General features: G+C 52.7%; 2 protein-coding genes and 1 non-coding gene across 3 annotated transcripts; 1 reads left to right on the top strand and 2 right to left on the bottom strand.

Moving 5' to 3' along the window:
* Window positions 1-17902: 17902 nt before the first annotated feature.
* LOC102561933 (uncharacterized) lies at window positions 17903-21233 on the bottom strand. Its single transcript, XR_009455770.1, has 3 exons — window positions 21150-21233; window positions 18744-20565; window positions 17903-18560 (listed from the first exon to the last, which is right to left on the bottom strand). It is a non-coding gene; the product is annotated as an uncharacterized LOC102561933 (transcript).
* A 1717-nt stretch (window positions 21234-22950) lies between these two features.
* Window positions 22951-23448, bottom strand: LOC132243327 (HLA class II histocompatibility antigen, DRB1 beta chain-like). Its single transcript, XM_059715278.1, has one exon. It carries the CDS (start codon window positions 23433-23435, stop codon window positions 23124-23126), a length of 312 nt encoding a protein of 103 aa, XP_059571261.1. The 5' UTR covers window positions 23436-23448; the 3' UTR covers window positions 22951-23123.
* A 13124-nt stretch (window positions 23449-36572) lies between these two features.
* Window positions 36573-58467, top strand: LOC102561708 (DLA class II histocompatibility antigen, DR-1 beta chain). The gene is made up of 6 exons (XM_059714146.1): window positions 36573-36716; window positions 37123-37459; window positions 49081-49391; window positions 49566-49676; window positions 51167-51190; window positions 58437-58467. Exons 1-6 carry the CDS (start codon window positions 36611-36613, stop codon window positions 58448-58450), a joined length of 903 nt encoding a protein of 300 aa, XP_059570129.1. The 5' UTR covers window positions 36573-36610; the 3' UTR covers window positions 58451-58467.
* Window positions 58468-70434: the final 11967 nt, after the last annotated feature.

Here is a 70434-nt window from a genome sequence, read left to right as displayed (position 1 = left end):
TGCATCCATAGATGCTTCTCAAGCAAATCCCGGGATGTCATTCTCCCCTTGTACTCGGCCTTAGTGAGGCCGCAGCTGGAGTACTGCGTCCAGTTTTGGGCTCCACAATTCAAAAAGGATGTGGAGAAGCTTGAGAGAGTCCAGAGAAGAGCCACGCGCATGATCAGAGGTCAAGGAAGCAGACCCTACGATGACAGGCTGAGAGCCCTGGGGCTCTTTAGCCTGGAAAAGCGCAGGTTCAGGGGTGATCTGATGGCCACCTACAAGTTTATCAGGGGTGATCACCAGTATCTAGGGGAACGTTTGTTCACCAGAGCGCCCCAAGGGATGACGACTAGGTCGAACGGTCATAAACTACTACAAGACTGTTTCAGGCTGGACATAAGGAAGAATTTCTTTACTGTCCGAGCCCCCAAGGTCTGGAACAGCCTGCCACTGGAGGTGGTTCAAGCGCCTTCATTGAACACCTTCAAGAGCAAACTGGATGCTTATCTTGCTGGGATCCTATGACCCCAGCTGACTTCCTGCCCTTTGGGCAGGGGGCTGGACTCGATGATCTTCCGAGGTCCCTTCCAGCCCTAATGTCTATGAAATCTATTAAATGAATTTCTTCTGAGTTATCGGGAATATAAGTACAACATTCTTTACCTATTAAAGCGCAGACTCCTCCTTTACTGGATATACTGAAGTCTAGAGCCACACAATTTTGCAAAACCATGGTTCGCAATGCTACCATCTCTCAGGACAGTTGGTCTAAAGAATCTGCAGTATCATTACTTACTTGTTCTAATATATTAGCTAAGAATCTTATTTTTTTAATGGTCCTGGCCACACCACACATAGGAAACATTATAGCACCAAATCATTCTTCTTCAGTGATTTCCCATTTTTTTCCCTTACTGCTCTGCAAGGAAGGGAAGACAGATGTTGAATAGCTGGTCTAATATATCTAATATAACATGATCCTGACCAGTTGCCAGGCAACCAAAAATATGCACGATCTCCGCAAATATAATAAGTTCCATTATATGCCACCCATTTCCTGTTTTAAGCATGAGTACTATTTAACATGATGGTTGGTGCCCATGCTGAACAGTTAAATGTTATCTTTCCATATCCCTTAATTTCAAGGTGCACATTATTGTTCATTGAAGAACAATCAATAGTATAATTACAGGTACTAGTTCCTACCCATCTGGAACCATTATATCCAGGAACTTTTCTGGCTAACTGGATACATGGAAATGGAGCAGGATCAGAAGAGGGAGGAAGACATTGGGAAAAGGTCTGATTTGACCAAAATCCTGGGCACTCACTGTAGTTGTCCTGTGGGTCATACATATCACAAAAGTCGTTCCACTTAAGGGATAAAGCAGTCATGGGCACCCCTGTCATTGTACTAGGAAGCAAGTGGGAACATACCCAACATTTAGAAACATTAAAATCCTTTGCATATTAATAAGACAGTTGAAGAAAACCGTTTTGGTGAGCATGCCAGTGTGGGAGTGATCTTTTTGACCTGGTTTGAAATCTAGTCTGATTTACAAAGTTTCTGTTTAGCTAGTGAGTCTTTAAGTTCATATAAGATGATCCAAAAGGAAAGACTGAGAAGTACTCAAGTCACGACTAACTAAGGAATCAGGAACTAGGTAGAGGCCTTTTTCCTTTCCCGAAGGGCATAGTGGTGTCGTTGGGGTACATTTTCTTCGTTCTTTAGCAGTAAATCGTCTTTACTCTGTAGTGGCAAATCCTCTTTGCCAGTAGGCACTTGGCTCACTACTGGTCTTGAGCTCTCCTGTTGGCAGGTGCTAGGCTCACTACTAGTCTGTGGAGGCTGATTACAAGGTTGATATGGAGGAGACTCTAAGTCTAACGGGGCTGATATTTTCTTAGTGTGTGAAGCATGGATCTACGGTTGGAGTCCTTGACACTTTATTGCAGTGTTGGTTGTCAGGAGTACCTGCAATGGGCCTTTCCAGCGGGGTTCCAGCGATGACTTCCGTTGATGGACTTTTACATGGACCCAGTCACCAGGCAGGATGGACTGGCATGGCTAATCTGGTTCCTTGGGGAAAGCTGCTTGTACCTGTGAATGAAAAGCCTTAACACACTTCAGTAGTGCTGTACAGTAGTCTAGAGTAGTATCATCAAGTAAATGTATATCGCAAAAGTGGGAGGCAACAGGTGGTGAGGCAGGGAGCCTCATGGGTCTTCCCATCAGGATTTCATGTAGGCTAAGTCCAGTCTTTCGATTGACAGTACATCTCATTTTCATAAGGGCTATGGGAAGTGCATCTGGCCATTTCAAGTGAGTCTCAGCACAAATTTTGGCCACTTTGTTTTTTAAAATGCCATTTTGGCGTTCCACTTGTCCCGAGGCCTGTGGATGGTATGGGCAATGAAAGTTCTGCTGGATTTGCAGGACTTTGCAGACTTCTTTCATTATCTGCCCAGTAAAATGAGTTCCTCTATCGGAGTTTGTGGATAAAGGAATACCAAACCTTGGAATAAAGTCTCTGAGCAACTTTTAGCTCACAGTGGTGGTATCAGCTTTTGCACATGGGTAAGCTTCTACCCCTCCAGAAAACATACATACAATAACAAGAACATATTCATAAGAACAACATTTCTGCATTTGAATAAAATCTATTTTATCCCCCAAGGTGTGGGATGTGCTGCCTTTTTTGTTTTTACAGGTTTTCCCACATTATGGGCTTGACAAATAGGGCAGGTATAACAGTATTGTTGAGCCACAGATGAAAAAGTTGGCACAAACCAACCAAGCTTAACAGCTTCTCTCATCCCCCCCTTTGCTCACATGTGCTATTCCGTGGTGTATGTGAGCAAGATAGGGAAGAAGGACAACTGGGGCAACCAGGCGGCCGTCCGGGGAGCGCCACAAATGGTCAGGGTGTAACAAACACCCAGCCAGCCTCCACGTACATTTTTCTGGCTCTGGAGCCTGATCTTGGAGGAGGGCAACGTCATGAAGACTTGCCAATGGAGACTGGTTAGTCAAGATAGACAAAAACACAGGTGTAGCCTGAGGAGTGGAAATGGCCGCAGCTTTGGCAGCAGAGTCTGCCAGAGCATTCCCACGTGTAACATCATCATAAGGGTTCTGGTGAGCTTGGCATTGAATAATAGCAACAGCAGAAGGTAACTGTAAAGCATTTAACAAGGCATTTACATATGAACCATTACTAATTTGGCACCTCCTGACGCAAGGAAGACTCTTTCCTTCCAAAGTTGACCATAATTGTGTACAATACCAAAGGCATAGCGAGAATCAGTGTAAATATTAACAGAGGTACCAGAGGCTAGGGTGCAAGCCCTGGCAAGGGCCACAAGCTCAGCAACTTGAGCTGAATACACATTGGGCAAGTGATGGCTTCCTATAACATCATATTGGGAACATACTGCATATCCTGCAACAAGAGAACCTTTTGAGTTTCTTTGACACGATCCATCAACATAAAATACTAGATTTGGGTTTTGCAAGGGGGTGTCCTTTAGATCAGTGCAGGGCATTGTTAGGTGGGCAGTAACAGCAATACAATCGTGGGGTTCTGAAGGAGTAGGCAACATGGAGGCAGGGTTTAAAACAGGGCATCTGGTTAAAATAATATTTCCAGCAGAAAGAAGCAAAATTTCATACTTAGTCAATCTAGCATTTGAAAGGTGTTGAGTTTTAGTTTTTAGTAAAAGGGCTGCTACAGCGTGTGGGACAGTGACAGTAAGGGGAGAATCTAATACAAGGGTAGAGGACAGTTCTACAGTAATAGCAGCTGCAGCTACAGCATGAAAGACATGGAGGAAGTCCAGCTGCAACTGAGTCAAGAGCAGAGCTATAATAAGCAATGGGACGGTGCTTGTCTCCATGTGCTTGAGTGAGCACAGCAAGTGCAAATCCATCTTTTTCATGACAAAAAAAGAATTAAGGGTTTAGTATAATCAGGAATTCCTAGGGCAGGAGCTTGTGACAGAGCTTGTTTAATAGAGGCAAAAGCGGCTTCAGCCGCTGAGGTCCAGGGCAAAGGCTCAGGGGTATTAACAAGAGTCAGGTTTTGCAGTGGCTTGACTATAGAGGCATAGCCAAGCATCCACTGGCAGCAGTAGTCAGCCATGCCTAGGAATGTACATATTTGGGACACAGCAGTTGGTCTAGGGATTTTAAGAATAGCTTCTATCCTGGAAGACGAAAGCAGTCATTCTTCAGCGGAAATATCATGACCCAAATAGTGAACACAAGGGAGACAAAATTGTAGCTTTTCTTTAGATGCCTTATGGCCTTTTAGGGCAAGAGAGGTGAGGAGAGTTAAAGAATCAGCATTACAGGCTTTAAGGGAGGTAGATGCTAAGAGCAGATCATCAACGTACTGCACAAGCACTGAATTTTTTAAAAATATTATGTCATCTAAATTCTTCAATATTTGAGAAACAAGAGAAGGGGATTCAGTATAGCCTTGGGGCAATCAAGTCCAGGTATACTGAAGTCCCTGATAGGTGAATGCAAAGAAAAACTGGCTATCAGGGTATATAGGGATAGAGAAAAATGCAGAACACAAGTCAACAACAGTAAAATAACAGGCATTAGGAGGAATACAGGACTAGATAGTGGCTGGATTTGGTACAACAGGAAAAGCAGGTAAAACTGCAGAATTTACTGCATGGAGGTCTTGTACAAAGTTATAGGTATTCTTTCCAGGTTTCTTTACAGGAATAATAAGTGTATTACAAGGGCTCTTAGTCAGGACAATGATATCTTGCTTCAAAAAGAGCTGTTATAACAGGGCGTATCCCTTTTGGCAGAGCCTGTACGTCTTTAGACCCTCTGCTCCCCATGTCTTTAAGCTCAATTCACACAGGTCTTTCACACAGGAGAGGCTTATTGAGGGTGTCCGGTCAGGTCGTGAGATTTGCTAGCGGCACAGGAATACTGTGGCTAATGTCCAAAGACAAGATTCCATAGCACCGGCACACAATGCAGTTACTAACTGTTAGACACGGCTCATTCATGAGAGTGGAGGTAGGGAAAATTCGACACACAACCCTGATCTCCTTCAGTCTAAGAGTTTCCACCTTGCACCCTTGCTTTCGAAGAGCACACAGAACAAGTCTGGCGTCCTCGGGGTGGCTGCACAAGGTTTCCACTCCTAGCTTCAGAAAGACCTCATAGTTCTTTACAGAACTTAATTCACACGGGGAAACACATTCACTGACAACAGCAACACAGTTTCTTTACTCTTTTCTACTCACAGTTCCTACTTACATAGTGGGTCTGACAATTCTGGCAGCAAAAGGGTCGGATAGGGTAAGCCTCAAGCAGTGAACAGGAAGACACACAGGCAGCCTCTCACTGAAAAGCCCCAGTAGAGACTTCAAAAGGTCTCTTACCTTAGTTTGGCTAGCCAGGGCATCAGTGAGGAGACGGTCTGTATCTCAATCAATCACTCCAGGTGTCTCTATCCGAGTCACGGCACCAAATTGTGGAAGAAATCAAACCACGTTGTGGTTGTATCAGAATTGGCAGAGCCATCTAGGTTTATTTAAAGCTATACAAGTGATCACAGGGAGAGCTCTCAAAGGAACTCTGACCTCTACAAGTTTACAAGTGTATTTATAGTTTAGACAGCAAGAAAAGATGCAGGGTTCAGACAAAGCAAACTTGAGAGAAACAGAAAGATGTTGATCATTCGTTTGTCACACATAAGCAGTTTACTTTTTCAGAAAAAAAACACTGTTTTGGGAACAGTTATCAGCTTCTGGTTCGAAGGAGAGGAGGAGGTTAAAATCTGCACACAGAGCTTAATATATCAAGACCAAACAAGGCATGAAGGTGTTTTCTTATCTTAGAACATTTTGAAACACATGGCATCAGCATCTTTTTCTCTTCTCTTTCTCTCTCTTTGTCTCTCCTCTTAGTCAAGTAAGAGGCCTGGTTAAACTTATTTCCACAACTGCCAGGTCTGTTTTACCTGGTTTGTTGGAGAACACTGTCCCAAAGTCTTTGAGTGCTGTGAGCAGCTTGTCCTTGTCCTGGGAGGGCAGATGGTCCGGCAGGTGGAGTTCCTCTATTCCTGCCTCTCCATCCCAGTCAAAGTACGTGACTGGCTCCTCTGGATACTCCAGTGATCCTTCTACTGAGGAAATCACTTCTATTAAAGTATGGTTTAGACATGTTCACATGAACTGTCTTAGGCTTTTTCCCACTCCTGGCCACTACACAGGTCACATCATCCAGATTGTCCAGGATGACATGAGGACCTTCTCAAGCTGCTTGCAGCTTGTCTGTCTTTAGTGGCAGGAAAACTGTGAATTTATCACCTCATTCAAAGGTAGGTAAGTGAGCCTTTTCATCATACCAGGTGCTTTGTTTCTCCTGGGCCTGTCCCAGGGAGTGTCGTGCCACCTTCATCATGTCAGTTAGCTTCCGATGAAAGCTGAGCTTGTATTATACCACAGAGGCCTTGGTGGAAGAGGTTTTCCCTTCCCACTCTTCTCTCACCAAATCAAGAGGACCCCTAACTTGCCTTCTGAACACTCAAAGGGTGGGAACCCACTGAACTCCTGGGGCACCTCCCTAAAGGCAAAGAGCAAATGTGGCAGTTTCTCATCCCAGGCATTGGGATTAGAGTCCACATAGGCCTTTAGCATCCCTTTCAAGGTCCCATTGAACCTTTCTATGAGCCCATTTGTCTGAGGGTGGTAGGCTGTGGTCTTGAGATGTTTCACCCCACAGCATTCCCACAGGCAATTCATCACCTCCGCCAGGAAGTTCCCACCCCGGTCAGTCAGGATCTCGGGGGGAAAACCCAGCTGGAAGAAGATCTTGGTTAGGGCATCAGCAACTACAGGTGCCTCGGTGGAGGTCAAGGCAATTGCCTCCGGGTACTGAGTTGCCAAATCCACTAGAATCAGGATGTATTTCTTCCCTCTAAGAGTCTTATGCCTCAGCGGTCCCACAATGTCTATCCCCACTCTGTGGAAGGGTTGATCAATGATAGGGAGGGGCTGTATGGAGCCTTTCTCTTCTCCCCACTTTTGCCCGTCCACTGGCCCATCTCGCAAGATCTGAAGTAATCTGTCACATTCTGGGCAATCCTGGGCCAATAGAAGTTCACCTGCAGCCGCTGGCGTGTCCACTGCCTGCCCATGTGAGGTCGCTGGTTTCCTCAATGGCCGGGGGCTGCTTTCACTCAGAGGGAGTCTGAGTCTCTCCTTCCTCCTGCTCTTTCTCCATAGCCAATTGGGTGACCAGGGCCTGGGAAGTTTCCACTCCCCCCACCTTAGCCTTTCGGCTCTTTTGACAAGTCACCACATTAACTCAGTAGGGCTCTAGCTCTAGGAGGTGGCCCTCCTCCCTGTGCAGGTAGTCTAGCTCCATAAGATCACGTTCCATCAGGATGGGGACAGGAGCCCCTTCCAGCTCACCCAGGTCTATGCACATCCTGCAGCCTCTCCACTTGATGGGGGGACGGGTTACTGGTACTTCAAATGGCGGGGACCCCACCCCTTGAATGGCAAGGGTCCTCCCTGGGACTATATCTGCACGTGAAACAAGGTTGGCATTGATTAATGACACACTGGACCCTGTGTCTGGTTCCCCAACAAGGGTTCTCCCATTTACCATTATCTTAGTCCGGTGGAAGGCCGTCACCTCCTCTGGGTTTGTAACCCTGTAGCAACAGGCACGCCCCTCAGAGTGGCTTGGGTCTCCCTCCTCACTGCTTACAGCTGTTGCATGTCTGACGGGCTTGAGTTTGGTGCTTAGCTTTGCGCAGATGGGCTTGATGTGGCCCGGCTCCCCGCAGTTATAGCACTCCCTCTTTTCCAAATTGGGTGGTTTGTCCAAATCTGAGGCTGCCTTGCTCTCAACAGGAGGTGGCCCTCTTTCCCCTTTTGGACCTGGTCCTCCCTTCCCCCCTCTTTGTTACCCTTTCTGTTCCTTCCCAAAGTAGGTAGGCTTTTTGTCTGGCCCCTTATTATTTAGCAACAGCTGATTCACAATTTCAGTGGCCTCTTGGGTGGTTTTGGGGGCCCTGTCTTCGACTAGGTTTTTAATCTCCCTCGGACAGCAGTAATAAAATTGGTCCAGTGCCATGAAGTGTAGTGCCTTCTCTAAATTGTCAGCCTTGGCTCCGTCTGCCCATTTAAGGAGTGCATCCCACACCAGGGCTGCAAAATCTGCCATTGTCTTCTCAGGTTATGGGCAATTATTCCAGAATTTTTTCTAGAAATAATCTGGTCCTAACTTGAACCTTGAAGACACGGCATTTTTAAAGACGTCATAGTTATCTGCTGCATCTGAGGTCTGGCTGTTCAGGACCACAGGCATGTTGCCCTTGACCAGAGCAGCCATGTGTTTCATGAACTTTTCCTTTGGCAACTTCCATCGGCACGTCTGGTTTTCGAAGATGCTTAGGAACACTTCTGGATCATCCCCAGCTTTGTAGTGAGAGAAGATTGGGGTGTTCAGTCTGGGGGATACATCTAGTGCTGGCTGGGCACACTTTGTGTTAGCATTTGCCTGCATTTGGATTACTTCAAGCTCATGCTCACATTTCAGCCTTGCCTCTTTGGCCTCTGCTTTGCGCTTTGCTGCCCTCTCCACTAGCTCCATCCTTTTCAACTCTAGCTGTTCCTTCTCATGCTGATGCTGGGCCTCCAGCTCCATCCTTTTCAGCTCTAGCTCATGCTTGAGCTTGTGCTCTTCAGCTTCCAGCTGCAGCTGGAGTTTCTGGACCTCCCACTCAGAGGGTGACCCGTCAGAGCCTGCAGCAGTTGCTGATTGGAGGCATGGAGGAGATGTTGAGGCCTGATCATTATCACACAGAATCTTAATCAGGTCTTTTTTTTGCTCCTTCCTCACTGGGAGGCCTCTCTCTTTCACCAGCTCTCTCAAGTCGGCCCCCATCATGTGGTCACACTTGTCAGCCATCCTAGCTATCTGCACTGTCCAGTTGACCCGATGCCAAATTAGAAATTGTTTGCTTAAGAGTTTTCAGTGACTCTATTCCCTTCCCCAGATTATGCCTTCAGTGTAGCGGGTTGTCGGATCCCACCTCTAAAACCACATGTGGTGGGCATCTAGGGGGCGCTCCTGTGTTGAGCCACCCACCTCACTGTGCCTGACCATCTTCCAGGCTATGAGTGTCTTCCTGGGGTGCCTCACGTCTGACCGACCCCTTCCTGGAGCACACCCGCTAGCCTGGGGTTTCCACTGCCACCACCCAGGGCTCTGGACTTAATTCTGGCTCTGCACACCCTGTGAAACACAGGTCTAGTAGCCCTCTAGGGGACTTGATTAACTTCAAGAGGTTGGGATGCTTCCCTCAGGCAGAAGCACAAGTAGTGGTCTCCCTTAGTCAGCCAAACTGAGGGGACCCCAAGGCATAATCTAGACCCACTCCCAATAAGTCTTGCACACTAGGTACAAAGGAGAACTTTATTGGTTACAGAGGGTAGGGTTAGAATAGGGTACAGGGTAGAGCAATATCAGAGCCATCCCATAGAGCAAACTCCTGTGGCTGGGGTAGCCTTTGATTTCGCATCTGAGTTACTGCAAAGCTACATATCCAGTTAGACTTCAGGTAGCTTACTCATGAGTATCATCCAGAGGCAGGTGGAGATTCCCTCTGGAGGCAGGCAGTTCCTTGTTCATGAGTTTTGAGAGAGAGAGCCAGTTTCAGATGGTACAGCTCTTCTCTGAGTCTCCCACATGGCTGCCGCTCACTCCTCCTGGGCAGTCCTTAACTTATATAGCTCTTGTGACCTCATTTACCTGGTCCAATGGAAGCCAGCACCTGTTGGCTGTCAGCCAACCAATTTGAAATACATCACTAGTTGCTGGGCAGTCTCTAGCCCACCAGGAAGGAAGCCCCTCACCCAGGTATGTGATTTCGTAGGCAGAGGGAGCAGGTTTCCCCCCTCCCTCAGGAATGTATCCAGCTCAGGTTACCCAAAGAGATAGGGTAAAGTTGTGTATCCTCTGCAGGGCCCATCCTAACCAAATTGTCACAGAGCAGAATTTTTGGGGGAGAAACAAAGGTGGCTTTCTGCCACAGGGTGCTGGCCACACCCATAGCTGAGCAGGGTCCTGCCTACCTGGAGTCTCCTGCACCCCTCACCTCTCTCCAGCCATGCACTGCCTCAGGGTCCTAATGTCTGCCCTGTGCCTCTATAACCACTTGCATGAATGTTAGGGGAGTGGGACAGTGGGACCCAGACAGAACTGCAGCCCCTACTTCCACCTCGCTTCTGCCCTGAGCACTGCTCTGACTGTACTGCTCATGTCCACCTCCATCCCTTCACCTATGGGACCCTGCTGCCTCTCTACCATTGATTTTCATAGATTTCATAGATTTTATAGATTTCATAGACATTAGGGCTGGAAGGGACCTCGGAAGTTCATCGAATCCAGCCCCCCGCCCAAAGGGCAGGAAGTCAGCTGGGGTCATAAGATCCCAGCAAGATAAGCATCCAGTTTCGTCTTGAAGGTGTTCAATGAAGGCGCTTGAACCACCTCCAGTGGCAGGCTGTTCCAGACCTTGGGGGCTTGGACAGTAAAGAAATTCTTCCTTATGTCCAGTCTGAAACAGTCTTGTAGTAGTTTATGACCGTTCGACCTAGTCGCCATCCCTTGGGGCGCTCTGGTGAACAAACGTTCCCCCAGATACTAATGGTCACCCCTGATAAACTTGTAGGTGGCCATCAGATCACCCCTGAGCCTGCGCTTTTCCAGGCTAAAGAGCCCCAGGGCTCTCAGCCTGTCATCGTAGGGTCTGCTTCCCTGACCTCTGATCATGCGCGTGGCTCTTCTCTGGACTCTCTCAAGCTTCTCCACATCCTTTTTGAATTGTGGAGCCCAAAACTGGATGCAGTACTCCAGCTGCGGCCTCACTAAGGCCGAGTACAGGGGGAGAATGACATCCCGGGATTTGCTTGAGAAGCATCTATGGATGCAAGCCAGCGTTTTGGTCGCTTTACTAGCCACAGCATCGCATTGCAGGCTCATGTTCATCTTGTGGTCAATGATGACCCCCAAGTCTCTTTCTTCCATAGTGCTAGCCAACAAAGCACTGCCGAGCCTATAAGGATGCTGAGGGTTTTTCTTCCCAAGGTGGAGAACCTTGCATTTATCGGCGTTGAACACCATCAGATTCTTGTCCACCCACTTGCTGAGCCTGTTCAGGTCAGCCTGGATCACCCACCTGTCTTCTGGTGTGGATGCTTTGCCCCAAAGTTTGGTGTCATCGGCGAACTTGGCCAGTCCGCTTCTGACTCCAGTGTCCACATCATTAATGAAGATGTTGAACAGTATGGGTCCAAGGACAGAGCCTTGGGGGACCCCACTGGTCACAGGACACCATTATGAGTGACTTCCATCAATTACTACCCTCTGGGTCCGACCACAGAGCCAATTTTCCAGCCAGTGGATCGTGGAGGACCCAAGGCGACAATTGGCCAGTTTCTCCAAGAGGTGATCATGGGACACCAGATCGAAGGCTTTTTTGAAGTCAAGATATATGACATCAATCTCTTCTCCCTTGTCCAGGTGATAGGTCACCTGGTCGTAGAAGGAAATGAGATTGGTCAAGCAAGACCGACCCACAACAAACCCGTGCTGGCTATCCCTTAAGATGTTGGTGTCGGCCAGTCCATTAAGGATGGCCTCTTTAATAAACTTTTCTAAGATCTTCCCCAGGATAGAAGTCAGGCTGATGGGCCTATAGTTAGCCGGATCCACTTTCCTCCCTTTCTTGAAGATAGGCACCACACTGGCCTTCTTCCAGTCTTCGGGCACTACACCAGAGCGCCAAGAGTTTTCAAAGATCCAAAGTTTTCAAAGATCCAAAGTTTTCAAAGGCATTTGATGCCTCCCTCTGCCTCAGCAGCATCATCTCACTGGCCCAGATAACATCATGCCACCTTGTGCTGCCTTGACAGAGCCTGTGGGGACCCATCTCCCAACCCCAGTCCAGAAAGAGGCTCCGCAGGGGTCATAGGTCTCTACTCACCTGCAGATTCTGTGCAATGAGCCACGTGGGGTCTTAGCACCATCAGTGTCAGCAGCACAGCCCCCAGGATCTGATTTATCCCCATCGCTGCACAGGAGACAGAGCTGAGAACCTGTCGGTTCCCCCCAAAATAAGAAGGTCTCTGTTCAGCTCTGAACATCAGCTCCCCCAGGAGGCTGACCCAGGCTGAGGAACTGGGCAGCCACAGCTGAGGGGATCAGTCAACCTCAGGGCTTATCAGCATCATCTGTTGCCAGGTAAAGCCATTCTCAGTAGGGCTCTGCTCCACATCTGTCCCTGTTTGAGCAAAGAGTCCGTGCCTGGCATTGGGCTGCAGGACTCTCCCAGGAATTGCAATGGCCCCATGATGGTTGGATGGAGGGGAAAAGCCCCTGGCTCATATCCACAATTGAGTCAAAGTTTTGATCACAGGGACCTACTCCAGGGGTGAAGCCCCACCCCAAAGCTATCTCAGCTTATCACCCAGCCACCCCTCCAAGATGCCTACATGGCTCCCAAACACTAGCTTATCTCCCCCCCGATCTGTGTTTCCCCCTCACACCCTCCACATGTGGGCAGGGTTTTTCTCTCCACGTCACAGCTGGGAGCTGAGGCCCAGAAAGTCCAGTGCTGGGCAGTGCGGTACATGGGGAATCTGTAGCGAAGTCAGGACCCGTATGCACATATCCCAGACCAGCTTTCAGACAGTGGGGCCATCTGCACTCTGCCTCCGCTGCCCAGACTCCTGTGACCACCCAGCCCTGCAGACAGAGGGGGAAAGTGTGTGCTGCCCTTTTACATAAAGGGACCAAAGATGGACACAGGGCTGGATGGGTTTGGTCATTAGAACCGGACTGGAACTGGTGCCTATAGAAAAGGCAGGCCCCCATATCCCAGTCTCCACTGAGCCCTGTCTGTGGTACCCCCTGTCTGGAGGGAGTTTGTCCATCTCCTCTGGGCTGTTGCTCTCCCTGATATCACCCTCTTCATCATCAGGGATTTATCTCATTAGCAGGTCCCTCCCTGCCCACTACTGTCTGCACAACCTGATCTCTATGCAACTACTTTATCTTGTGCCCACTGCAAGCGCCCCCAAGAGAGAAGACAGCTGTAAGACAGGGCTTCCCCCAGGCCTATGTGGGCCTATGCACACAGCTGGTCATGCAGGGCACCAGGGTAGTCAAAACCACCTGCAGTACAAGGTCTTAGACACCTAAACCCATGGTTGGAGCAGGAATGAGGGAAGGGAAGTGGAGCCCCCTAATGCCTCATGGTGAGCCTGTACAAACTCCCACTAGAGAGCCTGTGGGCTGGTGAGGGGACTCTTGGGAAAGAAAGAAACTGTAGGGGGAGGATGGGGCTCAGACACCCAAAGGCTTTGGGGAAGGGGCTGTGGTTTTTGTGCTCCACAAACTTCATGGAGGGGAAGGCAGACACTATCTTCCCCACAGTGGGACAAAGTCATGCACAGGAGACAGGAGGAGAAGGAGCTTCTCCTATAGGGACATCCCAGTCCCACACCCTGCCAAGCAGAACACACCTCTGTGCAGAGACAAAGCTGCTGACTGGGCCCAACCCCACAATTGTCCACCCCCTGTCCAGGACACAGCCACCCCAGGAGGCTCGGCAGGGATGATGCCCTCAGCTCTGAGCATCAGCTTCCCCAGGATGCTGCCCCAGCCTCAGGGATTGGGCACCCCCACCCAAGCAGACCAGACAGCAGCAGGGCTGAGCACTGTCACGCGTCGCCAGGCAGAGCCAGGCTCAGCAGGGCTCCACCACACACTTCTCCCTACTGCAGTAAAAAAACATTGCCTGGGAAAGGACTGCAGGAAAACTCCAGCACCTTCCCTGGCCCCGTGGTGGCCTGTGTGTTGACTGAAGTGACGTGTTTCTGGGGGCAGCCCAGGGCGCAGCTCTCCCCAGAGTTGAGAGCCCAGCCAAGAGCCCTAGCCACTGAACTGATGGACCTGTCTATGGGGGTGTTGGGGATCTGCAGCTATCTGCCAGCTCAAGGGGCCTGAGAGTGCTCTACAGGTTGCAGAGGCTCCAGCCTAGCTGCCATCGGTAACCCTGATCACAGGCTGCTCAGGAGGACTGAGCCAGCTGGGGGAGATAAGCAGTGGTTGCAGGAAGACAAATGGCTCCCAGGGAGGGGAAGCCAGGGAGAGACCTCCTGAGAGAAGAAGCCAGGCAGCAGAGTTGGGCTTCTGGGGAAAGGAGCCACATAAAGAGGGACAGACAGGGCAGGATGGAATTGGGGACAGAGAGATTCCCAGAGGTAGACCTAAGTGAGAGGGACCTGGGTGAGGGAGAGAGACCTGAGAAAACAGGGTCAGGTTCCTGTGAGCTGGAAGCCAGAAGCAGGTAGCAGAGAGCTGAGAACAGAGCAGCAGAGCCCTGACAAGGAGGAGCATGTGTTGGCTGAGCAGGAGTGAGCCCAAGGCTCCTTCTTCCCATGTGTTACCCCTTGAGGGACTGGGTGGATGGCTGATGTTGAGTGTGGAATGTATTACATTGAGAAATTTCCTGTGGGGCAAGTGTGCCCAGGGAACAAAGGTCTGATTTGAAGTTGAAGACTGCTTGGGTTGGCCAGGCCCCAAACCTGTGACAGGATGTCACAGGTGCAGAAGGTGAATTTAGTCCAGGATAAATGTTTGAGTCCAGCCCCAGAGCCAGAACCATGGAGCTTTCCCCCAAATGGAGAACTGAGCCCTGTCCCACAGGGACCCACCCCAAACAGGGGAGCTCCATCTCCAGGACACATACTCCATGGGGGTCCTTGGCTGGTCCCTTCACAAAGAGTACATTCCTCAAAGGTGTTGATGGCCCCAGAGATCCTGATGGCTCCCCATGGACTGTGTGTTTCTGCACATACCCTAGGAAGTTGGACAGAGCCTTTCACCCCTGTTGTAGGTGGGAACTGAGGTCCAGAGCAACCCAGTGCCTTTGTCAGGGCAGATCAGGGCTCTGAGCCCAGGCACCCGAGTCCCAGGCCAATGCCCAGACTGAGGAGACCTCTGCAGTGCCCTTACCCTCTGCTTCTCTTCCTCACACTTCCAGTCCCACCTGGAATGAACAAGTGGATGTTGCATGTGGGAAGATGGGGGTGTGAAGATAGCACTGAGCCTCTGGAAGAAACCCTGGGCCCACCTGTCACTTTATGAACACAGGAGGCTCTGGAAGGAGATGAGTCAGCAAGCAGGGGGGACCTGGCCAGACAGCGGTGGGGCTTAACTGGCACATAAGCCCAGGGCCCGGGCTGGGGCAGGGAGTCTCTCCCAGCTGCTGACATGGAAGGAGCTCCTTAACAAGCAACAGGCAGAGGGAGACCCTGCACTCCCAGGAGTTAAGACGAGGCAGCCTGAGAGCTGAGTTAGGAGCTGGTGATTTAGGGACTGAGATGGTGGGGGATGATGGTCTTAGCAGGCCCAGGATCAGGACAGAGTTGGAACCAGAGTAAGCTCAGTGCTGGGAGCAGGGGGGGGCTTGAATGTCTGCAAGGGATGGGCAGGGTGAAAGAGACTTTTGGAGCCATGTAATAAGTTGCTGAGTGGTGACACCTGAACAGTAGCATGGGATCAGGCATCCCTTGGGCAGCCTCCATTTCCAGTGGTGTAATAAGAATATGACATGGCAAGCAAAGTTATGTGAAGCAAGCCTGAGAAGCAAGGGTAGAGCAGGGGCCTTGCAGCCACCCTTGGGACCAGCACCTATGACACCCACTCTGTGCACAAATGGTTGAGAGGGGCATGGGGAAGGAAGGGATCTGGTCACTGGGACCAGACTGGAACTGGAGCCTATAGGACAGGAAAGGATGAGTATCCCATTTCCTTCCCTTCATGTTAACACCGGACAAGGCAGGGCACTAACATTCAGGGGGGTGCCAGGGGCAGGACAGCTGGGGTAGGTGCCCATGTGCAGGGTCAGAGTTGCACTGAGGCAGGGAGCTGCTCATCTCTGGTCTCCCAGCTGGATAAGAGTATCTCCCAGCCCAGGGTTCTCCCTGGCTCTTACCTGGGGAGGCAGGAGGAGAGTGTGCAGTGTAGTACTTACTCCCCCAGAAACACCGCCTCTGGGTAACTAGTGATACAGCTGCCCATGGCCCCATGATGAGTGAAGGACTGGAGAGGACCTCACCCCAAAACATGAACTTTTCTGCCCTGCTCTGAGCATCAGCTACCACAGGACACTGCCCCAGCCCTGGTGATGGAGCAGCACCAGGGGAGCGAACCAGTCAGCATCAGGGCTGAGCAGTATCATCTATCTCTGGCAAAACCAGGATCAGCAGGGCTGCACCACACACTTCTACCTCCTGCAGAAAAGAGCCGCTGCCTGGGGATGGGCTGAAAGACTTCCCGGCACTGGCCCTGCTCCCATGGTAGGCCTTAATGTATTTTGATGGTGTTGGAAATGGGGAATCCTAGGGTCCACCATCCCCAGAGCAGAGATCCCAGACAGCACCTGGGACAGTAAATGGATGGATCTGCATGTTGGGGATCCCTAATGTGCAAGTGGTGAATTTAGTCCAGGAGGAAGGTTTGGGTCCAACCCCAGAGGCAGAACCATGGAGCTTCCCCCCACACCCAGAGATGAGCCTTGCCCTACAGGGACCCACTCCAGAAGGGTGTGCTGTGAAGTAGTGCTTTCTGGTCTGATGTCTAGCCTGAACCTACTCTCAATCAACTTGTGGCCGTTATTCCTTGGTACTCTGGGTAGTGCTCGGGGGAACAGGGCCTCTTCCATTCTCCGCAGGTCCCCCCAGTAAGTTTATAGACAGCCACCAGATCCCCTCGCAGCCTTCTCTTGTGGAGCCTGAACAGGTTCAGGTCCTGTAGCCTTTCCTCATAGGGCCTGCCCTGCTGCCCCCTGACCATTCAAGTGTTCCTCCTCTGGACCCTCTCCATGCAGGCCATATCCCTCCTGAAGTGTGATGCCCAAAACAAGATGCAGTACTCCAACTGAAAATAGGAAGCATTTAGCAGAAGATGGTTTCAATTGACTGACCTCTGGGTTATGGGCTCAGCATGCTTCTCCTGAGCCACTCTGCTACCAGTTCCTCAGCTCCACCTGACTCCCTCAGGCTTTGCCAGCTCTTAGCAGGGAAAAAAATTGCCAGTTTAAGGAATTCACACCCTTTATATCATTTGACCTAGAACTCATACATCCCCTCCTCCAGAGAAGAGGCCATCATAATATCCCAAGTGCTCTGATCTCACCCTTCCAAAGACCATCAGTAAAGTTCAGGCCATGTCCATATCATTCAAGGAAATTCAGAAATAAATTATTCCACCCACAATCATGGAAAAGGGCTGGCCAGCACTGACTATATTGTGACAATGAAGTGGTATGAGGCCTGGATTGCCATTAGCAGGTTCAGGGGACAGAGATTCTCACATGCACGCTCAACACATTCACAAACTTATGCTCCCAGCAGCTGATGTTGTCCAAAGCCAGGGGAAAACCCTCAGGGCAGGGCCCTGGAGACTGCTTCTGCAAGCACCTGGTGATGGGGGAGCCGAGCACAGTCTGTTCAGAGCTGTGGGGTGAGTCCAGGGGGAAGGAACCAAAGGTCACTTGAAGGGGGAAAGGAGGCCTGTGGCTTACAGGAGCAATTGGTGGCACCCCTCAGGTGAGCCCCTGTCAAAGCTTCACTCACTTTTGATTGCTGATGGATGCCACTTCCCCCTCACTGACAAAAGGAACCTGGTAGAAATGGGCTGAGGGAAGCAGCAGCTGTGGTTAGGTGTGCAAGGGAGAGGCTGACTTTGCTACAACTGGGCTGTAAGCCCACAAGGCTTGGGAAAAGCTTCCCTAAGGAAAGAGCTTGCACAACACACCATTGGCACCAGTCAGATATTTTATTGGCCAGAAAGGCCGTCACCCCCCAGCAGGACAGAAAGCTGCCAAAGGAGTGATCCAGAGTGGTAGTGGCAGCAATTACAACAGCACAAACTCCATCCCATGTTTCAATGCAACTGGCCCAGCCCCAACTCTTTCCATCCAACAGCCCCATGGGCCACCCCAAGCACCCCGACCACTGCTACAAGCTGACCCTGCCAGGGACTGCTCTCAATTGGAACAAAGTGACCAAAAACTCAGAGACCCACTAGGACTAGCTTTGCGACAGGATGTAGCATGTATTTCCTGGGCAACATTGAGTGCCTCCATCTTGTGACACGTTTCCACCCCCCAAGCTGATGAGAGCCATGCTGGTCATTTCTATGGAAAATTAGCTTTAGTCAAAGGCCCCAGGGGAGGTTAATTCTTACATGCAGCAGTTGTCACAGCCAACAGCCTTGTTACAGCTCCCCACATGTGTCAGATGAGAGTCCCTTGAAGATCACCCAAAAGCAGTAGCACTGGGGAGTGCAGATGTGGTGCAGGCTTAGACAGAGACGAGTCAGCCACAGCAGTCCAGGTGACAATACAGGGAAAGTGAGAAGAGCTCCAGACACAGGGACAGGTGCCAGGAGACCCCACCTAGAAAATGACACTGGACAATGCAAGCCCGAAGCTGCAGGATCTAACTGAAGAGCCCTGCAGAGAGAAAGGGGAGAGATGTCAGCACAGGGCAGGGACTAGTGGCACTGGGGAAGGGCTGTGGGGGAGGGCTTGACAGGCTTCAGGGCCTCCCCCCACAAGTGTCTGGAGACTCCAGATGGAGAGATGCTAAGAAAGGGCCCAGGATGCTCTGGCCCTGGGAACAGCTCAAGGATCCACCTGAATAGTGGCGATGAGGGAGATGGAGACTCCTCCTCTTCCTCACTGAAAATGTTCCATGTTCCAGCTCCCACCCAGGTTGGGCTGGGAAAGTGCCAGGGTGAAGGGGCAGCATCAGCCACTTCATGAACACCTCATGCAACCCATGGTCCCTGAGGGAAAGGGTGCTTCATTGGGGTAGGATGAGATGGAAATTACCTATTGGTTGGGGAACAGGCTGGCCTGGAAAACAAGGAGAAACAGTCAGAGTCTGGGCAGCGGCAGTCCATTCCTTAGAGATCAAAGCTCCTGCCCAAGGCTTGAGAAATGGAGCACACCTCCTTAGGGAGCCCAAATCCCTCATTCAAAGCCCACATTGCTGTCTTGCCAAAAGCAGGGCTGGATATAGGGAGTCACTGTGTGGATGTCTAGATATTTCCCTGAACTGAACCTATGCAGTTTGCTCTCCATTAAGAGAGAATGAAAAGCTATGATCAGTTCTGGCATGGTTACACATGTGTGAACCACAGGGTCAGCCAGGACAGTTTGTATTTTTATTATTAGCCAAGATAGGCAGGGAGGTACGGACAGAATCAAGGGTCAGGAACAGCCCTAGACCAAAGAATGGCTAAGCATGTTTTGGAGAAGCCCTGACTGTCAGAAGGACAGTTACCTTATTCACATGACACACTTGTGTTTTCCAGTAATATCAGTAATTCAAAGTTTAGGAACTAGGTGGCAGTGGAGGGAAGACTTGGATGAAGAAACAGATTCTGAACAGCTTGGATAAAACAAGATACTGTCATTTCTCTCACACCATGACCATTTTCCCTTAAAAAAAAACAGTTGCTGGATATAGTGCTGAGCATTATATGTGAGGCATACGGTAAGAGCAGCTTCTGCTGCTTCAAAGGCAAAACTGAAAGTGCAAGTGAAAGTTGCATGGACCTCAGAGTGGTCAGGGCCACGAGCAGTCCTCTCTCCCTCCTTCTCCCCATCTCCTGACTCCAGGAATGGTCTGTTATTCTCCACTCTGCCTTTCAAAACCAAGGGGTATATTTTCTTTCAGGCTCTGTTGTAGGTGAGACAATCCTCCGCCTTTTCCACATCCCTCACCGATTATCAGGGTTAAGGGTGAATCCAGAAAAACTGACACCTGCAGGCCTTTTGCACCTGCAAGGCTGAAAGGCTGAAGACATAAATTATATTGCACTGAACACAAACAGGCTGACCCACCAGCTGGCAAAGCTTCCTCTGCTGGAGCAGCAAGGTCTGGGCCGAGGGCCGCTGGAACTAAGATAGCAAGTTTTCTCCAAGGACAATCTTGGTCTGTCCCAGCAGACAAGCAACAGCAGAATAGAGGAGAAAGGTATGGAGCTGAGGGACCCCCCAATATTACATCACCATGAAGTCGCACAGTGTGTTACACCCAGGTGCCCCAACCCTATTGGACCTGTCCCCTCCTAACCCAGGGTCACTGCCTTGCAGCAGAGGATAGGAAATGCCCTGAGATAAGGCAGTGGCAGCTCTGCCTACCCATGGCCCCTGCTTTGTCCTGCCCCTCAGAGGAGGGAGGGACAGTGGGATCCATCCCGGCCCCAGGACACAAGAAGGTGGGAAGCTCCTGCCATATTCCAAGGCAGAACCTGCTGGGAGCTGAGAGAGAGGGGAGCCTCCAGCCAGGCCCCCAGGTCCAGCCCTAGTTCCACCACCCCATCCATGCCGCACTCACCTTTCTTGTTCCTTAGGTAGACGAGGAGTCCCAGTGCCAGGAAGATCAGCCCCATCATGAAGCCCCCAATCCCCGTCAGCATCTTTCTCCTGGCTGAGTCCGACTTTGCCTCTGTGGGGATAGCAACCCAAAGGCTCAGTCCAGGCTATCATGCCCTGCTCACATGCCTGCCCTCTGCCTCTGGGCTGGGAAGTAGCTTTGACCCAAGCCAGTGGTGATACATAGGGGGTGCACAGGGGTGCATGTGCACCCCCTAAGAGCACTGGTGCATCCCCTGACTGGCCACACTCACTGCTTCGGTGATGGGCAGGGGGAGCAGGCAGGAGGACCACTGCCTCCGCTGCAAGCACTGGCCAATAGATGCAGCCACTCCCAGGAGTGGACGGGTTGCTGAAGCCACTCCCGGAAGTGGTTGCAGCGATCGGCCGCAATGATCAGCTGTCGCATAATCAGCCACAGGAGTCCACCCAGGCAGCAAAATCGGCAGCAAATTTGACCACAGGGGGACTGGTTGCAAAGAGGGCATGTACACCCCCACCCCACTAAGGCAGCACCAGTTGCCCATGACACAAGCTATCTCCTTAGGGTATGGACAGAATGAGGGGTGTTCCTGAGGGGCTCAAGAGCTACCCCAGTCCCCCCAGGCTCTTGCCCCAGGCCACAGTTAGGGAGCCCATCAGGCTGCTGTGCTCCACCTGGCAGGTGTAGACGTCCCCACTCCGGGGGGTCATTTCCAGCATCACCAGGATCTGGAAGGTCCAGTCTCCATTCTGCATCAGCTCCGTGGACACCACTCCGGCCGTCTGCTCCTGCCTGTTCTTCAACCACTTGACCTCAATCCCGCCAGGGTAAAACCCTGTCACAAAACAAACTAGTGTGTCCAGGTGGACCTTGGCCCCTGATTTTGTTGGGGAGACTTTCACCTTGGGCTTCACTGGGAGGGGAATATATGGAGAGAATGAGCTAGGAATGAGAATGATTCCTCCCCCAGCAAAAGTTTTCTACCCCCATCCCAAACCCTCATCAGTCCCCCTCTCACCCTCGACTCTTGGATTCATTTATATCTTGTAATTTGGTAGGACTCTAAGATTGCTCCGTTATCTCACATATCACACACACCGTTTTTTTTTCCCCCCAAGAACAGGTGCTGTGCTTTGTAATGAGCGTCTTGACTGAGAAATACAGTAAGGACACTTTCCTAGCAGAAGTAAAAGTAAAATCTTCAGGGACACTAAAGAAGCTTCAAGCAAGAAGCAGCCTCATCTCTCCCTCTTCCCCCACTGCTACTCAGGTACTTATGACAAGGAAAGACTTTTTTTTTTCCTTTTGATTCTGTCTTTCTAAAGCAAGATGTGTCTCATTCTGTGCTGCATGTTGTGTGCAAGAAAATACAGTATTTGCTGAATTAAATCTAAGCTTCAAATCATATTACTTTTTTTAAATACAAACTTGCTGCAGAGAAGTGGTACCTTAAGCCCCTAAATAAGAACAAAAAATTTCCTGAAGCACTTAAATGAAGTCCTAGTGCTCAAAATGCAGAAGCATCTTCCAAAAGTTCTGGATTCCTCTTCAAAGAGCTCAGGGGGAAACTGCTCCATTTTGGAGACGAAGCTCTATGACTGCAGCACGATATTTCTTGTCCTAACTTATTGGCTTCCTATTGTGGACACCAAGAGGTTTTGGTAGGAGTCCCTGAGACTGCAAAACACATCCCAGGTTTGGGACACAGCTTCTTCCCCAGGAGATGCTTTGCATTTCTCATAAGAATAACATTTTTGTTGCCACCAGAATGCAGCAACTTGCCCAATACGAGGAGCAGCAAGCTTGTCATGTAGGGGATGAGTGAAACCCTTCTGATTTTGTAGCATACTAGAAATAGGACATTGCCCCATATCTGTCTCAGGGTCCCGGTAAACCCCCCAGCTGTGGTGCCCCCTCCCACAGCAGGGAGCTGCCTCTACTCCAGGGGGAAAGGCTCCACAGGGCTGTGAGTCCCCTGGTTCCTGGCTGTGACCCCAGGGCCCCTACCCTCAGGCAAACTTGGTTGTACGAAAGATTTCAGGAGTCCTGATTTCAGTCACTGGTGGATGCCACCCACCTGTCCCCAGGACCCACAGCCATTTGCCATCCAGAGCAACCCCAAGAGTGGAGAAAAGAAGACTGCCCCCCCCAATCCCATAGCCCCCATTATTGTGTCCCTCCCCTCTCAGTCCCAGTGGGTCCTGATGCTCCTGGACCATTTCTGAAACCACCGGTATCACCCAAATACCTCCAACTGCCTCCCGCTCCAGGGAGTGTCCCTGCAGCTCCCTCATGGGTCCTGCCCCCTGTGGTGTGGCAGTGCAACCCCCCACAAGTACAGTGCTGTGCCCCCACCTGCCCTGCACCCATCTTATTCCTACTTCTCTCAACTTGGTGCTTCTGACTCCAGCCCAGTGCCACCTTCTGTCCACCTCTCCCCACAGCTCCTGAGCCCACCAAACTACCTCCTTTCACTGGATCCATGTGATCCTTTGGCCCTTCCCACATCAAATGAGCCCCCTTCCTTTGCCCTTCCTCCTGTGGGAGCAGCTCTGCCTCTGCCCTGCTTGCATGCATGGAGGCAGCTGTCTCTGACCACTAGTGGGGATAGAAGTGGGGAGGGGGGCATGGGAAAGTCTCCCCTGCAGTTACTTGTCCTCACGACCACCAAACACTGCCCCAGTCTCCAGGGACGCACCTGTTCTGGCCACTGAATAAGGTGTGATCGCCTGGTAGTCGTGTCGGCAGAATGTGTTCACTGAGCCCTGTCTGTACTCCAGTACGTCCTTCTGGCTGTTCCAGTACCTGGCATAAGGCTCGCCCAGCTCTGTGTCGGCCACCCACCTGCCCTCATCACTGTCGAAGTGAATGAACTGCTCCTGGTTCCAGATCTCCCGGTCCAGATACCTCACCCGGCGGGAGCCATTGGTGTAGTGACACTCTTGCTTGCCCTGTACCATGAAATGCTCTGAAGTCGGGGGAAGGGGGGCAAAGCAAGTGTAGGTCAGGGACTCGTCCACAGAGATGGTCAGTAAGAAGTTAATGGGATTGGCTCAGCAGCCCTGCCCACTGCCTTCCCCTGCACCCCAGGAACTGCAGAGCTGCCCCCCCGGCACTGTTGTGGCTCTGCTCTCACCACCCCCACCACCCCGCCAGCTGGCTCCATTTCCTGCCCCACCGTGAATATCATGCTACTTTCCAGCTTCTACTCCCACAGCACCACTGTGATCCCCCTGACCCAAACATAGATTTCATAGATTTCGTAGACATTAAGACTGGAAGGGACCTCGGAAGATCATCGAGTCCAGTCCCCTACCCCAGGGGCAGGAAGTCAGCAGGGCTTATAGGATCCCAGCAACATAAACATCCAAATGTCTCTTGAAGGCATTCAAAGTGGGTGCTTGAACCACCTGTGACAGCAATCTATTCCAGACCTTGGGGGCTTGGACAGTGAAGAAGTTCTCCCTTATGTCCAGCCTGAAACGGTCGTGGAGGAGTTTGTGACCGTTCGATCTTGTTATCCCTTGGGGCACTCTAGTGAACAGACGTTCCCCTGCAGATGCTTTTGCCCCCTTGCTCCTGCCCCTGCAGCACCATTGTGACCCTGCTGCCCATGTCCACATTTTGCCCAACACATGGAGAACCCGTCTTCCCCCAGCCATCTGTCCCCTGCCTCTGCTCCACCAGTGAGAACCTACTGGCCTCACATCACCTCCTGCCCCTCTGGTGTCTCCCCAGGCCAGAGCCTGTGGGGAACCATCCCCCAACACCTGCCCAGCAAGGTGCTCCCTGGGGGTTACAGGTCTCTGCTTACCTGGATACCTCATGCAATGAGCCATGTGGGTTCTCAGGAACAACAATTTCACCAGCAGAGCCCCAGCCCAGCAGCTCCCAGCCCCCAGGCTCTCACTTGTCCCCATCGCTGCTCAGGAGACAGAGCTGAGAAGCCAGCAGTTCCCCCCAAACTGAGAACTTCTCTGCCAAGCTCTGAGCATGATTTCTTCCAAGATGCTGTCCCAGCCCCATGGATTGGGAAGCCCCAGCCTAAGAGACCAATCAGCATCAGATCTGAGCAGCATCATCTGTCTCTAGTCAGAGCCAGGCTCAGCAGGGCTCCACCACACATTTTTCCTTCCTGCAGCAGAGTCAAACCCTGGGGATAGGCTGCAGGGCTCTGCCAGCACCTGCCCTGGACCCATGACAGCTCACATGGTTGCAGAATTGACATGGATCTGGGGGCAGCCCAGGGTGCAGCCCTCCCCAGAACAGACAGCCCACCCAGCTACCTCAACACCCTTGGGTGGAGGGCAACACCCTTCGGTGAAGGGCATCTGGACATGCAGATTTAAAAATGTCTAGCCCTTCCAGAAGATACAACATAAGACATCGAGTGGGTAAGGTAACCAGTAGGGTGAAAGTGCTAGACTTTAGGAAAGCTGATCTCAATGAACTCAGGTGATTAGTCAAGGACGCACTGCAGAGTAGGAGTTTTGAAGGGATGGGAGCCCAAGAAGGGTGGCTGTGCCTTAAGGAAACGATCCTTCGGGCACAAAGCGAGACGATTCCCGAGCGAGGCAAAAGAGGGAAAGGGGCCAGGAGGCTTCCCTGGCTGACCAGAGAAATCCAGGGCAGCCTAAGGGCCAAAAGGGGAGCGCACGGGCCAAGTCCCGGAGGACTGGAAAAGGGCCAATGTGGTCCCCATTTTCAAACAGGGGAGGAAGGAGGACCCAGGCAACTATAGGCCAGTTAGTCTCACCTCCATCCTTGGCAAAGTCATTCAAAAAATTATCAAGGCTCACATTTGTGAGAGCCCGGCAGGACAAATTATGCTGAGGGTAAACCAGCATGGGTTCATGGCAGGCAGATCGTGCCTGACCAATCTAGTCTCTTTCTATGACCAGGTTACAAAACGCCTGGACACAGGAGGAGGGGTGGATGTCGTATACTTAGACTTCAAGAAGGCCTTCAATACGGTATCCCACCCCATACTGGTGAACAAGTTAAGAGGCTGTGATGTGGATGACTGCACAGTCCGGTGGGTGGCAAACTGGCTGGAGGGTCGCACCCAGAGACTTGTGGTGGATGGGTCGGTCTCGACCTGGAAGGGTGTGGGTAGTGGGGTCCCGCAGGGCTCGGTCCTTGGACCGATACTCTTTAATGTCTTCATCAGTGACTTGGACGAGGGAGTCAAATGTACTCTGTCCAAGTTTGCAGATGACACAAAGCAATGGGGAAATGTGGACACGCCGGAGGGCAGGGAACAGCTGCAAGCAGACCTGGACAGGTTAGACAAGTGGGCAGAAAACAACAGGATGCAGTTCAACAAGGAGAAATGCAAAGTGCTGCACCTAGAGAGGAAAAATGTCCAGCACACCTACAGCCTAGGGAATGACCTGCTGGGTGGCACAGAGGTGGAAAGGGATCTTGGAGTCCTAGTGGACTCCAAGATGAACATGAGCCGGCAGTGTGACGAAGCCATCAGAAAAGCCAATGGCACTTTATCGTGCATCAGCAGATGCATGACGAATAGGTCCAAGGAGGTGATACTTCCCCTCTATCGGGCGCTGGTCAGACCGCAGTTGGAGTACTGCGTGCAATTCTGGGCACCGCACTTCAAGAGGGATGCGGATAACCTGGAGAGGGTCCAGAGAAGGGCCACTCGAATGGTTAAGGGCCTGCAGACCAAGCCCTACGAGGAGAGACTAGAGAAACTGGACCTTTTCAGCCTCCGCAAGAGAAGGTTGAGAGGCGACCTTGTGGCTGCCTATAAGTTCATCACGGGGGCACAGAAGGGAATTGGTGAGTATTTATTCACCAAGGCGCCCCCGGGGGTTACAAGAAACAATGGCCACAAGCTAGCAGAGAGCAGATTTAGATTGGACTTTAGGAAGAACTTCTTCACAGTTCAAGTGGCCAAGGTCTGGAACGGGCTCCCAAGGGAGGTGGTGCTCTCCCCTACCCTGGGGGTCTTCAAGAGGAGGTTGGATGAGTATGTAGCTGGGGTCATCTAGACCCAGCACTCTTTCCTGCTTATGCAGGGGGTCGGACTCGATGAACTACTGAGGTCCCTTCCGACCCTAACATCTATGAATCTATGAATCGATGAATCCCTAAGTACATCTGCACTGACTGAAGGCCTGAAAGAGCTATCCCCAAATGGCTTGATGATTCAAAGAGCAACAACAACTAAAAGAAACAGCTCATCAAGGGCTCCTTAAACCATGTTCTGGTGGGTTTGAGGGCATGGGGAGGGGTTCTGAGCACCAGAACAACTTCCCTCGCTCACAAGGCAGTGCTCTCCTGTGTCACAACTCCCAGCTCAGCCCTTGGGCTCTGGGCACATCGATCTGTGTGGGCTCTCCAGGTTCCAAAAAGCCCCAGTGTTTTTGCTGCCCTCACCTCAGGTTCTGAGGTGCTCCACCATCCCATAGTACCATCTTTGTATGTCAAATAGTGGAGAGCTCTCACTCACAACTTCAGAGGAGTCCCTCATCCCCAAACCCCTCTCTGTTGTCTGCCCACTTAGAACAAGTGGGGACAGGTCCAAGGGGCCGGTCTTCAGTGCCAAGTGCCTCAGCTCCAATGGATTCCCTCAGGTCTTGCCATCTCTTAGCAGAGGAGATAATGCCACCTGCTCCCTCTGTCTATGTCTATGCCACCTGCTCCCTCTGTCTATGTGACTGGCATCACATACCTGGGTGAGGGGCTTCCTTCCTGGTGGGCTAGAGTCTGCCTGGCAACTAGTGATGTATTTCAAATTGGTTGGCTCACAGCCAACAGGTGCTGGCCTCCATTGGACCAGGTAAATGAGGTCACAAGGGCTATATAAGTTAAGGACTGCCTGCGGGGGGAGGCGGGGCAGGCAGCAACCATGAGGGATACTCAGGAACGAAGAAGAGCTGTACCATCTGAAACTGGCTCTCTATCTCAAAACTCATGATCAAGGAACTACTTGCCTCCAGAGGGAATCTCCACCTGCCTCTGGATGATACTTGTGGGTAAGCTACCTGAGATCCAACTAGATATATCGCTTGCAGTAACTCAGATGCGAGATGAAAGGCTACCCCAGCCACAGGAGTTTGCTCTATGGGATTTCTCTGATATTGCTCTACCCTGTACCCTATTCTACCCCTACCCTCTGTAACCAATAACGTTCTCCTTTGTACCTGGTGTGGGAGACTTATTGAGGGGTGGGTTCAATTATGCCCAGGAGGCCCCTTGGGTCTACAGACTAAGGGAGACTATCCTTTTTAGCCCCCGACTGGGGGAAGTGCCCCACGTTCTTGTATTGGGTCGAACACCCATAGGACTATTAGGACTGTGTTTTCCCGAGGACACAGGACCCATCCTGACAACCATCCTGGTCCCAGCCACGTGCTGCTGCTGGGCCCAGGCCGGCAGCAGTGTCAGGATGGGGCTGGGACCTGAGCAGGTCCTGGCACTGCAGACAACCCTGGCAGCCAGCTGGGGCTGGACTGGGCCCAGCCCCCAGCCACTGAAGTGGCACCAGCTGCCAGCAGGCCTGGCCCCAGCCCTCACCACCATTGTGGGCCCCAGCACAGTGCCACTGCCAGGTTGGGGTTATCACCAGTGTTGGGATGGGGCTAGGGTCTGCACAACGCCGGGGCCGTGGACCTGTGTGGGACTCAGCCTCATCCCAGCACTGCCAAAGGCCCTGGCCATGTGCTGCTGGTGGGCCCCGCGCCTCAGCCTGGTGCTGCCACTGGCCCCATCCCAGCACTAGCAACAGCCCAGCTGCAGCCCTAGCCCTGTGCTGCTGTGGGCCCATCCTGGTGCTGCCAGCAGGCCCCAGCCCCTGCTCCAGCTGCAGCCCCATGCTGCCCATAGCCAGGCTCCAGCCCAAGTTCCCTGTTGCCTGTGGGTCCCAGCACCAGCCCCATGATGCCGGGTGGCCCTGGCCCCACAGCCCCAGGGCTGCCGCTGGGCCCTGTGGCGGGCCAGTAGGGGACACTCCTGATTTGAGCCGCCCACCTCACTGCACCCAACCACCTTCCAGGCTCTGAGTGCCTCCCTGGGGTGCCTCCCATCCGGCCGACCCCTTCCCTGGAGCACACCTGCTAGCCTGGGGTTCCCGCTGCCACCATCCAAGGCTCTGGACTCACTTCTGGCTCTGCGCACCTTGGAGAACACAGGCCTGATCGTCCAATGGGTCCTAGACCCAATACAGGCACCTGGGGCACTTCCCCAAGTCAGGGGCTTATTAGGAAAGTCTCCCTTAGTCCACAGACCTAAGGGCCCTCCTCGGCATAATTCAGACCCACCCCTCAATAAGTCTCCACACTGGTCACAAGGAGAACTTTATTGATTACAGGGGGTAGGGTGAAAACAGGGTAAAAGGTAAAGCAGTATCAGAGGAATATCATAGAAATATCAGAGGAATATCATAGGAATCCCATAGAGCAAACCAGTACAGCTGAGGTAGCCTTTTGATCTCACATCTGAGTTACTGTAAGCTAAATATCTAGTCAGATCTCGAGTAGCTTACTCACACGCATCGTCCAGAGGTGGTTGGAGTTTCCCTCTGGAGGCAGGGCACTCTTAGAGCATGCGGTGATGAGGAGAGAGCCTGTTTCAGATGGTGAAGTTCCTCTCCCTGTTTCAGATTCACGTGGATGACCGCATGGCTAAAGGCTGCCTTCTTCCTGGACCGGGCTGTTAAATAACCTTTCTGACCTCAGCAGCCCGGTCCAATCGAAGCTGCCAGTGCTGGCCACAAGCCACCCAATTTAAAAAGCATCACTTGTCAACTGGGCCGGTGAGTGGGGCTTTTCCCTCCCCCTCCCCAGGTGACCAGAGCATCCACATCCGAGGCACCAGGCTTTTGTCATGTAGGCAGGGAGGGAGATCCCTGTCCCTGAGGGATCCAACACCAGCCTCTCACGCTGGCAGAGACAGATTTCTGGAGAGGGGCACAGAGGGCGGCATTTCTGCCACAGGCCCCGGCCCCAGCCCCACACTGCCCATGGCCCCAGCCCCAATGGGCGCAGTGCTGTCTTTCCAGAACCCAGGGCCAGGAGAAAGCCAGGGCCAGTGTTGAGAAGGCAACAGCAGAGTCTGACGGAGATCCCATTATCCTCACAAATGATGACTTGCAAGTAACAGCAGTAGTATTAGTAGTGTTCTGCATTTTTGGTTTTTACAGATTTACACAGATAAATTTTCCAGGGCAGGGAAGGGAAGGGGCAGAGGGAGAACATGTGGTCACTGTGGCAGGTCCTGTACCGACAGGTGAAGCCCTTCTGAGCTCCTGCAGATCAGGTCCCTTCTGCACGTTCCCCCCTGCTCCCTGTCCCCCACCCCCCCATTCCTCTCCCCACCCTCAAACCTTGCCTCTCCCCAGCCTGTGCTTGGGGACCCCTTCTCTGCCACTTTTCCCTGCTTTCTGAGCTTTTGCCCCTGGGCTCTGGCATCCTCCCTTGCTCTGCACCTCCCCCACTCCTGCCTGTGCTCTCCCTTTGCTTCCTGCTGCCTCCCTCCTCCAGAGCCCCTTACCCTGGTCTCTGCCACCTCCCCCTGCCTTAGGACTTGCCTTCAGCCCCTCCAGGGCTGTTCTGGCCCCCCTGGGGCTGATTTTGGGGCTGTTTTAACCCCCTCCCAGTCCCCAGCTTCAGTCTGAGGCTTCTTTTCCCCCCTCCTGTAGCAGCCCCTGTGGGACAGTTAACCCTTTCCTGCCCCGGAGGGCTGCCAGCAGCCTGGGCACTTGGCACAGGGATGTCTCTGCAGACGTGCCCCTCAGCCATGGCCTACAGGTGCATGCCCCTCTCCACATCAGGATGGAGGCCTTTGCCATTGCTCTGGTGGACCTGGTGGAACACCACAACTTCCGGTATGCATCCCAGGTAAACTCAGTGCCCATCATCTACCCGAGCTCCCCCGGCCTGGTGAGGGAGGTGTGTGCCGCAGGGCTGGCGGTCTTGGCATCCACTACCTGGCCACGCCCCTGGAAACCCTGGCAGTGTGGGTGCTGGCCTCCAACATCCCTCCACACCTGGCAGACCAGCAATTCACCAAAGTGCATGAGCGCTATGACATCCTCATCAGCCCCTGGAGCAGGCTGAACCATGAAGAGCAGGGACCCCAGGCTCAGGCACATCCTGTCCTTCCAGAGACAGGTGTTCATGCTCCTCAAGGGGGGTCCAGACCCTGCCTCTCTCCATGACCTTTGTGGTGGATGGGAGGCCGTATGTGGTCAACTTCTCCCAGGGCGGGACCACATGCCACCACTGCGGCAGCACCTCCCACCTGGCTGGTTGCCTAGTCCCCCTGGGACAGTCAGCCGGGACACCAGCTGCTGCATCCACCTCTGGTGCAGGAGCCTCATTGAAGGGTGCAGCTAGGGGCTACTCCCCACTCTCCTCCACCCCTGCTCCATCCAGGGGGATCGACACCTCTGGCATGAGCATGCCACCCTGAGGGGGCCTAGGATGTCCTCCCAGCCTCCTCCTGCCTCATCAAGGCTGACGCCTAACCCAGTGGAAGGGCTGGGGACTCCTCTCAGCCCCCTCCTGCCCCGTCTCCTCTGGGGCAGCTGGTTCCTCGGATGCTAATGACCCACTGGGTGCAGTGGCCATGGCCTCCTCTCAGGCTCCCTCCACCCTCCATCCTCCACCCACCTGATGTGGCTGCCCCCCACAGTGTGCGGGCTTCATCTGATGGAGGAGCTGGGACGTCCTTCCAGTCCCCCCAGTCCCAGTTCCATCCGGGGTGGCTAGCATCTTGGATGCTGGAGCCCTGTCAGATGGAACAACCGAGACCCCCTCTCCACCTCCCTCCACCCCTGCCTCAGTTGAGGTGCTGGGCCCGGAGGTAGCGAACCCCAAGCAGCCTGGCCCACCCTCTTTGGGGGAGGCACCACCTAACCCTAAGAAAGCCAAGAACAAGAGGTGGAAGGGAGCTACCCAAGAGCCCCAGCCCCTTTAGCGCCCATCTCTGACAGTGCCAGGGACTCTGACCCCACCCTGCTTGCCCCACTGGTGACCCCACCACCTCAGGCCATGACTGAGGATATCCCAGTGGCACAGGGGGTACCAGAGGAGTCTGGCAGCCCCTTGTGCCCATCCCAGCCCGTGAGACTTGTGAGCAGTGGGGTGGAAATAGACTGCCTGATCACCAGGATATGGCAGAGGGGCCCGCCACCCCCCCCCCACTTGCTCCTCTGCCCACCAAGGCCAACGATGAGGAGATGGAGTGCCTGCCCTCTGAGCTCTGCAAGAAGCCCCAGGAGCGGGATGACATTTGCCCCCCAAAGCGAATAGGGATCGATCTCCTGGAGACAGTCCTCAACCCGGATGCTGAGTGGGGCCTGCTAGGGAGCCTGACGATTGAGGTCACTTTCACCAGTCTCACTAGTAGGTCCCCTCCCAGGGTGAGGCCCCACTGGTTCTCAGTCAGGAACATCCAGCTCCTGCTGGAGTAACCCCTGCTGGGTGGCCCCCAACTATGTAGGCCTCTGCAACCTCTTAGAGAAGACCAAGGGCCAGAGGAATGTGGCAGAGAGTATTCAGCAATGGTGACCAGACCCCACACAGTTTGCCCACACCACCAGGGATGCAGTGAGGCTCATACACTGGGATCCAGGCATGTGTCAACATGTCTTCCAGCTTGAGAAGTCGGTGACCCGGGTGAGGGAGGTGTGGGGCTGGGGCAGGTCCACAAAACAGAATAGGGCAAGGATAGGCCTTCCCATGTCTCTGTGGCTGCACCCTGCTCTATCACCTGCTCTCCGCCTATACCCTGCCTATCCTTCCTTTCTATTCTCCTGCTCAAGGCTGCTACTACAATTGCCTCACTGAACACCAATGGCTGCAGAGACCCGGTGAAGTGGACAGCCATCCTGGATGGTTTGCGGCAGAAGCAGCTGGTGATTGCCTTCCTCCAGGAGACACGCAGCAATATGTATGATCAAGACAACTGGCACACTGCCTGTAGAGGCCACTTGTTTCCAAGCCACAGTACCAACCTCAGTGCTGGGGTAGTGACCCTCCTCTTGACGCAGCTGCAATACGACTCAGCGGTGGCACGAGAGGTTGTCCCTGGCCAGCTGCTGACCATCCACATCACCCTGGCACACCAGAGCCTGCTCCTCGTAAACGTCTATGTGCCCACCAAGGGGAGGGAAAGGGTAGCCTTCTTGGAGACCCTGGGTGACCTACTGCATGACACCAGCAAGAGCAATGACCTGCTCCTCATGGGCAGGGCCTTCAATTGCACCATCGACATGTGGCTAGACCAGACAGGGTTGGAACCACACCTGCCTTCAGCTGCAAGCTGCAGGCCATGCTGGATGCAGCATATCTCATCGACGCCCGGTGGGTCGTCCTTGCCAATGCATACCAATACACCTGGGCAAAGATGAGCACCAGCGGGATCACCATGGCACACCTGAACCACCTCTACGTTGCCCAGCACCATCTACCATTACTGCACAACAGCTGCATCATCCCATCAGGCCTCTTGGACCATGCCATGGTCTGCTGTGAACTCAGCCTGCCCAGCAGGGCACTCACACAGGCCCCTTAATCGTGCCTCAACATCAGCCTGCTACAGGACACCTGTGGCAGGGCACTGTAGGTGCCTGCCACTTTAAGGGCCTGACCCAAGCTGCCAGCAGGTGCCTGATTGTAGCAGCCATTTTAGATTCCCAGCTGCCTTTATAATCAGATCAATTTCCTGCTGGCAGAGGTGGCAGCAATGCTGCCTAGCTGTAAGGCTGCAGCTATCATCCTGGAGGGAAGGGCAGGATTGCAGAGGATGGTTAGAGGCTCCTGACCCTGGGCATGACCTAAAACTACACCCTGCTGGAAGTGGGTGGCCTGGTGGGGCTCTCAGTGGCGTGGGAGCCCCAGGAAATGCCAGGTCAGTGACCACCCTGGTGAGAGGCGAGTAGGGGTGCCTTAACCCCAGCCCTCACCTTTGGGTAGGTAGAGAGCACCATCCATAGGCAAGCACAATGACCTGCTGCTCCAGGGGGGAAGTGAGAGTCCCCACGAGACCCTGGAGCACCTGTCATGGTGTGTGCTTTGAATAACATCTGAGGAGGAGTATAGGCCAGATAAGCTTCTAGAAGCACCTGAGCCATCTGGGGAGAGACCCTGCAGGGCCAGGCATGTTCCCAGGAGCACCTGAGGTGGGAATGGGGAACCCCACTCTAAGTGCAGGCAGGAGGTGAAGACCCCTCTCGAGGACTTGACTGGTCAATGCTGGGGCCAGGACCTAAGGATCAAAAGGGCCAGAGGCCCACTGCAAGGGATGCCCACAATGAGCGCAGAAGCTCAGGGTCCCCTCTGGGCCTGAGATGGGTCCAAGGCTTATGGAAGCCAAAGTCCCCACAGTTAGGGGCCACAGATAATGGGCGAAGGTGAAGGATTGTCTCGCCTACAACAGACCGAGGGAGAAAATGTACCCTTTCACTTGGAACAGAAGAGGGGAGAATAACAGACCTTTCCTGGAGGCAGGAGATGAGGAGCAGCAGCAGAAAGGAGAAAGCACTGCTCATGGATCTGCTCCCTGTGCGGCCTATGAAGCTTTACTCTTACCTGGGAGCTAGCAGGGGCTGTTTTTATCATATGTCTCGCATATAATGCTCATTGCAATTTCCAGCATCTATTTTTGGGTGTTTCTTTTTATTGTTTTTTAAGGAAAAGAGCCCGTGTTATGAGAGAGAGGATAGTAAGGATAGTCTCTTCTCTCTTTCCTCGATGCTGATCAGAATCAGTTTCCCAATTGTTGACATCCCTCGCCACCTCCTTCTTCCCTAGATTTTCAACTGCTGCATTTGGTTGAAAAGAAAACCATAGCATGGGCTCCTGCTAAATGTGCAGGGCCATGGTCTGGTCTGTGGGTGTTCCCAACACTTGATTCTGCCCCTATCTCCCTGCCTGTCTTGGGTCATATAATAAAGATACAGACATACCTTCCTAGCTGATACTGTGGCTCACACAAGTGTAGCCATGGTAGAACTGATCAACACTTAATGTTCTCTGGAAATAGAGACCAAAGCACATAGCAGTGAATCCACTTCAAGAAAATATCTACATGTGCATACAGTGAACCCCTATCTCCAGCCCTGTTTGAGTGAATCTATGATTTGGGTATTAAATGTGGGGATGAGGGGTCCCTAATAGGTCTGCCCCATGCCTCAGGGCTAGGGCAGGAGCTCTGATCTCTCAGGAAGGATCTGACCCTGCTCAGACTCTCACCATGTTTCTCCTTGTTTTCCAGGCTGCCCTGTTCCCCAACCAAAAGGTAATTGCCATCTCAGTCCACCCCTATGAAGCTACCCGCCCCCTCAGGGACCACAGGCTGCATGCTTAGACTCACTCCTAGCCATGGCCAAGACTTGTTGTGCCTGCAGGCTTCCCAGTGCTGCTGAGGTCTCCACCCACACTAAGTCCCCAACTCCGGGCTGTGAGGGCTCCCTAGCAATGGCAGCTGGGTATGGGGGCACCCCCACTTGTGGGGTGTGCTCCCTAGTGAAGTCTCTGGAAGGCCAGGAGTGGGAGCTCAAGGAGGAGGTACATCAGCTACACATGGTCAGGGCCCATGAAGACTACATTGATAGATACTGCCAGACCCTTCTCCAGGAGAAGAGAAGATGTAGGAGAAGGTGGCCATCAAGAAGACTGGCCACCAACACAACTGAAGCTAGGTGAAAGACGGTCATCTCAGGCTCCAGGGCATGCAGGGCTAGGGCTACTCTTCTCCTGGCACTGCACAACAGGTATGCTCCCCTGAAGCGATGGCAGGGAGAGCAACAGCCCAGAGATTTTTTTTTTTTTCAATTTGTATCCAAAGCCAAATTAGCCAAAACTAAATCCAAATCCAAAAGTCCAGAACTATGGGTGGCCCTACTACTGGCAAACATCCTCCACTCATAACTGGGGCTTCAGATGTTTCCAAACCCTTTGGCAGGCATCCTATTTGCAGGCCCAAGCCTGGGGGCTTGGGGTTTGGATGCCCCAGAGTTTTGCTTGCCATTAGCCTTAAGGACCCCAGAGCAAACAAGGGAAGAGACTCTTATTTCCATAAACTGAGCTAAACTGGGTACCTCAGTGGGTACTGAACCATGCCAGAAGAGCAGTTCTCCCTGGGTGCACTTTAGGCAAACTGCCTTCATGGACACAGATACGTGGTATTTCCCCTGCCCGGTTAAGAAGCCACTGCACTTGTCCTGAGTCTTCAAGAAGCTGAAAAGTGATCTGAGCCTTCACAAGGCAGAGCCAAAATGCCAAGCTCAGAGGAGATGGACAAACTCTCACCAGACAGCAGGTACCATGGATGAGGCTCAGGGGAGGTGGGACACGGGGCCCTGCCTTTCACCAGTTCCAATCTGGTCCCAGTGACCAAACCCCTGCAGCCCAGTGCACCTTTTTAGTCCCTTTGTGCACAGAAAGGTTGGGATTCCTCAGTGCGCACCCTTCCTACCCACCCTCGGCACACAGTTGCCACCTCTGTCTGCGGGGCTGGGTGATCAAAGGAGGATGGGCAAAGGGGCAGGTAGATGAGATGGGTGCAAAGTCTCAAAGCTTGATTGGGTCTTAAGTGTATGGGACGTGACTTTGCCCCAGATGCCCCATGTACTGCACTGCACAGCACTGTATGGCTCTGGGGCTCACCTCCTAACTGTACCATGGGGAGAACATCCCTGCCCAGGTGCACAAGGTGTGAGGGGGAAATGTAGAGGGGAGGGGAGGGGAAGGGAGAAGTCAGGGTTTGAGAACCATCTGGGAGATGAGCTGCGGGTGGTTGAGCCCTGGAGACAGGGCTTCCCCCTGGGGTTGGTTCCTGGAAGCAAAACTTACTCATCTGTGGATGTGGACCCTGGGCTCCCCCCTCCCCCAAGCACCATCCAGCTGCCATGGGGCCAGTGCAGGTGCTGGGGCCAAGCACCGACTCTGCTGCACCAGGGACAAGTGTGGAGTGGAGCCCTGCTGAGCCTGGCTTTACCTGGTGACAGATGACACCGTTCAGCCCTGATGCTGATTGGTCTCGGGGGCTGTTAATGTCCTATCCCCGGGGCTGGGGCAGCGTCCTGGGGAGCTGCTGCTCGGAGCTGGGCAGAGCAGTTCTCATGTCAGGGACATCGAGGGGTGTCAGCTCTGTGTCCTGCGCAGCGATGGGGACCGGTGGGATGCCGGGGCCCAGGAGCCGCTGGGCTGGGGCTGTGCTGGTGGCACTGGTGGTGCTGGGAACCCACATGGCTCATTGCATGGAGCCCCCAGGTGAGCAGGGTTCAGGGGTGGGTCCGTCAGGACCTCGAGTCGTGGCAGCTCTGGGCTTTTCTGCAAGGGGAATTGATCTCCGGCTTTTAGGGACAGGGATGTCGGGGGGGTTCTGTGTGGAGGGACCGCAATGCACAGACGGGCAATGCTGCGGGGGAGCAGTGTATCCCCCCCAGTGGACACCCGGGTGCTGCACAGGCAGTGGTCTGAGGTGGGGGTCACTGGTGGGGGCAGGATGGTGGGGAGCAGCTAGGCTACTGGGAGGGTTGGGGAGCAGGGTGTGCAGATGGTGGGGCAGCGCCCTGTGTGGGTCCCACAGCACTGACTGCCCGGGAACTCTGCCCCCCTGGGGGGTCTGCTGTGTGGGAGACCCTGAACCACCTCCTCTGTCCCTCCCCCACCCCAGAGCATTTCCTGTACCAGGACAAGCACGAGTGTCTCTACACCAACAGCACCCAGCGCGTGAGGTATGTGAACAGGTACGTCTGGAACCAGCAGGACTATGTTCACTTCGACAGTGACGTGGGCGTGTTTGTGGCTGACACGGAGCTGGGGGAGCCTACCGCCACGTGCTGGAACAGCCAGAAGGAGGAGCTGGAGTACAGACGGGGCTTAGTGGACAGGTTCTGCCGACACAACTACGGGATGTTTGAGCGAGGCCACGTGATCAGCCGCAGTGGTGAGTCCCTTGAGGTCTGGGCCTGGGGTCTGGGTGAGTCCCTGGTGTCTGGGGCCGTTGCTGGGTGCAGAGGCAGTGGCAGTGGCGGTGGGGCTGGGGGTGGGGGAGTGGGTGGGGGTAGGACCAGGACCTGGGGTGATTGCCCACAGCCCCTCACCCTGCATGGCGCATGGGAGCATCATCATACACACAGTGGGGTTTGAACCACATACAAGCAGGGCCTTGTCACTGGCTGCAGTGCTGTGTCCACGGGGATCTGGCACCTTCCCTGTGTGCAGTGGGGCTGTGGGGGGCAAGGGCCAGGAGCTGCAGCTGCTGCCCCCACAGCTCCCACCCACGTCGACAGGGCAGGGGCAGAGCTATGCCATGGGGCACGGGCAGAGGAAGGGGAAGGTGTGACTGGGAAGAGGTAAGAAATAACATGGTGGGGGCACAGAAGGAAGTGGGAGTGCAGATCCCGGGGGGCTGGGAGGCAGGGGGTGGGTGCTGGGTGGTACTTGGGGGTCACACTGTCACCCAGTGACTGAAATCACAGCTCCCTGCGCTAGAAACCAGTCCCTGCAAAGAGCTTTGCCCAAGGCCCTGCAGGTGGGTCCAGGCAGGGGCACTCGCGCCACAGGCAGGACCCAGGGCAACTCAGCCCTGTGGAGCCTTTCCCTGGGGCGGGGACAGGTCCCGGCTGTGTGGGCGGGGGCACCACAGCTGGGGGTTTCCTGGGCCCCCAGACAGCTTTGCCTGCCCAGATCCTGGGGAATGTCCCATTTCCATCAGGGCAGAAAACCAGAAGGCTCTCGCTCATCTCCGAGAAGACAAGCTTGTTGCTCTTGGCATGGGGCAAGTCACTCCATTCAGGGGTAACGGGAATCTCATCCAGATGAGCAGGGACCCTGGTGTCCTGTGTTTAAAAATCCCAGATTCTGTGATTAAAAAACCCAAATCCACATTTTTCCATGACTAAAATGAAACTCCCCTGTATCTAGAGGTGTCAGCTGCACACAAGGTTTATTGAGATATTTACTATTTTAAACCAATTTGGAAACCAGACAGCGCCTCAGTCATTACAATAAAATACAATCTAAATATTGCTATTGTCACAACCCAATGGTGTGATTTTTTGTTTGTGTGCGCTTCGGCACTGCTAAATTATTTTCCCACCATTTGTAGCTTTTTTTGCAGGGTGCATTTCTTCGTTGCAGCACAGAAATGCACGTTGCAAGGAGTTCCCGCCATTTGTATTTAAATTTGTGCCCCACTATTGGTCAGTTCTAAATTATTCCTACGTGGTGGCTAGCGATTGGCTTGCTAGCCATATAAGAGGCTTTAGTGGTTTCCGCCCAAGTTGGAGGACTCCACGAACACCAGGAGGAGGAGACTTCACGTCTCGTGAAGATCTCTAAGCGCTGCGGAGCCTATTGGACCCAGCGTGAATATCAAGAAGGCAACAGGGGTCTGATCAGCCTCTTGCCTCTCCCCGTCGCCGAACGATCCCTCGACGTACCCTTCCCTGTGCGCAAAAGTTCCACAGAGCCTCGAAAACTTTGTGTGAGTGAATTGTGAGTGAATCCAGAGCTTTGTCCGAGTCCTAAAACTAGGATTTAAGCGAAGTATTCCTGGAAACGTTCCAGCCTGCACCGCGACCATCTACGGTGTAAGTAAACAATCTTAAACAACCATTAAGCGTCCGTGCCTAATTCTAGCGTGCCGCCTGCCTTCCCCGACCCAGCATGTCCGGGCTGCTGGCCACAGCCCACCGCGTGAAAAAAGGGTCTCGGACTGCTCCCAGCCCGCCCATGGCGACGAGGATGGGATCAGGGGAAAGCACACTGGAGCTAGAATTAGTTAAGAACTGCCCTTGGCGCAGTAAAAAACGCCAAGTAGAAAGCTTTATGGAACTGGAGGCACATATCGCTTACCACCAGGCGGGCGGAACGGGTGAGAGATTTATCAGCAGACACCTTTCACTGAAGGGAGAAGAGGGAGCTTCCGAAGACGGAGCCCCGAAAGAGAGGGAAGTGTATCTGCACCCTGCGGCATTCGGGTGTATAATGGGTGATGCGCGGGTCCTGTTCAGGCCCCTCGACACTGTGTCCCTCCGCAGAGTCAACCCAGTGGGCGAAGTGAACCCGACCCTCACCCAGGAGTGTGCCCATTGCCTAAGATATGCTCGGGAGAGTGAAGAACCGGTGCCGATCGGCCGGTTCTCCCTCTTTATGCTGGCATCTAGATTAAGAGGTCGCGAGCTTCCATCCGAGCTCCGCGAAGATCTGGAGACGGAGGAACACGCCGCGGATGAGAGGGTGGCCCCACAATACGACAAGGGGAGAGTGTTAACTGCGACTTTCCGTACAATAACTGATTTAATGAATAAGAATTTAAGTTTGAAAGCCCAGCTGCGTATGACTTTTCGAGCGGTCAAAGAAGCGGCTGCGAAAGAGAATCCTGAAACCCCACGACAAGATGGCGCCGAGCAAGAGGGAGACCGCGTGGAAGAACCGGAAGAGAAGGGTGGAGCTTCGGAGGAACCCACGAGAGTTCGGTCAGCGACTCCGCCCACCGACGCAGCGTCGTTTCCAGCGACCCCGCCCACCGACGCAGCATCGCTTCCGACGACCACGCCTTCATGTCAACGAAAGGGAGAATCAAGCAGAGGAGTGCACCCGCCCCTCCTGCCTGAAGCAATAACAGCAGCAATGACTCCCACAGCAGTAGTTCAGCCTACAACCACAACTAATTGAGTTGCTACTGCCTACTATGCTCGCACCAGAACTGAACTACAGGATTTGTGTAGAGAATCAAGAATCCAACCTGAAGAGACTCTAGCTGTATGGTTGGGACGTTTGGTCGTGGAACTTGGATCCGACCTGCTGAACCAGGAAGAAGCAAGCTTCTTGGTCAGACAAGCTTCGTGGAGTAGAGGACATGTCACTGACATCGACATGGTAGCGGTTAACGTTCACTGGCCTATTCCACTGCCAGCGCTTGTTGCAGGACTGATCGGTCAGAAAGCCCACGCATGGCAGGACGGACGGCCAGAATATACTGGCACAGAGCAACTCATGCTAGCAATCTTCGGAGTCTCGTACTGTGCCTGGAACCCCAGAGCACGTGCGCTGAGACTGACATCACTCCAGCGAATAAGACCATGGCCTCACCATCATCCACGAGATCCTGGAACTGTTCCAGTAACCGTTCACAGCGTAGATAGTTGTCTTGAGGTTTATGGGCGAAAGAACATCGTCGTCCTCCAGATTCTGCTCAACCCAATGGTGAACCAGCCTGTGAGTAACCTCCTTCGTCAGTTGTCTCGACTGTGTATCCTGATGGAGCCAAGATTATCTGGTAATCGGGAACGTCGACACCCGGCCGAGATTCAAGGCACAAAACACCGCAAATCCAACCTTCCTTCATTGCCACAGAGAACACCAGAGGAGCGATACATGTTTGGATTTCTCCTACAGCGTTCTGGACTCAATAAGCGGCAACTTCAGATTTTAGGGGACGCAGGCCAATGGCAACTGGCCTATGAGTTAGGTTTCCATTATCTAGAAGAATTAGACAACGGCTCCTCGACGATTTCATCTAGTAGAGTGTGCAAGAGAGGATAGATTAAAGTAGCAAACACTTATATTATATGTTTTGAAATTAATAGTGTAGTTCCATAAGAATTTTTGTAAATATTTTGAGATACGTTAACTTATTTTTTGAGAGTTTTTGTTTACAGATCCGGAATTCAGAGTGCATGGTGAAGAGAAGCCCCAAGAAGATAACATCATCGAGAAGTGAGGGTCTGACGCGCGACTTCGCCATGACACCCACTGAAGCCCTGATCGTGCAGTTTTTTTGTTATGAATCTGATTATGTGTATATGTATTTGTGTTGGTTATTATTTGGTTCGATCCCTAGAGGACGAACTCCTTATGTTGGCGAATTTTGTGTTTACCCATTTTGTTCAGTGACCCATTATAAGAGCTCTTGATTACTCAAGTGAAGAGCTTGTAGCATAATTTAGCTATTCCTTCAGCAAGGGGGGATGTCACAACCCAAGGGTGTGATTTTTTGTTTGTGTGTGCTTCAGCACTGCTAAATTATTTTCCCGCCATTTGTAGCTTTTTTTGCAGGGTGCATTTCTTCGTTGCAGCACAGAAATGCACGTTGCAAGGAGTTCCCACCATTTGTATTTAAATCCGTGCCCCAGTATTGGTCAGTTCTAAATTATTCCTACGTGGCGGCTAGCGATTGGCTTGCTAGCCGTATAAGAGGCTTGAGTGGTTTCCGCCCAAGTTGGAGGACTCCACGAACACCAGGAGGAGGAGACTTCACATCTCGTGAAGATCTCTAAGCGCTGCGGAGCCTATTGGACCCAGCGTGAATATCAAGAAGGCAACAGGGGTTTTGCGCGCAAAAGTTCCACGGAGCCTCAAAAACTTCATGTGAGTGAATTGTGAGTGAATCCAGAGCTCTGTCCGAGTCCTAAAACTAGGATTTAAGCGAAGTATTCCTGGAAACGTTCCAGCCTGCACCGCGACCATCTACGGTGTAAGTAAACAATCTTAAACAACCATTAAGCGTCCGTGCCTAATTCTAGCGTGCCGCCTGCCTTCCCTGACTCAGCGTGTCCGGGCTGTTGGCCACAGCCCGCCGTGCGAAAAAGGGGCCTCGGACCGCTCCCAGCCCGCACAGCTATATTTTAGCATTTGATTTTGGTCATTGATCCTGGAAAATCAGAGCTTCCCCTGCCCCCTTCACTCACCAGGATGTGGGTCCAGGTGCAGCTGCCCTCTCCCCCCTCCCCCGACTGCTTTGTGCTACTGAGCAGCCCTGACATGTCAGTACCCCTTGTCATAGGCGAGTCCCCGAAATAGTTAAGTGCTCCTGTCAGAATAGATTGAGCGAGCAACAAAACCCCGCCCGAGCCCACCCCTCCAGACCGGTTTAATTGTCCGACCCTAGCGCCCGGATCACGTGGTCACGAACTTCTAGGCCAGCTCTGGGAAGGACTAGAAACCGAAGGCCGACAAGCAGCAAAATGAGGGGTAACCAAGTGGAATAAAGGAAAGATGATAAACATGTCATTCCGTGCGGTAACAGTTTACTACGAGAAAACACAAATTTAGAAGCTCAATTGCACACAGTGGGCATGGAGTCACTGGAGCAAGCAGCGGGGGGCTCCGAGCCACAGCCAGAAAATGGTGCCGGCGAAAATGAAAAAGGGCGGAAAAAGATGGGAGCCACCCAAGGGGAGTGGCTAGCCACATCTCCATCCCTGGCTCCACCCCATGATGTAATGTCAGCAGTAGAACCGCCCACTGAAGCGACATCACAAGAAAACCCGCCCCCCTATGAGGGAGGAAAATTGTATCCAACGCTCCCAGCTGAGGGAGGAAAATTGTATCCAGCTGATGTAGAAAAGTTTCCTTTAGCTGCAGCTCATCCAGTAACTTCAATAAAACATGTCACAGATGCGCAAGGTGCCACCTGCACTACCGCCACCTATTGCATGCGCACTCAACAAGAGATACAAGAGCTATGTCGAGAATCAAAAGTGAAACCCAAAGAAACCCTAGCAATGTGGATGGGATGGCTAATTGTATAATTCAGGTCTGAAATACTGGACATAGAAGAAGCAAGTGCCTTAACCCGGCAAGCAACATGGAGTGGAGGGCATGCCACCGATCTGAACGTGATTATGGAAAACACTCTTTGGCCCATTCCACTACCAGCGCTAGTGGTGGGACAAGTGACCCACAAATCCTCGCCCGCAGAATGCCAATGCAGAACAACTTCTCTTAGCCATCATCGGGGTATCGTACCTGTCGTGGAACCCAAGGGTACATAAACTAGGATTAGCACAGGCCCAATACAACGGAAGATGGACTCATTGCCACTTGCGAGACCCCGGAGCCGTTCCAGTGACTCTGGAGGCCATAGACACCTGTGTTGAAGTGGACGGAGGGATGGATGCCATCACACTCTGACTCTTTCTTAACCCAATGGCAGGTCAACCAGCGGGAAACCTTTTAAGTCACCTCCCACGACTGCAGGTGCTCATGAATCGAAACGAGAAAACCTTTACCGATACGAAAGATCGATCCTTAGCATACCCAGTCGAGACTCCAAAGCCAAAGCATTAGGAACTTAACTTGCAACAAGAATCACTCCAGTTGCCGCCAAGAACAGCAGAAGAGAGAGCTATGTTTGGGTTTTTACTCAACCACACTAAACTCACGAAGCAACAGCTGCATGCCCTCGGGGATGAAGGCCAACGTCATCTAGCCGACGCGATGGGATTTAAGTTCGGGGACAAGCCAAAAAACGATTAGCGGCCGTCAGTTCCGCCAGCGGCCCCCACCACCCAGACTCTGCCGACCCCCGTCCCTACGCCGAATTCATAGTGCAATATCCAAGAAACCCGAATAAATGGGGACGAGTATCTTTTCTTTTAGACACCGGGTCCCAGGTCAACGTAGTTACCAGTACCACCCCACACATGTTGACGTCAAAAACAATCCAAGTCCGAGGACTCAACTCCATGGTGATGACCCCAAAAGTTCAAATCCTGATCCAAGGAAATATACTGGAAGCAGTATTAGGAAATATCAACATTTTAGGTATCCCAGAACACCCCTCACTACCAAAACATAGCCCCCACCTGCACTCCCCTATCCTCACCAGTCTCCCTCACTCCTGACTCACAGCCCACTAGCCCTGTCGATGCCCCTCACTCCTGACCTGCACCTCCCTATCTCCACCAGTGCCCCTCACTCTCGAACCACAGTTGTTCATCCCCACTGGTGCCCCAGACTCCAGACCCACAGCCCCGCCATCCCTGCCAATTCCCCTCACTCCAGGCAACCCCCCAAGCACCTCAGTCTGGCTGGTGCCCCTCACTTTGCAATCCACTTCCCCCTCCCCCAGGCCGCAGCTGCCCCCGTATATTGGGAAGGGGGGTTGTATGGGAAGAGGAGGTGCCCAACCATAGGCAACAGCATAGGTGATGAGTTGGGGTGGTATGGGGGTACATGCCCCCCCCAGATTTGTATGCCCACAGCGGGGCATGAGGCTATAGCTTGGCTGGACCACCACCAGGCAGGAACTGCCTTTGTGGGCCAGAAGGTGGGACCTGGCACAGGAGGGTGGAGCAGGGTGACAGGACTCACTGCGGCTGCTGCTGCCAACACCTCCGCACCAGCCCTGCCACCCTGGAGTAAGGCCGCGCCACCAGGGTTATTGAGGGGTTATAAGCTGTACAGAAAGGACAGGGTGGGGAAGAATGTCAATGAGCAATATACATCGACCCTCATCAAGACGGAATCAAAGAAGAAGAAAGTAGAGGGATTGTGGGTTAGGTTACGTGAGGGGCAAGGAGAAAGGGATTTGGTGGTAGGGGTATGCTACAGACCCCCACATCAAGGGGGAGAACTATATTTGGGGCTCCTGAGGCAGCTCTCGGAGACCATAAAAACTAAGGAGGCGGTAGTCATGGGGGACCTAAACTACCCAGACATCTGCTGGGAGACGCAGACAGCAAAGTCCCACCGTTCGCGCAGGTTCCTGTCCTGTGTACAGGACCTCCACCTGATGCAGCAGGTACATGGTCCCACTAGGGGGAATGCCTTACTGGATCTGGTATTGGCAATGGGGGATGACATGGTAGGGGACCTACAGATCGGTGGTCACCTGGAGGACAGTGATCACCAAATAATAGAATTCATCATAAGACATCGAGTGGGTAAGGTAACTAGTAGGGTGAAAGTGCTAGACTTTAGGAAAGCTGATTTCAATGAACTCAAGTGATTAGTCAAGGACGCACTGCAGAGTAGGAGTTTTGAAGAGATGGGAGCCCAGGAAGGGTGACTGTGCCTTAAGGAAATGATACTTTAGCCACAGAGGGAGACTATCCCGATGCAAGGAAAAAGAGGGAAAGGGGCCAGGAGGCTTCCTTGGCTGACCAGAGAAATCCAGGGCAGCCTACGGGCTAAAAGGGGAGCATATCAATGTCACTGCCGTGCACTGCAGTGAAGGGTACGAGACCTTTGAAGGCTGTCAGGTGGGTACTTATGACGCTTGGAGTGGAATTAGGCACAGACGCTTATCGGTTGCAAAGCAAGATTATTTACTCACGCCGTTAAGGTGGTGAAAGATGGAGGTCAGAGATATTTGGTTAGTTACAGCTTAAGGTTCGAAGGTCGGTCTGCATGAAAGTCTTTCGTCGGGCAGATAAACGGAAAAAAAAATCGGGCCGGAAGGTTGGTGATTTATGTCTTAAGATTGGGTTGAGACGCGAGGGGGGCACTGGCAAGTGATCAAGTTGTCAGTTACTCTGATACGTGTGATCAGAGGTCTCCAAGGTTTGTACGGAGGCCCCCCTTCTTCACGGAAGTGAAGATGGGTTTTATTTGTATATTAGCCAATTGTTTTTCGCCACGTCATAAATTTAATTAGAATCGCCAATTGTATAGTGGTCTTCACTAGGGTGTTATCATAAGAACACTCCCGGACACTCCCCTGTCATTCCGACCACTTACAATGATTTATATAAAGCAAAGAAGGCAAAAGTTTTTATCTCTGTTAGTGGCGCAGTAATAAATTTCTTTTTGACATGCGCAGAAAAAAAACCCGTTATTTTCATCTTGTTAGTTAACCCTTAGTTACCTTGTATAGATTAAAACTGTTTTGATTAATATATTTCTTGCTTGTGGCATGGGCAGTGCTTAATTTGGTTGTGACAATAAAAAGTGGAAACAGGGAGAGATTACCAAAGAAGAGTATACCTCCTCTGCTCGCGCTTGTAGGGAGGCAGTTAGACAGGCCAAAGCTACCGTGGAGCTGAGGATGGCATCCCAAGTTAAGGATATCAAAAAATTGTTTTTTAGATATATAGGCAGTAAAAGGAAGCCCCAGGGTGGAATAGGACCCCTGCTCAATGGGCAGAAGCAATTGGTGACGGACAGGGGGGACAAGGCTGAACTTCTCAACGAGTTCTTTGCCTCAGTGTTCCTAAGTGAGGGGCACGACAAGTCTCTCACTGGGGTTGTAGAGAGGCAGCAGCAAGGCGCCAGACTGCCATGTGTAGACCCTGAGATGGTGCAGAGTCACTTGGAGGAACTGGATGCCTTTAAGTCGGCAGGCCCGGATGAGCTCCATCCGAGGGTGCTGAAGGCACTGGCTGACCTCATTGCACAGCCACTGGCGAGAATATTTGAACACTCATGGAGCACAGGCCAGGTTCTGGAGGACTGGAAAAGGGCCAATGTGTTCCCCATTTTCAAGAAGGGGAGGAAGGAGGACCTGGGCAACTATAGGCCAGTCAGTCTCACCTCCATCCTTGGCAAAGTCTTTGAAAAAATTATCAAGGCTCACATTTGCGAGAGCCCGGCAGGACAAATCATGCTGAGGGGAAACCAGCACGGGTTCGTAGCAGGTAGATCATACCTGACTAACCTAGTCTCTTTTTATGACCAGGTAACAAAACGCCTGGATGCGGGAGCAGGGGTTGATGTCGTCTACTTAGACTTCAGGAAGGCGTTCGATACGGTATCCCACCCCATACTGGTGAACAAGTTAAGAGGCTGTGAGTTGGATGACTACACAGTCCGGTGGGTGGTGAATTGGCTAGAGGGTCGCACCCAGAGAGTCATAGTGGATGGGTCAGTATTGACCTGGATGGGTGTGGGCAGTGGGGTCCCGCAGGTCTGAGTCCTTGGGCCGATACTCTTCAATGTCTTCATCAGCGACTTGGATGAGAGCGTGAAGTGTACTCTGTCCAAGTTTGTGGATGACACAAAACTGTGGGGAGAAGTGGATATACCGGAGGGCAGGGAACAACTACAAGCAGACCTGGACAGGTTGGACTTATGGGCAGAAAACAACAGGATGCAGTTCAACAAGGAGAAATGCAAAGTGCTGCACCTAGGGAGGAAAAATGTCCAGCACTCCTACAGCCTAGGGAATGACCTGCTGGGTGGCATGGAAGCGGAAAGGGATCTCGGAGTCCTAGTGGACTCCAAGATGAACATGAGTCGGCAGAGTGACGAAGTCATCAGAAAAGCTAACGGCACTTTATCGTGCATCAGCAGATGCATGACGAATAGGTCCAAGGAGGTGATACTTCCCCGCTATCGGGCGCTGGTCAGACCGCAGTTGGAGTACTGCATGCAATTCTGGGCACCGCACTTCAAGAGGGATGCGGATAACCTGGAGAGGGTCCAGAGAAGGGCCATTCGTATGGTTAAGGGCTTGCAGGCCAAGCCCTATGAGGAGAGACTAGAGCACTTGAACCTCTTCAACCTCTGCAAGAGAAGGTTAAGAGGTGACCTTGTGGCTGCCTATAAGTTCATCACGGGGGCACGGAAGGGAATTGGTGAGGTTTTATTCACCAAGGCGCCCCCGGGGGTTACAAGAAACAATGGCCACAAGCTAGCAGAGAGCAGATTTAGACTGGACGTTAGGAAGAACTTCTTCACAGTTCGAGTGGCCAAGGTCTGGAACGGGCTCCCAAAGGAGGTGGTGCTCTCCCCTACCCTGGGGGTCTTCAAGAGGAGGTTAGATGAGTATCTAGCTGGGGTCATCTAGACCCAGCACTCTTTCCTGCCTGTGAAGGGGGTCAGACTCGATGATCTATTGAGGTCCCTTCTGACCTTAGTATCTATGAATCTAAACCAGCAGGGTGAGGAGTGACAGACCAGGGGGACTTGCATGCGGGATTGCACCTCTATCCGACCACCTTTTCTTTTTAAAGGAGAACATTGACATTTTTCTGCAGCAATTGGAAAACCCGAATGTCTGCTTATAAGACACATGATGCGGTCTCCTGTGGACAGGGCCAGGTCCCAAACCTGGGATATCTTTGCCACTCTCTGGCACTCCCAAGCAAAGCCCCTGGCTGTCCACAACTAGAAACCATTAACCCAGGACAGGACACTTGGTGCTGCAGCCATAGAGCTTGGACTCCAAAATGGAGAGGTCTCCCCCTGACATCTTGAATGTAAAAGGAAATCCAGAGCCTTTGAAAGACACTTCTGGATTCAGGCAGACAAGGTTCCTTGGGTGAATTTGATATCTTTTATTAGACCAACCCAAATGGCTGGAGAATAGTTAAGCAAGCTTTCGGGTTCAAAAACCCTTCGTCAGGCTAAGGAAGCTGCAGCAGTTGGTGTGTGCTCTTCCTGGCTGGAATGAAAAGTAAAGAAGCCAGGGGCTGGGCTGGGCTGGGCTGGGCTGGGCTGGGCAGGGGAGTCAGTTGCCAGGCAGATTATAATGTATCAAAAATCCAATGTCTATGTTTAGTCCATGATCTCTAGTATCCAGCAGGTTGATGAAATGGAGCTCATAGGCTCATCTCTGGGAAGTGTTGTGTTCTGGATTCAGGTCATTGGAAACTAAAAGAAAAGAAACTGAAATTAAAGTTTAGCTTTAACTAAAAAAAACTCATAATTTCTTGAATGCAACATGCAGCTGAGAATGCAGCAGCAACAATGTGCAGCAGGGGAAAAAAACATTTCCTTACCATAAGTAACCACGTAGCAGCAGGGAGGCTCCCACTTGCTCTGCTTCTAGAAAGATCCTGCAAATTTGACTTACACATTTGCTCGGAAAGTGCTCTTACTGTATTCACATTGCAAAGCCCAGTTAGCTGTTCTTGAGGAAAAGAATCTGTGCTGATGGAGGAATCATTCTTTCTCCCAGCTCATTCTCTCCATCTCTTTCCCTGTCAGTGAATCCCAAGGTGAAAGCCTCCCCAACAAAATCAGGGGCCCAGGCCCACCCAGACACACTGATCTGCTCCGTGACGGGGTTTTACCCCGGCGGGATCGAGGTGAAATGGTTGAAGAACAGGCAGGAGCAGACAGTCACAGTGGTATCCACGGAGCTGATGCAGAACGGAGACTGGACCTTCCAGATCCTGGTGATGCTGGAAATGACCCCCCGGAGCGGGGACGTCTACACCTGCCAGGTGAAGCACAGCAGCCTGCCGGGCCCCCTCACCGTGCTCTGGGGTAAGGAGCTGGGAGCCTGGGGCAGCCCCTGAGATCTTGGAGGGGACGCGTCTCCCTTTGTGCAGCCCCACAAGGGCTGTCCATGGTCAGACCCCTTTCCCACAGCGGGCAGGGGTGTGAGCAGGGGGTGGGAGCCCGGACTGAGCCCTTCACCTCCGGGTCCTGTCTCCACAGAGGCGCAGTCAGACTCGGCCAGGAGCAAGATGCTGACGGGGGTCGGGGGCTTTGTGCTGGGGCTGATCTTCCTGGCTCTGGGACTGCTCGTCTACCTGAGGAACAAGAAAGGTGAGTGGGGCACGGCTGGGGTGCTGGAACCAAGGTGTTGTTGGGGCAAAATGTTCAGCCTGTCGGTCTGTCTGCAGGCTCCGCTCCCTCTCACACCCCAGTATGAACTGCCCTGGAGTCTGGCAGGGGCCTCCCAGTTTCTCACCTCCTGGGGCTGGGGCTGGATCCCACTGTCCCTCCCCCCTCTGAGGGGCAGGGCAGAGCAGGGGCCATAGGTAGGCAGAGCTGCCACTGCCTTGACTCTGGACATTTCCTCTCCTCTGCTTCAGGGCAGTGACTTTTTGTTCGGAGGTGCCAGTCCCAAGGGGCTGGGGGCACCTGAGTGTACCCACTGTGGGACTTCAGGGGACTGAGGTATCAGGGGGGCTTTCTGCTGCAAATCTCTCTCCTCTGTCCTGTTGCTCATCTGCTGGGACAGAGCAAGGTTTTCCCCTGGCAAAAATTATTGTCTCACCAGACCTTAATCTCAGCTGCCCTTGTCTCTGACCTTGTTGCTCCAGCAGAGGACACATTGCCAGCTGGTGGGTCAGACTGATTATGTTCACTGCAATGTAATGTAGATCCTCAGCCCTGCAGGAGTGAAAGGCCTGCAGGTGTCAGTTGTTCTGGTCTCACCCTTAGCCCAGACAATCAGGGAGAGATGTGGAACAGGGGAAGGATTGTCTCACCTACAAGAGACCCAGGGAGAAAATGTCCCCCTGCATTGTGAACAGCAGAGGGGAGAATAACAGACCTTTCCTGGAGGCAGGAGATGAGGAGCAGCAGCAAAAAGGGGAAAGCACTGCTCCTGGCTCTGCTCCCTGTGGGGCCAATGCGGCTTTCACGCCCACCTGGGAACTAGCGGAAGCTGCTCTTACGATATTTCTCATATATACTGCTCACTGCAATTTCCAGCAGGTGGGTTTTGTTTTCTATTTCGAGGAAAACTGTCTGTGGTATGAAAGGCTAGTATATTTTCTCTTGCATCCATGCTTATCAGAATCAGTTTCCTTATTGATGACACCCCTCGGCACCTTCTTCTTCCCTAAACTTTCAATTGCTTTTTTTGGCAGAAAAGAAAAACATAGCAAGGGCTCCTCCAAAATGTGCACAGCCATGGTCTGGTCTAGGGCTGTTCCTGACACTTGATTCTGCCCATGTCTCCCTGCCTGTCTTGGGTCATATAGTGAAGATACAGACACACCTTCCTAGCTGACACTGTGGCTCAAACAAGTGTGACCCTGGTAGAATTCATCCTCGCTGAATGTTGTCTGGAAATAGAGACCAAAGCACAAAGTGGTGCATCCAGTTCAGGGAAATACCTACACATGCACACAGTGAATCCCTGTATCCAGCCCTGTTTGGGTGAGACTGTGATTTAGTTTTATAATGGGGTGTTGCGAGGTCCCTAATGGGGTCTGGTCTGCACCTCAGGGCTAGGGCAGGATCTCTGATCTCTCAGAGAGGCTGCCTCTGGTGAGACTCTCACCATGTCTCTCCTTGTTTTCCAGGCCGCCCCGTTCCCCAGCCAACAGGTAATTTCCATCTCTGTCTACCCCTACGAAGCCCCCTCCCCCTCAGGGACCACAGGCTGTACAGGGAGTCCATGGAGCGGCTGCCCCTGCCCTTTCAGCCCAACACTTGCCCAGCCCAGCATGGATGGGAGCTGGAACATGGAGCATTTGCAGTGAGGAAGAGGAGGAGTCTCCATCTCCCTCATTAGTGCCATTTGGGCCAAACCAAGAGCTACTCCCAGGGTCAGAGCATCCTGGGCCCTGCAAAAGCATCTCCCCACCCGGAGGCTCCAGACAAGCCTCTATGGAGGCCCTGGCGCCTATCAGATCCCTGCTCTGGCCCTTCCCCAGTGCCGCTAGTCCCTGCCCTGTGCTGATGTCTCCCCTCTCTCCCTGCAGGGCTCCTCTGTTAGATCCTGCAGCTTCGGGGCCTGCATTGCCCAGCGTGATTCTCCAGCCCCGTCTCCTGGCACCTGTCCCTGTGTCTGGAGCTCTTCTCACTTTCCCTCTGTCCTCACCTGGATCCCTGGGGTTGACTCCTCAGAGTTAACCCTTTATCTGCCTAAGCGTGCACCACATCTGCACTCAGAAATGGCACTGCTTTTGGGGGGACCTTCAGGGGACTCTGATGTGAGACATGGGGAGCTGTAGCAAGGCCATTTCCAGCAGTTGTCACAGCCCTCTGGAACGAGACTCCCGTGGGGCCCCAACTTAAGCTAATATGCCCTAGAAAGGACCAGTATCACCTTCAGCCTGAGAGGAGGAAATATGTTATTAGGAAAGGACAGGATGGAGGAGTCGAGTGATACCCAGGGAAAATGTGCTCTACCCTTGGGCCAGGGTGGTCCTGGGGGGTCTCTGAGCTTGTAGCCACCTTGTTACAATTGAGACCTGGGGTAAGTCTGACCTGGGGTCCCAGGGTTTCCTGTGGGGCTGTTGGACAGAAGCAGGTCAGGGTTGAGTCAGGTGCCTTGAAACATGTGCTCACCAGTGTGTGCAGTGTGTTGAGCCCTCCCTTTTCAGAGCTCCATTTCCCTGGGTCTCTTTCTGAAGCCTTGTGGGTTTACAGCCCCGTGCAGCAAAGTCAGGCTCCCCCACGCTCTCCTAACTGCACCTGGTGTTTCCCTCACCCCATGGCTGCCACGCTCCTTTTGATGGTGGGAGTTGCAATCAGGAATCAAATGGCAGTGAAGCTGTAACAAGGCTGACCTCGGGGGTGCCACCAATCCTGCTGTGATCCACAGGCCTCGCTTCAAGTCACCTTTGGTGCCTTCCCCCTGGGCTCACCCCACAGCTCTGCACAGGCTGTGCTCGGCTCCCCATCAGCAGGTGCCAGCAGAGGCTGTCCCTGGGCCCTGCCCTGAGGGCTCTCTGCTGGCTTTGGAGGACATCAGCTACTGAGAGTGTGAGCTTGTGAAGGTGCTGAACATGCAGGTGAGAATGTCTGGTTCTTGTTCCTTGAACCTGCTAATGGTAATACAGGTCTCATGTCCCCGCATGGTCACAATATAGTCTGTGCTGGCCGGCCTGGCAGCTCTTTCCCATGCTCCTGGCTGTGCGTGTTGGTTTCTGAGTCTCCTTGGACATCATGAGCATGGCTTGTCCCTTACTGATGGTCTGCGAAAGGGGAGATCAGATCCAAGCACTTGGGAAATTCTGTTGTGGAGAAGGGGACCTGCCATTTCTAGCACAAATGAGGTGAAGGGTGCGATTCCCTAAGTTGGCAAACTTTCCCCTGCTGTGATCAGGCACTGACTGAATGAGTGCAGTGCAGCTGAGGCACTTTGCACTGAAGAGTTGGTCCCTTGGGTCTAGCTCTCCTTTGTAAAACAGCAGACAGCAGAGAGGGGTCTGGGGCTGAGGGACTCCTGTGAAGGTGTGAGGGCTCCCCAGGGTGTCACCCAAAGGATGGTATTATGGGTTGGTGGAGCACCTCTGAGCTTGAGGTGAGGGCAGGGATAACGTGGGGGCTTTTAGGAACTGGGGGAACCCATCGCAGAGAGATGTGCCTAGAGCTGTGCTGAGACTTCTGCCCCAGGAGAGCAAGGGCCATGTCCCATCCTGCAGCTCCAAGTTGTTGGAGCCCCTTCACCCCGCTCCCCCGCGGGAGCCAGGGGGTCTCCCACACGCACTCTGGAGACCCCAGGATGAGGAATTTCCTGAGGGCTGAGGTCCCCGTCCAAGCCTGAATCCACACAGCCCTCCTTCATGTATAGAGCCCCTCAGGGGCTAGCCCAGGTCTAGGTCTCTTCCCCCAGGGGCAGAGGGTCCTGTAGCCAAGGCAGGCAGTCTCCAGCCCCTTAACTGCAGCTGATGCCTCCTCCCTCCCCATGGCTGCCATATTCCTTTTGTCAGTGACAGGTGGTGGATGGGGCAAACGCTGGCAATCAGAAATCCACCGTGACTGAAGTGCTGGCAGGGGCTTACCACCACCATGCTCCCACTGCCCACAGCACAGCCGTGCCCCCCCAGCCACTGGGGGCACACACCATTCATGCAAGGAACTTCTGGAGTCTCCCCCATGCGGCTCAGCCCACAGCTCAAGGGAGACCGTCTGGTCCTGCTGATCAGGGACCCAAGCAGAGGCAGCTCCTGGTGCCCTGCTCTGAGGGCTCTTAGCTGGCTTTTGAGGATGTCACCCCCTCTATCCAGGTGGGTGGTGGGGTGTAACATGCAGGTGAAAATTTGAAGTTAGGTTTTGTTGAGTCTACTAATGGCAAACCAGGCCCCTAGATGTTCACAACACAGCCTGTGCTGTCCACCCCGGCACCTGTTTCCCACGCTTGTGGCTGGAGTCCTTTATTTCTGCCTGGCCTTGGACAGCCTTACAGAGCTTGTGCCTTACTGACCATGTGCATTAACTGTGAGATCAAATCACTTGGGAAATCCCGGCTGCATCTTCTGCAGAGGAGGGGAGCTATAGCATGAATGTAATGAAAGGAGTGGCTCCCAAACCTGGCAATGTATCCTCTGCTACGAGCTGCCAAGGCCTGAATGAGTCCAGTGGAACTGAGGCATTTGGCACCTGCGACGTAGCCCGGCTTGTTCTCAGTGCTCAGACAGGAGACAGCGGAGAGGGGTTTGGGGCTCCTCTGAAGGTGTGAGGACTCCCCAGGGAGTGTCACAAAGAATGGTAATATGGGAGTGTGGGGTATCTCTAAGCCTAAGGATACAACAGGGGTAGTGCCGGGTCTGCTATGATCCAGGGGAGCCCTTCGTGTAAGATACCAACTAGAGCCCAAGGGCTGGGCTGGGAGTTGTGACCCAGGATAGCATTTCCTTGTGGGCCAGGCAATGAGCCCTCAAGCTCAGGATAACCCCTCCATCACTGTCCCTCATGTCACTGGGCCATGTGCCACATCCTGTTCTGCAGCTGCAAGGTGCTGGCATCACTCCATCACTCACAGGCTGGAGCTAGTGGGTCTCCCATGCCCGTGGTGGGGACCCCAGGACCCAGAGAGTTTCAGGAATGCCCCATGCAGTGAGGTCCCCAACCAGTCCTTCACTAATCATGGGTTATGGTGCTAAGGATTTACACTGTGCGCTCTGCTCCTGCCTTCCCAGGCAAGAGCAAAGGAGAAGCTTGAGTTGGGAAAGACCCTCGTCCAGCTGCCAGAGAGGAGATGACCAGCTCCCTGCTTCAGTGCATCTCTGAACCTGTACGCTGGCACCCACCCCAGCTGCCCTGCCCCTGGCACCCCCTGAGACTGCATGTTAGTGCCCCTCCCCATGTTGACAGGAAGGGTGAGGAATGGGCACACTCGTCCTTCCTCTCATTTGATGTCCAGTTCCAGTCTGGCCCCAGTGACAGATGACTGTGAAACTCAAGCTAAGCTGGGCCTACTCACAAAAGTTAAAATACAAAATACTGATGACAATTGCATAGTGCAAGATGTGAGTTTGTGTCTAGGCTGTCTGACAACAATCAATGAGGTATCCCTTCCAGCTTACCTTACTGTATTCATGATGAGTTTAAGCAGGCTCTTGTTGTCTGGCACATAGCTGTTTAAAATGTCTGTCCTTGAATAATTAGTATGGTAACTAATTCTTTTGCAATTAATTCCTGGTTCTGTGCAGGAAGAGTCATTCTCTATATGTAATAGATGTTTCCTCCTGATTTACTCTTGTTTTACCTTAGTGGTTCCCTTAATCTTCCAAGGACAATTCCTCAAAAAACATGTCTTTCCCCTGGTTGTTAATCAATTTCTTGATACATCCCAAACTTAGTAGAAATGGATAGCCTCTTGTCACTGAGGTGCCTCCTGGGTCTCAGTGGGGCACACATGGTCTCCTCGCAGCCGATTGCCAAACCACAGAGGCACGAGGGGACCCCCAAGCATGCTCCCCAGAAGACCCAGAAGTATACAAGAAGTACTTTTGGTCCACTTCTGGGTCCACTGACAAGCAGGCAGCGCCGCCCCACCTCCCGCCTGCTCCTGCGGGATGCTCCATCTGCTCTAGTGCTCCAGTCATTCGAGCTCCCACCAAGTCTCTGTTATTCCAATTCTAATATAATAAAGGGCTTGGCCTGTCTGTCTGTCTGTCTATAACGCTCCAGACCAACTGCACATGCAGCACCAAGAGGATGGGTGCTGATTGGCTGGGCAGTCTGGGCTGCATGGGGGAAAAAGCCCTGGCCCTTTCTGCCACTGTGATGACAAGAAGGGTGATCCCCAGCCTATAGGCGTGTTGCTGGTTCCTTTGCCCTAGATGCAGCACCTTGCACCTGTCTGCATTGAACTCCATCCTATTCTCATCTGCCCACCTCTGCAACCAGTTTAGATCTAGCTGGATTCTGTCCCTCCCCTCCAGCGTGCCCACCTCGCCCCACAACTGGGTGTCATCAGTGAATTCAGGAAGCGTGCTTTCCACACCCACATCCAGATCACTGATAAAGACATTGAACAGTACAGGCACCAGGACCAAGCCCTGGAGGACTCCACTGCCCACGTCCCTCCAGATCAAAAATGACCCGTCCACCACCACTGGCTGGTGTGAGCATCTAACCAATTTGCCACCCATCTGACTGTGTAGGCATCAATGCCACAGTCCCCAAGATTTTTTTTAAAGAGAATGTGGTGGGAAACCATGTCAAAGGCTTTCTTAAAGTCCAGGAAGACAACATCCACCCCGACATCCTCATCCAGGGACTTTGTGACCTGATCATGAAAAGAAACCAGGTTAGTCAGGCAGGACCTGCCCGCAATGAACCCATGTTTTTGCCCCTGAACATTCAGAGATTTGGCCATAGGGTATAATGGGGAATCAATGAAATATCTATAACTTTGTTCTTTTTTAGATGGAAATTGCAGGAATGGTAGCCTCTGCTGAGAGCATGAAACCTGCCAAGCTTCAAGAAGATCGGTGTAGGGATTTGGGTGGAACTGTACTCCAAATTTGTGAAAGCCAAACTTATGGTTTCCCCATTATACTCTATGGCCAGATCGCCGAGGCAGCTCCAAGGCAGCTCTGAAGCACTTCAGAAGCTCTGAACCACTTTGGGAAGCCTAATGTCCGAAGCCTTGCACAGGCTGTAAAGCCTACCAAGTTTCAAGAAGATCGGTGCAGGGATTTGGGGGAAACTGCACCTCAAGCTGTGGACCAGCAAAACTCATGACATGGGTGACACTGTGTGTGTTAAGGTGCAGCAGGATGAAAGCTGAAGGTCTGCTAGCCCCTGCTGTGGCTACGATGCCTTCCAGCTGTAAAGGATATAGGTGCAGGGGCTTCTGGGTTTTGAGGCCCTGCACCTCTAGCTGCTGACAGACAAAACTCGTGACATGGGTCCCTGTGCAACTGTGTCTGTCTTGGGGCAGGGGGGTGGAAACTACTGCAGACCTGGCTGCTAGGCTCTGCTGTGGCTACAAAGCCTGCCAGGTGTTGAGGAGATCGGTGCAGAGGGGTTCTGGGGCCCTGCACCCATAGCTGCCGACAGACAAAAGTTGTGACAGCAGGGGCTAGCAGGCCTGCAGCTGTCACCCTGCTGCACCTTAACACACACACTGTCACCCATGGCCCAGCTTTTGCTTGTCCACAGCTTCAGGTGCAGTTTCCACCAAATCCCTGCACCTATCTCCTTGAAACTTGGCAGGCTTTGTAGCCTCTGCATGGGCTATCATATCTGCAGTTTTGACTCTGCTGTGGCTTAATACACTTATGTAACATGAGTTTTGCTTTCAGGATTTTGAGGGGAAGTTTCCCAGAAACCCCTGCACCTATCACTGTGTAGCTTGGCATGCTTCATGCTCTCAGCAGTGGCTATCACCCCTGTAAGTTTCATCTGAATCAACCAAAATACAACAAAGTTATAGCTATTTCATTGATTCCCCATTGTAGCCTATGGCCGAATCGCCAAATCGTTTCCGAATCGATTCGGAAAGCTGAAAGCTTCCAGCATTTCGATTCAGATTTGTAGACTCAGCCTCCAAATCCTCGAAATCATCTCCAAATATGAATAGTGATCTGAAGCTGCACAGCCCTAGAAAGCACTGCTCGTGGCTCTGTTCCCTCTGGCGCCCATGCGGCTTTCACTCTTACCTGGGAACTAGCGGAAGCTGCTCTTACCGTATTTCTCACATATACTGCTCTCTGTGATTTCCAGCAGCAATTTTTTCTTTTTCCTTGTTGAGGAAAAGAGCCTGTGGTATGAGAGTGTAGATAGTACCTTTCCTCTCTCATCTACTCTGATCAGAATCAGCCTCCTCATTTCTGACACCCCTCCCAACCCCTCATGATTTAGGTTTTTAATGAGGGATGTGGGGTCCCTAATGGGGTCTGCTCCATCCCTCAGGGCCAGGGCAGGAGCTCTGAACGCTCAGTAAGGGGCTGCCCTTACCCAGACTCTCATCATGTTTCTCCTGGTTTTCCAGGCCGCCCTCTTCCCCAGCCAACAGGTAATTTCCATCTCAGTCCACTGCTATGAAGCCCCGCTCCTTCCCAGGGTCCACAGGGTGTATAGGGTGCCCATGGAGCAGCTGCTCCTGACCTTTCACCCTGTAGGCACTTGCCTGTCCCAACCAGGGTGGGTGATGGAGCATTTGCAGTGAGGAAGAGGAGTTTCCATTTTCCTCATTATGAACATTCAGACCCAACCTTGAGCTACTCCCAGGGTCAGAGCATCCTGGGTCCTGTCAAAGCATCTCTCAACCCAGAGGCTCCAAATGAGTCTTTTGAGAGCCCCTGGAGCTTATCAGATCCTTGCTCTGGCCCTTGCCCAGTGCCGTTGGTCCCTGCCCTGTGCTGATGTCTCTCCCCTCTCTCCCTGCAGGGCTCCTCAGTTAGATCCTGCAGCTTCGGGGTCTGCGGTGTCTGGCGTGATTCTCCAGTCGGGGCATCCTGGCACCTGTCCCTCTATCTGGAGCTCTTCTCACTTTCCCTCCATCCTCACATGGACACCTGGCACTGACTCTTCAGAGTTAACAAGGTGGCTACAAGCTCAGAGGCCCCCAAGGACCACCCTGACCCAAGAGTAGAGCACGCATTCCCTGGGTATCACTGGGCTCCTACACCCTGTCCTTTCCTTACAGCATTTTTCCATCGCTCAGGATGAGAGCGATACTGGTGCTTTCTAGGACATATTAGCTTCAGTTGGGCCCAACACGGGAGGCTCCTTCCAAACGGCTGTGACAATTTCTGCAAATGATCTTGTTACTGCTCCCCCATGTTTCATACAAGAGTCCTTTGAACATCCCCCAAACAACAGTAGCATTGTTGAGCGCAGATCTGCTTCAAGCTTAGGCAGAGAAAGAGTTAACTCTGAGGAGTTGCCACTTCTCGCAGCGCAGGTTCTTTCCATGTTCCCTTTGGTTTCTAGGGGGCCCTGTCCCCAGCCTCCATGTTATCTTAACACCTTTTCCCCCTGTTAGATCTACCTCCACCCACAATGAGCGCTGGCTACACAAGGTGCCCATAAAATGGATACTCCTGGCCTGAGGTCTCTGGCACCTTAGAATTGATGTTATCTATCTCCCCTCTTCATTCAGGGCTCCTGAGATAGATCTTGAGGCTTCAGGGCCTGCATGTGGTCTGATTGTCCAGCTGGGGTCTCCTGGGAACTTTCCTGCATCTTGAGATCACCCTCGCTCCCTGGAGACTCTCCCTGCACTGGGGCTCCATCCAGGGAAGGGACAGAAAAAGGGAAAGTGAAGCTATCATTTTTCAGCCCACCCACATCCAATTCCCTTGCAAAGAGCCTTCTGATGGAGCAGTGCTGGGCTATTAGAGGGAGTGCATGGGAAAACTTGATTCATGAACGGAAGAAGCTGGTGAATCAGCTGGGAGCGTGGCAGAAAGCCACCTTTGTTTCTCTCCTAAAAACTCTGATCTGTGACAATTTGATTAGGATGGGCCCAGCAGAAGAGACACACCTTTACCCTATCTCTTTAGGTAACCTGAGCTGGATACATTCCTGAGCAAGGGGGGAACCTGCTCCCTCTGCCTACATGACTAGTATCACAGACCTGGGTGAGGGGCTTCCTTCCTGGTGGGCTGGAGTCTGCCCGGCAACTAGTGATGTATTTCAGATTGGTTGGCTGACAGCTAACAGGTGCTGGCCTCCATTGGACCAGGTGAATGAGGTCACAAGGGCTATATAAGTTAAGGACTGCCCAGGAGGAGGGGGCAGCAGCCATGAGGGTGATTCAGAGACAGAGTAGAGCTGGACTGTCTGAAACTGGCTCTCTCTCTCAAAACTCATGATCAAGGAACTGCCTGCCTCCAGAGGGAATCTCCACCTGCCTCTGGATGATACTTGTGAATAAGCTACCTGAGATCTAACTAGATATATAGCTTGCAGTAACTCAGATGTGAGATCAAAGGCTACCCCAGCCACAGGAGTTTGCTCTATGGGATTTCTCTGATACTGCTCTACCCTGTGCCCTATTCTACCCCTACCCTCTGTAACCAATACCGTTCTCCTTTGTACCTAGTGTGGGAGACTCATTGGGAGTGGATCTAGATTATGCCTTGAGGTCCCCTTGGTTCAGCTGACTAAGGGAGATCATTACTTGTGCTTCTGACCGAGGGAAGCATCCCAACTTCTTGAAGTGAATCAAGTCCCCTTGAGGACTACTAGGCCTGTGTTTCCCAGAGTGCACAGAGCCTGAATTAAGTCCAGAGCCCTGGGTGGTGACAGTGTAACCCCCAGGCTAGCGGGTGTGCTCCAGGGAAGGGGTCGGCCAGACAAGAGGCGCCCCGAGGGGGGCACTTAGGAGCCTGGAAGGTGGGGGCGCAGTGAGGTGGGTGGCTCAATTCAGGAGCGCCCCCTACTGGACCGCCACAGGGAGTTCAGGGTAGAATAAGACCCCAGGCTTTTCCCATCAAGCTAACACTGGGATGGGCAGGGATGGATTAACACACAGGTAAACTAGGCACATGCCTGGGGCCCTGAGCTGATCCTGGTCCTTCCCTCCACAATGGTGGCTATAAAGGCCCTGTCCGCCTCTCTTTTCTCCCTTGCCCTTGGGCCCTGAGTTGTGGGGGCCTGGGTCCTTCTCTTCAAGGTGGCAGTGTAAATGGCCCCATCTTCCTCCCTTCCCTTCCCTTCCCTTCCCTTCTGCTGGCCATAAGTGCAGTGGTGGTGGTAGGTCCACTCATGTCTGGGTAGAGATGGGGACACATCAGCTACCCACCGAAGTGAGACCTTCTCTACCCACAACAGTGCAAATTGTTGCTATGAGACCCTGCTAAACCCAGCCCTGCCCAGCAACGGACAGTGCTACCCTGACCTGAGGATGGCCAGCCCCAGTGCTGAGCGGCTGTACCCTAGGTCCTAGGGCCGTGTCCCTGGGGACCGATACTCATGTCTGGGTAGAGAAGGTCTCACTTGGGTGGGTAGCTGATGTGTCCCCATCTCTATCTCCTGTGCAGCAATGGGGACATGTTGGCTCCTGGGGTGTGGGAGCTGCTGGGCTGGGGCTTTGCTGGTGACAATGATGGTGCTGAGAACCCATGTGGCTCATTGCATGAAGCCCCCATATTAGCAGAGCCCTGTGACAACACTCATGAGATGGGGGAATTGATGAGTAAGGTGGCTTAGAAAGACCACAGGGGAGAGCAGTGAGTATATGTTGGGGGGGTATTGAAGGATCTAGTTGGTGGGTGGTGGGGAGGCAGTAGGTGGGTGGGAGACATCCTCATCACTCCAGTTGGGTTCTCCGGAGACACCTCATTGCCTGAACACACTGTCCTTCATGAAAGCACGAGTCTGTGGCTTGGCAAGGAAGGCATAGTTACTGACTCTGATCCCTGATGATTGCTCATTGCTCTTGGTCCCAGATGGTTGGGCATCTCTGTCCCCAACCTGAGAGCAGTTCAAGGAGAGTTGTGATTGTTATTACATGAACAGCACCCAGTCAGTGAGGCTGCTTGTGATGGACACCTGGGGCTAGCAGTCCTACACCCACCTGGACAATGCCAAGGGCATGTGTGAGGCCGATACAGTGGTGGAGCAGCCTATCACCCAATCCTGGAAGCGCTGGGTGGAGACACCGCAGTACTGCCAAGGAGAAGTGGGCCGCTTCTGGCAAGTCTGCTGGGTGGCTGAGCAGCACGGGGCAGGCAGCTGTATAGAGGAGCTCCCAGGTGCCTGAGTCCTTTCTCATTTTTTGGTGGTGGTGGTGAAGGGAATGGGACAATAACCAGTCCCACAGCCCCCTCCTCATGAAGGCCCCAGCCCAGAAACCTCCCCTCCAGCTGGGTGCTGAGGGGAGAAAAGGTGGGTGTCAATTCTATGAGGAAAAGCGCTGGAAAAAATCACAGAAGCAGAGACAAGCAGGGCTAGCAGGGCCCTCAGTGGGTTACATCCAGGATCACCCCCATCCAAACCCTCCCAGACAAGCCCTGGTCTGACTTATTGCTAACACTACCCAGCCACCCTCTTGCATGGCTGCTAAGCCCCTTGCCCGCAGAACATGAGAGCTCCTGGGCCAGGGACAGCAGTAGTCCTCCACTGCAAGGGGTGATGCTCAAAAGCACTCCAGAGATCCCAGACACTGGATACCACTTCACAGCAGAGGGAGAAAAACCCGTGGCACCCTGTGGCAGTCAGAGCAGAGAGGGAATTCCTTCCTGACCCCCAGTGCAGCATCCAGGAAACCCTGAGCAGAGGGGAAAGACCATGTAGCCAGGACCCTCTCAGTTTAGCCCCAGAAGAAGCAATGGCACAGCCTAGTCTCCCCCTCAGTCTGGGCTGCAGCCAACACCTGACACTGCTGAGAACGGTGGAGCAAATCCTCCAGCCCCTGGTGTCTGTAGCAACAGGACGGGGAAATGGAAAGACAGGAAGTGGGAGGAGGTCACACACGATGTGGGGTGGGAGCATTGGCAGTTATAGAAATCTCACAGGGGCATCAGGCTCTCTGTCTGTGGGAGGGCAGAGGGACTATGGCACTGGCTGGGATGGGGTAACGGGAGCCAGTGGGGCTCTTACCTCCTTTTTTCCTTGAGTGGGTGGCCATGGGCACTGGGCCTGGTGCAGGGGCACGCTCTCATTCCAGAAGCCATCAATCAATGACTAACATCATAGTTCCCATGCTCCCAGGGGCAGCCTTAGTAGAAACCAGCTTTGCTTTCCACCATTTATTTGTTCAGCCCAGACAGCGGCATTCCCACTGGAGTCACAGCAATGGACCAGGGGAATGACAGCCCCCCAAAGCCTTTCCCTGGGGTGGAACATCTCCCTGATGTCTGGGATGGGTCAGCACAGCAGGGGGCAATACCTACCAGCCTCCGCTTTCCAATCCTTTGCAATGTCATTCTTCTGGTACATTAGAAGATGTTGAATAATCCCTTGGCCATGCCCCATTCACCTTGCTTCTTCTCACTTGCATCAAACGCTTGCATTTGGATGGGAATGGGAATTTCATCCCAATGACAAAAATCACCTGGAGGCAGGGCTGGGTTTCAATGCCTGTGATGGCTGTGCCAGGGTCCTGTGCCCACTACCAAAGCCCAGCATGGAGGCATAAACACAGTGAATGACCCGTCATACCCCAGCTCTAAAACCTGCCCTAGGAGAAAAAATGTTTCCTCCTTAGTCCACTGTTTTCTCAAAAAGCATCTAGGAACCAAAGCTTTTGATACAAGCTCCTGGAAGCAGCTGAATTGATCTTGCCCAGCAGAACACAAGGGTCAGGGGGTGGGAAAGCAGATGCAATGGAAGCAGAGGAAGAACAGGGCATTTCTCTATTGGAAAGGATGCCCTTTCAGAGCAATCTTCTCTTTTCTACCAGGGAAGCCCAAAGTAAGTCTTCACACGAGAGTGGTGACCCAGCCCCATCCTGAAATGCTGGTTTACTGTCATATCAGTTTCTACCCGGGGGAGGGTGGGGGCACTGAGATCAAGGGGTTCAGGAACAGGGAGGAGCAGATGGCTGGACTGGTGTCCATGGAGCTGATTCAGAACGGGGACTGGACCTTCCAGATCCTGGTGATGCTGGAAATGACCCCACAGAGTTGGGATGTCCACACCTGCAGGTGAAGCACAGCAGCCTGCCGCCCCGCCTCACTGTGTAAGAAACTGGGAGCCTGGGAAGCCCATGAGATCTTGGAGCAGGGGCTGTCATCCTGTGAAGGCCCTCAAGTGCTGTCAGGGCTCAGCACCCCTTCCCACCAGGGAGGCAAAGGAAAGGGGTGTAAGTAGGGGGTGGGGGCCCTGATTTAAGCGTTCCCCTCCAGGCTCCTGTCCTCCAGAGGTGAAGTTGGGCTCAGCCTGCAGAAATATGCTGATGGGGGTCAGGAGTTTTGTGCTGGGGATGATGTTCCTGGTGCTGGGACTCATCAGCTACCTGATGAATAAAAAGGGGAGTGCAGCATGGAGAGGGAGTAATATCATGGCTTCTCCTTGGTGAAACTGCAGGGACAGGGCATTTTGGGACTGAATGACATCACCTGTCTCCCCCAGCAGAGTAGGGGGTGTACAAGGAAGGCACTTTGCTGTTTGCCCTTCTCTAGTACCAAGTGCACCCCAGGCTACCCCGCTCTGCAGCACCATCCAGCATCACTGGAGGCTGCCTGTTGGCACTGGGTCTCCCTTTAACTTCCAGCCTTTCTTTCTCTCTAGACAGACCCTTTTATAACTCAGAGGGCACTGCTTTAACCATATCCTTTCTGGACAAACCACATGCAACCTTTCAGGAACCCTTTCAGTCCTAGAAAGAACTTCAAAAACTTATTTGCAAATGCCTCAGGGCCCCAAGGACTCTTTTTCTTCTCATTCACACAGACCTCCAGCAGAGAGGTTAAAATTCTCTTTACTCCTGGCTTCCTCTGGTACTCATGATAGGAAGTTACCTTACTTAACCCAAGTGGACCACAGCCTGGACCCCTGTCCAAACCATGGACCTCAGGCACACTCCAAGATCTGGTTGCAACCTTGTCTTCCTTGAAGCTGATGCTCCTGCCACCCCCACATCTGTACCTATGAACGCTACTATGCATAACCTCAGGACCCATGGAGCAGCTGCTTCTGCCCCTTTGCCCTGATACTTGCTCATCTGGCCTGGGTGGAGCTGGAACATGGAACATTTTCAGTGAGGAAGAGGAGGAATCCCCACCTCCCTCATTACCACCATTCAGGTGAATCATTGAGCTACCCCATCCTAGGCCCTGCCACAGTATCTTTCCACCTGGCAGCACCAGACAAGTCTCTAGGGAGGCCCTAGAGCCTGTCAAATCCCCACTCTGGCTCTTCCCCAGTGCTGCTAGGCCTTGCTGTTACCAGATTTGCCCATCACTTTGGGGTGTGCTTCCTAGCAATTTCCCTGTCCATTTCCAAAGTGGAGTTGTGAACTGAAATGTCACACACAAGTGAAATGATTTGTGAGTGGTGTTCAGGGTGCAAATGCCCCCACATTTTAGTGATATAGGCATGAAAAATGCTTGGGGAAGAATGGAAACCTTGGGGAGTTTGGCTGAAGGCATATTGTTGTTTCCTATAGGAAAAAGCAGACTTATACCAACATGGAGGATGGAGGGGTATAGCCATGAAAGCATTAGCCATATCAACCACAGAGACCCATTTGGAGCCAGCTGCTACTGCTGCTAAGATCGAATTGGATTTAGCTACTACAGGAGCTGCTGCAGGGGTGAGCGAATTTAATGCACAGAAGTGTACTGTCACTCTGTGAGTGACCCCGTCCACCATAAGAACTGGCCATACTGGGGAATTGCAAATACTCTACATAGGCACAAGCACCCCTTGTTCCAAGAAACAGTCTATATTATTTTTAATGTCTTCCTCTGTTGCAGCTGGGTATTTATATCGCCTTTGAGGAAGGGCATCTTTTCCTTCAATCAAAACCTCAGCATATATTTTTCCACACTCTGCCTCATTTTTAGTCCACACACTAGGAAATCCCTGCACCCATGGATCACTAACGGAGGTTAGGGTGGCAGTGGGTGCCTTTATAGCAGCACAACAGTGCACAGCAGAGATCTCGGCAGGCCCCCCTTCTAATTTCCATAACACCCCATTAACTAGATCCCCAGTTAACTGAAATGCTTTGAGAAAAGGAACTCCTAGGATTTCCTTCTTATATCCTTCACGACCACAGATTTCTACTTGTCCCTGCAACCTGTTAATTTGCAAGGGTACATCCTGCCAGACCGAAGCTTCCTGGATTTCTCCCCCATACGCACTGAGCTGAGTCTGCTTCATGGCAGGTCTCCCTCCAGGATCCACCGGAGATGTAGACTATTCACAATGCTCCGGTGCCCTCTAGCAATTGGAGAGGATTCCCTGAGAACACAGAGCTCAGAGGTAACAGCTGCAGCCCACGAGACCACCTTCCTGGGGGCCGGGCAACAAGCCTTGGAGTTGAGGATCACCGCTCCCTGGCAGTGCCTTACATCACTGGGAATTTTGCCTCACCCTGCCCTGCAGCTGAAAGATGCTGGCATCGCTCCATAACTCTCAGGGCTGGAGCTATTGCATCTCCCATGCCCATGGTGGGGACCCCAGGACACAGAGAGGTCCAGGATTACCCCATACAGTGGGGTCCCCATCCAGTCTTTCACTAATCATGGGGCCTGGTGTGGCTGTGTTGTAGTATGAATTTTTGCACATTAGGTATTATGCTTAAATGATAATAGTATTGAATTGATACACCTCTATGATTGTATTAGCTTCATTTTTTTTCTTTTATGAACAACTAAAACTTCATTTTGTGCTTGTTCCCTGCTTGACATGAGTAAATGAAGTTTGTATGCCCTGTGCACATGAGTGTCTGTGTGAGAGTGTGAATGGTGAATGAATGGTAACTATTTGCATGAAAACAGAAGAAGATTTGACTGGTTGTATAAGCAACAAGGCACCAATGTATGAGTTACCAGAAAGTAACCTAATTAAGCTAATTAATGAATGGCTGAAGAACTCATCTGTGATCAGGTGCAAAGAAGATAGTGAGAAGAAGGAATTTTGCATAGCCTGCCATTTGAACTACACAATGCTTCAAGGCACAGAAACCAACTACACAATGCTTCAAGAATAAAATACCAACTTTGGGATACCAACTTAACTGGAATTAGTTGAGATGACCAGAAGATGGACAAGAAACAACCTCTAATTAAAAACTGAGCATGGAAAAACCCCAATGCTGAACAAAGACTCAAAATCCTTAAAAAAGTGAGATGCAGACAAGCCATGATGGGGAAAATCCACTCTCCGCAGTCTCTGGGAGCACAGGCATGTCTGTTCACCACTGCTCTAACCACCCTCAATGAGCCTGGACTGGCCACCCAGTGCTAACATTGAGTAACTTCTGGTGGTAAGTATAACATCTTACTGGAGTGGTTTTGTCTGTATGTCCATCTATGTCGGTTTGTATGTATGCTTGTGTACGTCTGTTTGTATGACTGGCGTGTCCAAGCTTATGTATCTGCTTCATGTCATCAATAAAGGTGGCATTTTGCCTTATCCCCCTTTATAAGCTGTCACTCTTGATATGAGCAATTGGCAATTTAAAGTAACAGTGTAACTGTGGTGATGGTGCTAAAGATGACACTGTATGCTCTCCTCCTGCCAATCCTCCTGCTCCTCCATTGACCATCTGAGCACACAATTGGTGTAGCAGGTGCTGGTCCTGGGGTGGCTGCTGGCCCCTACACTGCCCTTGCTTCTCCGACTTCCCGCTCGTCACTTCATCTCCCATGTCTTGTTCTTACTAGATCCTTGGAAAGGGACGTCATACCCAGGATCCCTGATCCCATGCTGCTGTTCAGGTGACACCACTCAGCACCTTATTACCTGCCTCCAGCCACCCCTTTTACCACACCTAACCCACACAGACATTCCCACTCAACTTGCCCTGCTCCCAGGTCTGAGCCCACTCTGGCTACATCTCTGCTCTCCTCCAGGGCCTGCTGAGACCCCTGCTCCCTGTCTCACTCCCCAAACTACCAGCCCCTGCCTCAAGCTTCTAGGCTGCCTTGTCTTAACCTGCAAGACTGCAGAGTCTCTCTCTGTCTGCTGCTGACTCAGGAGCTTCTTCCATGTCAGCAGCCAGGGGAGACTCTCTGCCCCAGCCCATGCCCGGGGCTTATGTCCAAGCTAACCCCACCCCTTTATGGTCATGTGCTTCCCCACCTGCCCATTCAGCTCCCTTCAGAGCCTCCTGCTTTCCAAAAGTGACAGAAGCCCCCAGGGTCTCTTACACTGACTCACCCCTCCCTGCACACACCTGTTTTCCCCACATGCACCATTGACTTGCTCCTTCCAGGTGGAGCTGGAAGTAGCAGTGGACACAAGCAGAGGGTCAGGGCATTGGAGAGGACTCCTCAGTATGGGCACTGGCCTGGGACTTGGGTGCCAAGGCTCAGAGCCCTGACCTGCCCCTGAGGAGGACACTGGGTTGCTCTGGGCCTCAGCTTCCATCTGCAACCATAGTAAAAGGCTCTGCCAAGACTTGTGGGGTGTGGCGAGGGAAACACGGGAGTCATGGGGAGCCATCAGGAGCTCTGGCACCATCAACAACTTTTGGACAATGTAGTCTTTTGTGAAGGGACCAGCTGAGGACCGCCACGGTGTCTGAAGCACAGACGGAGCTCCCTTCTCTTGGGCAGGTCTCTGTGGGACAGGGCTCATCTCTGGGTCTGGGGCAAAGGTCCATGGTTCTGCCACTGAGGCTGGACCCAAACCTCTCCCCTGAACTAAATTCACCATCTGCACCTGAGAGATCTTGTGGTGGGTTTGGGGCATTGTCAGCCCAAACAGTCTTCGACTTCAACTCAGACCTGTGTTTCCTGGGCACTCTTGCTCCCCCTTCCCCCCTCCCCCAGGATACCCTTCAACACAACCCAGTCCACACTCACCAGCCACCAGCCACCCAGTCCCTCGTGGTGACTCACGGTAACGCGTCTTTCTCAGGTGCTGAGAAGGAGCCTCGGGCTCACTGCTGCTCGGTCGGCACACAGTCCTCCTCCCCTTCAGGGGTCTGCGGCTCTGTTCTCACCTCTCAGCTCATCGCTTCTGGCTTCCAGCTCTCAGGACTCTGACCCTGTTTTCTCAGGTCTCTCTGCCCCACTTCGGTCCATCTCTCTCAGGTCTCCTTCTGAGAATCTTTCTGTCCCCACTTCCATCCTGGCCTCTCTGTCCCTCTTCTTCTGGCTCCTTTCCCCAGAAACCCAACTTTATTCCTTGGCTACTTCCCACAGGAAGCCTCCCCTTCCAATCCCTTTGGCAAGTCTTCCTCTAGCTTCCCCTGCCTGGAGCCATTTGTCTTCCTGGTACCACTACTGATCTCCCTCAGCTTGCTCAGTCCTCTGAAACAGCCTGTGATCAGGGCTACCGGTGGCAGTGGCAGCTAGGATGGAGCCTCTGCAACCTGTGGGGCATTCTCAGGCCCCTGGGGTGGCAGATGGCTACAGATCCCCAACACCCCCATGTGCACGTCCATCACTTCAGTGTCCCAGGCTCTTGGCTGGTCTCTCTGCTCTGGGGATGGCTACACCCTGGTCTGCCCCAAGACCCATGTCAATTCAACCACCAGCCAGGCCTCCATGAGGCCAGGGCAGCTCCTGGGGTTGTCCTGCAGCCCAGCCCCAGGCACTGGCTCTCTGCTGCGGGAGGGAGAAGTGTGTGGTTCTCCTGGAAACAAATGACAATGCTCAGCCCTGATGCTGACTGGTCCAATTGGGTGGGGCTTCCCAATCCCTGGGGCTGGGGCAGGGTCCTGGGGGACCTGATGCTCAGAGATGAGCCCCCTGGACTGGCTGAGTCCTGACCTATTTGTTCTTTTCAGTGGCCATGGGCTTACCCCACCAAATAACATGTGAGCCTCCACTGAATGGGGAGGCTACTAGAGAAGAGAACAACTGATACTGGGGGACACAAAATGCAAAAATGGGGGTAATACAGGTCTCAGGGTCAATGCAAGTGCACGAGATGGGGACACTGAGCACAGCCACCCGCCCCCTTCCCCCGAGACAGCACCCACAGGCCCTCAAACACGCTGAGTCCTGGACGGGGGCTGGAGAATTGTGTTGCTGCACCTGGCCAAGGGCTCTGTCCTGGCACAGGGGACACGTTCTGCTCAGCAGTGTGTGGCAGTGCCATGTCCAGGATGCTCCTGCTTCTGCTGTCTCTTGTAGATGAGTTTCCCATTGTGGGGCAGGGGAGTGAGGTTCCTCCATTCCTCTCCATATAAGGGTTGTGGAGCATAAAACCCACAGCCTCTTCCACAAAGCCCTTGGCTGCCTTGGCCCAGCCCCCCTTCTCCAGCCTCCTCCTTCCCTGAGAGGCCCCTCACGGCCCACGGGCTCTCTAGTGGGAGTTTCTACAAGCTCAGTGAATGGAATAAGGCTGTTCCATTTCCCCTCTCCCCCTCCTGCTCCTAACATGGGTCCAAGTGTCCAAGACCCTGTATTGCAAGTGGTTTTGACCACCCTTGTGCCCTGCGTGGCCAGCTGGCTGCACAGGGCAAGCTAGGCCTAGGGCAAGTGCTGTCCTCCATCAATCTCCCCTCTTCACGGCACTTGTAGCACCAACAAGGTCAGGCAGCTACAGAGAAATCAGGGTTGAGGGACATGTGGCTCTCTCCCTGATGCAAAGATCAGGGGGCTTTGAGGTATCTCTTAATTGGAGAAATGCCTGGTGCTGATGAGGCTGATAGCAGGGAGAGCAACAGCCCACAGGACATGGCCAAACTCTCACCAAACAGCAGGGCTCAGGGGGGACTAGGACATGGGGTCTTTCCTTTCCTAGAGATACCACTTGCAATCTGGTCCCAGTAATGAAACCCCTGCATCCCCGTGTCCATTTGCTCCCTTTG

This window comes from Alligator mississippiensis, chromosome 11 (assembly GCF_030867095.1).
Source record: "Alligator mississippiensis isolate rAllMis1 chromosome 11, rAllMis1, whole genome shotgun sequence".
In the NCBI taxonomy this organism is placed as follows: domain Eukaryota; kingdom Metazoa; phylum Chordata; order Crocodylia; family Alligatoridae; genus Alligator; species Alligator mississippiensis.
The sequence above is the reverse complement of the archived record's forward strand: the minus strand, read 5'-3'. Positions and strand labels throughout refer to the sequence as shown.

Excerpts from the sequence above, each read along its gene's own strand:
- LOC132243327 (XM_059715278.1), bottom strand. The coding sequence starts at position 23,435 with ATGGTACAGGGCAAGCAAGAGTGTCACTACACCAATGGCTCCCGCCGG.
- LOC102561708 (XM_059714146.1), top strand. The coding sequence starts at position 36,611 with ATGGGGACCGGTGGGATGCCGGGGCCCAGGAGCCGCTGGGCTGGGGCT. Across the intron at positions 37,460-49,080 it reads GTGTCTGGGGCCGTTGCTGG|CTCATTCTCTCCATCTCTTT; the intron begins GTGCAGAGGCAG and ends TCTTTCTCCCAG. Across the intron at positions 49,677-51,166 it reads CTACCTGAGGAACAAGAAAG|GCCGCCCCGTTCCCCAGCCA; the intron begins GTGAGTGGGGCA and ends CTTGTTTTCCAG.